The following is a 72,089-nucleotide window of genomic DNA, read 5'->3' as shown; positions in this document are numbered from 1 at the left end:
ACCATATCATCATCAGGTAATTTGATCTATAGGATTCGCGCCGTCAACTTTTGACTCGTCGTGCGGTTGGTCCGGCAGGCCGGTCGGCGGCACGCACGCAGGACGCCTAGGCGCGGCGCGTGGCTGGAGGCGGCCCGTGAGGGGCACATGTCTGTGCGTGATGGACGTGCGTAGGTGGCAGGCTCACGTGGGAGCTTCAGCAGGCCGAAGGCGGTTTGGCAGAGGAGGCTTCGGAAGCAAGCAGCAGTGGGCCGGCCGGAGGAGACTGAACGGCCCAGGTGGGGCAACTGTGCGGCCTATTGGCGGACAGAGGCCGGGCAGGAGAGTGCAGGAGGAAGCAAGTTTTTTTTATATATTTTTTTATTATTAATATTTAAATAAATAGGTCTCTGACGGTAATATTTGTATAAATTGACGTCTATCGTCCTCTGAAAGTGTTTTCAGATACGGTAAGGATGACGACGTGGTACCGAAGGCCCTTACCGCTCTCTGAAAGGGTGGTTAGTTCTTACCGCTTTTTTACTGGGCAGGTAGGCGCCACCGCCAAGAGTCTGCCATGCAGCGCCCCTTACCGTTCTCTAAGAGGATAGTTATCTCTTGCCGCCCTCCTAGGGGATGGTTAGCCTCACTACTTGGATTTTTTAATTTAACTTTTATATACGTCAATTTGATGAATAGTGTATATTCATTTGGTAAAAAATGTTAGTTGTGCAAAAAGTGGTTAAAATGGCATCGCAAAGTAGTTATTTTTTGAAATTTTGGATCAATGTAAATTTATCAATATTTGTTCATTTATTTCATGTAAAATTGTATGAGTAATTTTTTAGTGACGTGATGTTGGGAGGATACAAAATCTAATTTTTCGAACAATTATAGTTGTGAAGCACTATTAGCATAAAACCCGTCACGGAGGTTAAATATACTGACAAACATTACATGGGACATGGGGTTTGTCGTTGTTGCGCCAATAGACCCTAACCATAAAGACATAACGAAAACAAACGTTGGTATGTACAGTACACCTAAAGACTAACCTAATAGCGTGTCGCTGCTAATTCTATCATGTCTTAGTGAATGGAAATATGTCAGGTTACAATAGCTCTCTACTGAGTACATCTAGTATATTTGCGCTTTCTTAGGGCATCGGGGCCACTTGCCTTAGCATGATGAGGTCTGTCACGCTTCCTTGCCCTCTTTACTTCGCATGCTTGAGCCGCGGCGAGCTCCTCCACTACCTTTCTCATGCGTTCCTCATCTTGCCGCTTCAGCCGTAGTTGCTTCTGCTGTTGCTCGTACTCCTGGCATTCGTACGCTTCCCTCCTCCACTACATGCTCATGTCGACCTAACACTTCTGGTCTTCATTTTGCTCCCGAGCCATTCCATGAAATCACAGATAGGTGGAGGAGACTGGACAAATAAAATAAGATTTGAGATTAGTAAACTACATAAAATCGTATGAAAAGTGCCACATGAATGATCTATATCGCTATACCGGTGGGTACTCATACAGGTCATGTTGAGGCCTGTCGTATTGGTAGTTAGCACACATGTAAAAGCGTAGACCATAGTTGTAGGAGATGTCCTAGGACCCGTGAAGCCTACAAGGGTCGTCACAGAAGCACATCGATGGTTCAACCCCCTGGGGAATGAAAATTTCCCAATGTTTCTTGGGTGGGCTTGGTGGAGCTGAGGAAGACATTGCAGTTGAGAGAGATGGGGAAGGAGTGGTCTATCCATGGATGAGGGTGGGGTTATTTATAGTGGCTGGGAGCTGGTGCATGGACTGAGTGTATGGGCTTGGCTGCAGGCTGAAGCATAGGATTCACTGTGAAAGATGAAAAAGTTGTGGTATTGATGCTAGGTAGAGATTCTCTATGTGATTATAGAGGTGTTGTCATTTAATTTATGATTAAAGCTCTACCATGTGGTCACTTCATGTCTACAGCCTGCGTCAAGACAGAGATATTATCATTTCATGGTTAAAGCTAAGTCGTGTGGTCACTTCGTGTCTAAAACCAGACTCACAACAGAGGTGTTATCATTTCATGCTTAAAGCTCTGTTGTGCTTGGATAGTACATTAATATAATAAACTTATCATCACATTGATTAGATATAAAGTTCACAAATAGTTCATAACATAGTAGGTTAATATAAGATAGTAACCATATACCCATCGAAGTGAACTAATGAAATAGAAATAAACAAAAAAAATAGTCATGGCTGGCATTTGCATATTTTTTAGTGGATAGATGTGAATACCGAGATAATCTCAATATGGCGGAGGAAAGTGGTGACGCAAATTAGCGGAATAATGCCAGTTGTACCAGTCAATGCTATCAAGTAAGATGGTTGTCGTCTCCGAGGTGGTGATGCGAAGTTGTAAGGATGGGTACTAGTAAATCCACCATCATTTTTTCAAGGTCATCAATGTCCTCCCGAGATGGAGGCCTCAGAGGGAGGGGTCATTGTGGCACGAAATCATTGTCATCTTGAGGTATCATGATAGTAGCATGTCATATTTCCTTATTGGTTGTATGTCATCTCGATGTAGTGCATGAACGTCCTCTTACAGTGTTCCTTGAATCTTCTCCTATATTGTTGCTGGAACATCGAGGCGTTAGGGGCATAAAATCATCGTCCTCGTCAATTTATGAGTGAGTAGTAGAGGGCACCCTTGTACCCTTTAGGTTCGCTGAACGTCGTTGCCTTCTATGTAAACCAGGCATCACACCCCCGCCAAAGAGCATATACATCACCAAGAAGTTTGTGATTTTTTTGTTAATCAACTGTGTGTCTTCCAGGAACGCCTAACGCAAAAGAGGAGCATTCAAATCAATAGAAAAAAGATAAGTAGTATGACCAAATAGAAAATAGTGAACCTAAATGTAGGATGCATACTGGTCAGGCAACATCACTATTATCATTTGCCTCCTAGAGAAACCTAGCACAGAAGGATGGTCAGCTAGGTCGCACACCCTGAGATACGTTTGACGTTGCTTGTGCAAGAGGGCCCTAAGGTCCTTTGTGGTTACATGTTGGAGCGGAGCGATTAATGCAGAACAGAAGGGTCTTGCATGCAATTTGGCCATAACTTAGATTAGGTTGTTCTACTTGAATGGATCATCCTTCCTTTCATGCACAACCTGCAAGGAGGCATTAAGTGCTATATGGATCGTCGTAAGTGTCCATGGAAAGCCTGTACTCGAAGATCCCGCCAGATTTATTGATCCTTCACTGCAACGTAATGGCTCTGCACTAAAGCGCGAGTCCCAGATTATTTAAGAAATATTAAACAAGTATTAAATATCATCATTCATATGTAACAAAGCTTAATAAATAACTAACAAAAAAAATTAAAATGCGAAATGGTGAGCTCTGGTATGCCTACGTTTGGGATACCACCGTCGTTGTGCAAGTGCGGGATTGTATGTGAAATGAAGGTATCCTATGAGCTCGAAACCTATGGGAGGAGATTCTTCCAATACTCAAACATTGATCCTTCGTCCATGTGTCATGGAGTATTTAATTTATGTCATATTTCACATGATTTATCAACTTTTATTCTAGATAGTAACTAAATCATGCGTACAGTCGTCCATTAGGCTTTGTGACTTCATAATGTGGATTGAGTTCGACATCAAAGCCGAGGATGAGCAATGGGTCAACCTATTGAAGAAATGCAACTAGCGTGCGGTCACGTGGGATTAAGAAATGCAGTAATGACATGGTAAATAGTAGATAGAAAGTAGACACATCCAAATATGTAAGACTAGTTCGTGAATCAAAGATGCATCATGAAACAAACATGTAAGTTACAAAAGTAAAGGTAAACTCCTACTGATGTTTCCCCCATTGTCGCCAACTGTTCCCACCATCATAGTCCCGTAGCCGCTGCTTCCGGTTCACCCTCATGTGGCCCCTAGAGTAGGTCAGGGCGTTCGGTGGACTAACCTGTCTGGCAGGCCTCGTAGTGATCACAGGTGTCGAGGCCTCCTCCTGGGTCTGCTGCGTCGGTAGTGGAGCACTGGGCAACTAGGACCACGTGATGACATCGTAGTCCGATGTGGCCCCGAAGAAGTCCCTCATGAGGTCAAACAGGGGTCTGGCCTAGGCTCAGCCTCCTGACACGGGTATGACGACTGCGATGGTGCTGTCGTCATCCATCTATAATCACTCAAGGGGCCTACGAATAGATGAATTTATTAGATATGGTAAATGTAAAAATAAATGTATTAGTATAAAATGCATTCTCTTACTTGTATGGCATGCAGATGCAGCAGTAGACGACCAGGCATGAGTGTCAAAATAGGGTGCCAATGGTGAAGGTCTGAATGGTGGACGTGCGAACCATCGAGGTGCAGATGAAGAAGTCTTGGCTTCATCGCCGTAGTAACCTACAGATGTATGATTATATTAGATATACTATTGAATACGGCAGTATATTGGCACCTATTACCTGATAGGCCTACGAACGGTGAAGGTGTCCGCACTGGCCATGGTCTAAGTGTCAACGTTGATAAGTATGTAGGTGTACCTAATATATTTTTTGAAATTATTGCATCAATAACAAAAGAATATTGCTAATTGTCGTGCATATGAAAAAGGTGTACCTGTTGTGTCCGGCCCTGGAGGCCATGGTCGAGGTGGCATTGTGGATGCCGGTCCCAGTGGAGGTCGTTGCACATCAGGCTTGGCAAGAACATCATTTGTAACCGGCTTAGACCACAAGAAAAAGAATACACAGGATGTAGGGTTATTACCCTGAGGGGGGCCTGAACCTAGATAAACCCCGGTGTTCTTAAGTTGCACATACACAGCCAGATTCAACAGACGCATTCCGAACAAAGATCATGCACCCACTGTCTAACATACCCTGGAATCACTGTCAGGGATTTACAGTCGACAAGCATCATTAGCATCATGTTTAATTGGTTTGGGCAATTATTAACATGCATTTCCAATTAAACATAAATTGTGAAAATTAATATTGAGTGGTGCTTTGTGAAGCAACTCACAATATTGCTACGAAACATAAGCTTGGAAATAATTTTAGAAATTATTCCATGTTAAATGAGGAATATTAGTGATTTTTTCCAAATTTTTGGGAATGGTTTTGAAGGACTAAGAATTATCACAAGTTATAAAAGCTTGCATTTTTGGAGAATTTTAGATTGAAAATGGCTCAGGTATTATGGGTCAAACCAGTTAAAATGGGTTTTACATGAATTGTAGTTTCACACAAAATTTTTCTCATAATTTTTGGACCTCGGGAAGGTGTTCTTTTGAATAGAATAAGCATTGTGGATATTTTTACTCGACAGTCACTGTTTATCGGCCCACCCGTCATCCTCTCTCTTTCTCTCGGTATCTCTCTCTCTCGTCGTCGGCTTTGTTGACTTCCGCGGCTGACCACATCGCCGGAAAGCTAGGCCACAGCACCGAGGCGGCCAGAGGCATGGGCGTCGCCCTTATCTCCTCCCCCCTCGCTGCTCTCCTCTCTCTCTCTCTCTCTCTCTCTCTCTCTCTCTCTCTCTCTCTCTCTCTCTCTCTCGTTCGGCTGAGACCAGAGCAGCAGAGTAGAGCGCATAGTAGGCGTGCCACCAGCAAAATTCGACAAGCTGAGCTCGATTTGACCAGGCCCAAGCCACGAGGAGCTAAGGAAGGGGTCGTGCGACGCTCCACCGACATAATCCCGCCAGATTCCCCTTCTTCCACTACCGAAATCGGGCGCAGGCGCCTTCTTCCCCATTTCCGGTGGTCTTCGTCGCCACATCTCCATCGAACCACCACATCATTGCTTCACCAGATGAATCAGTCCCGCGGTGAGCTTCCCCGTGATCTCTTGAACCCTTTGCACGCGTAGTTTTCCCTTTTGCATGTCATCTGTGCGCTTCTCCGCGTGAGCCACCCGCCGCCACCACCTTGGCGCACGCTGCCGGCCGGGCCACCGTCGGGCCCGTCAGAAACTAGTCGGGCTGTTGAATCCACATGCCTGCGTAGATGCTGTGGGAGTGCTCGGCCGGGTCGATTACGTCGTCGTTTAGCCACCGGTGAGCCAAGTCGTGCTGCCACCGTGCTGTTTCCGCCGTGTGCCCCCGCTCTCCGCCTTCCAGCCATCGTCGTTGATGACGTGTGCCCCAGTCGAGTCCACGTGCCTCCGCTGATCGCGCTGTTGTCCTCCCCGGCCACCGGCATTGCGCCGTTCACTGCCGACGGACCGCTCCAGCGCCACCGCCATGGCTGGCCTGAGCGCGGGTCGATTTTGACCCGGGTCAAACCCACCGGGCCTGCTATCAGCGACCGTAGCTAGCTCGGCCTGGGTGCAAAAAGATTTGGGGCCCTTTTAATCCCGATATTCCGAAAAATGCGAAATGGATTTAGTGTATAACTAGTAATTTGGCTGAAAGTTGTAAAATACATATAAAATAGAATATTGCTCCAAAAATTGTGAAACCAATTTTGTTGGTTTCGTATGAGCATAATCTACACGATAAAAATACTAGGAGCTCTGAAATGTGTATTTAAATTGCATGGGTTAATAAAACAGGTTTGAGCTTCATTAATCCATAATTAATTATTAGTAGCTCCAAAATTGATGAAATCAATTTTTTAAATCTTGTTAATTTATGCCCTGTTCAGTAAAAATACACACACTCGTGCTAAGTATAGTTAATTTTCTAATTAGGGCTAAGCTTTGTTTTAAGCTCAATTAATCTAGAAAATATTAAATGTTTAATAATAAGTAAAGTTAAGGAAGTCAGTAATGCTTTAAACTCATATCATGAAGCATTGCACCTCCTTCATGCTCATCATTGCACGCGTACTTCTTTAAGCGAACGAAGGTCCAGAGCGTGACGCGAGTGTGATCGAGGTTGACATCGAGCCACACCACTTCTGCGAGTTCTGTTCGGGAAATATCGGGCAAACCCCAGAGTAGAAAGGTAAGTATCTAAGCATACTGCACCCTTTGTTCAAATTAAATGGAGTCTAAAATTGATAAATTATACTTTATGTATGTTTGCATGTGTTGAGTCCAGTGTCAGGTTGATATGGGTAGAACCTATGTTGATGCATTATCTCTGCCTTGACTTATTGATAAATCTGTATCCTTGTAGCCTTGATGATACGGTTGGTGTCTAGCTTCAAGGGTTACTCGAAATGCTTAGCAATGCTTAGGTCCTTGGTAGAAGTCAAGTGACGGTGCTTCTGTTGTTCGCGAGCTTAGGGCTTAATCATTGTTTACAGATACAAAGATGAGGTTGAGATGAATGGTTAAGATGTGAGATTGAGGCAAGATATGGGCAGTGTTAGGGGTATCTTCTACCCAGGAGGAGTCCTCTGGGTAGTTCGGAAGAAGAGCCCAGATGCCATAGACCGCTTGCATCGTGTAAGGCCGTCCGTCGGTACAGTTGGCTCAAGCACTTTCTGTACTCACCACATGCTAATCTAATGGTAAGGTAAGCCGATTATCATATGCCGTGCCGACACTTACCATACGGCTCTATGACGCATAAGAGAAAAATAAAAGGAGAAGTAAGGTGGCGGAGAGCCGGAGGTGTTCGGGACACGCTTGCGGTAACCCCGGTGCCATAGGGGCATTGCAAGTGGGTGGTTCCGTATATGAGAAAGGTTGACCCGAGTACCCCCTTGTGTGTACTTTCGTGAGTAGCACAAGCCAAAGCGTCCGAACTGCCTCATCATGCGGTGGGGTGAGTACTCCTCGACGTAGATGTCGAAGACGAGCGGCTTCTTCGTAAGCCAGTAGTCCTCGTCATGGGTGCACAATGGAGACAGACTGAAAGACGCATGGGCTCGTATCATCAAGTGGTTATAGGGGGTCCAAACCACGTCCTCTAGATGTAGACGATTGAATAGTGATCTAAAAAGCTCGTACGTGTTGTGGACCTGCTCGTGCACCCAGTGCGGCTATGGAGAAAAATAGTAAGAAATCGGAATTAAAACATGTGGCAAGTGAAGCATAGCTATGTTTCATACGTACCTGACGTCAACACCACAACGAGTCCATGGTGGGCCTGTCTTCCTCGGGTTCCCCATACCATTCCTCAGGGTACGAGACTGATCAACAACAGGCCGACCAATTACGAACCGCTCGTACGACCACAACTGCAGCAGGAGTGGGCACCCAACAAATGTGGGTTGTAGCTCCTTCTTCGTGCATGCGTCATACAAGGCCCGATACGTCGCTGATAGGACAACGGAGGTTCAGCTTAATTGGGGGACATCATCGGGCTCCGCATCTACGATCCTGCTCGCGTACGAAATAAGGGTCCTTGACATCAGGTGACCTTGGCCGCTAGTGAACATAACCTAGCTGAACAACCAAAGCAGGTAGGCCTCCAAGTGCCTCGAGACCGAGTAAAATATCTTTGAAATCATAAAGTAAATGGGAAGGTAAATTGCAAGGTATCTGGAACTAGAGGATCCACTTCTTCGAGGGCTCTCGTGGATCCGATAGGAACTCGACCACGTAGGCGGGTGCATCGTTCATCCACTGAATAGGGGCGAACCGCTAGAGCATTACGTTCATCCAGTCTGCATCCACGTTGATGACTCCAACGGCGACTCCGGCGCAAGGTAAGCCTAATAGGTACGCTACGTCCTGCAATGTTGGAGCCATCTCGCCATAGGGGAGCTGGAAGGGGTGGGTCTCATGCCTCCACTGGTCGACCAGTGCAGCGGTTAGCAGCGGTCGAAATAGAATCGCCTTGCGGCTGCCTCAGGGTTCTTTGTCGCTCGGGCCTCCGCCAAACGACACAACGGTAGGAGTCCAGATGTTGCCAACCTGTACCATTTGGAATATTAAGTGAATGTAGAGCATGCAATAAATAAATAATCAGGCATATACACAACTAATTCGTGACATATAGACGCTTCCAACGATCATAAGTAGCTCCCCGGGGCCACGTGGTTGAAAAACTCCTAACTCCGTGTGGTGAACGACAAACAAGAAGCTACAATGCTTCTTGTCCACTGTAGGGTCAAGAAGCTTAGGGGTCGGTGGGTGCGTCATATCTACATTGAAACCAAATATAAGTAGTCTGTTACACGAACATATACACATAGTTACGTGAACATCATATAACATACAAGTACACAAAGTTACGTGAACATATTACAACATATAGGCACACAATTAAATATAAATGTAAGGTCCAAATACAATGTACATATGTAAGATTTTTACCTTACAAATATAATGTCGAGATACGCTAAATACATTCACACTTGACCGCCACCATGACCCCATCTACACACCAGGTGCATTTTTCAGACAGTACTTGTATACGTGACCTATTTCATCGTACTTGCTGCATCGCTTCACCCTTGGACCCGCCTCGGATTCATCCATATCGTTTTGAATCCGCATAGTTTGTCAATGCCTTGGTATGTACTTCATCCTCTCAAAGTTTGGCACATAGATTCATGAGGGACCTGGATTACTTGTAAACGTATCAACAATATTGTAGCCATAAAGCTCATGGTTCTATATGTTCAGTATCTGATCCTTCATATAGTAATGGGAAACATATTATCTGGGTAACATATTGTGCTCCCCACATACAGTTATGACATGTATATATGGCATGTGTATTAATTGTGGCTTCTAGCATATACAAATGCATATTCCAATCCTAAGCACGCATTCTTACACATGACGCTCACGTCTGCCACCTCTACGACCCTTATCACAGCACAAGACAGTGAACATAAACTCCGTAGTTCCCTCCTAATTGATGCGGTGCATATGTGCCTTCTTTGTGGCCTTCTCCATGTACTCACATAGCATCGATCTATACAACATACGGTTATCTGCCATTACCTTTGAAGCAGCTGTATAGCGATCAATGAAATATCTACAAGTTCTATGCACAATACCTTCAACAATTCCAACAAGTCGGAGGGACCTCATACCCCGCATAACCTAGTTGTAGATCTCAGCAAGATTAGTTATCATTATCTCATACCTTACCCTTCCAGTGTCGTACATCAATGTTCATTTCTCTCTTAGCTCATTTTGTATCCACTGCGAAAAGTTCCTAACAGTTGACCTTGACCTTCTTACTATCTGAGAAGTATCTGTTGGGATGGGTCCAAGAACAACCGGGTCATCTCCTGTGTTTGCTAGCTCAGTTGTCTGCTTCATGGTTAGTTCGTCTAGTCTTGCACATAGTGCGTTGAACTTTCTCTGCTAGTTTTGCTGCAAAATTTCTTGAAAAAATTCATCAAGTCCTTGTTTTTGAATTGTCTGTAAAAGTTTGCACCCATATACCTCATGCACCACCTGCTCTTCAAATCGGGTCACTTTGCTCTTACACACTGTCGAACACTGTCGTGTTGCATATCCAGCAAAGCCTGCAATAGCCCTGCATGTCTATCATGAATCAAACATGTATCAGGTCGGTCTAGAACAATAGCATGATTGACCCCTCAAGGAACCAATACTAGCTCACCTCGTTCTCGCTCTCCCTGAAGGCAAACCCCAGTGGTATGACTTGGTTATTCCCGTCTACCCTAATTGCAGACAATATATGTCCTTTATACTTGTTCCTACTACTACTTCCACAATGTTTATCTATGTTGGATCCTTTTGGTACGCCTTAGCTAGCAGCACAAGAGGGAGATCGCGTTCACATGATATATCTACGTACTGCCTCCAAGTAGATATCGCATCAATCGGGACGAGCTCCCCGAAATACCCCTGAGTAGCACGGCTTAGCACAACTCTTATGTTAAGCTCATGTTATTGAGGATCCAATTGAAAATGGCGCATCAGCCACTTGCACACGCACATTGTGGTCCTCTTATTGGCACTACTAAGTCCCTTGGTGACATGCTAAAATTCAGATAGATCTACACCGCTAGGACCATAACCAATCTGACATTCACAATAATATATCTGAAAATATAATTTATCAGACATCCCTGAAAATATCCAAAAATATGCCCAATGTTAATACCAGAAAACTATACCTCTGATTATCGAAACTCTAACAAAATTATTGGCACCGATGATCACCTAACAATAAGTTTAGTTCACTAAAATCAATATTGCTCCTAAGAAAACTAACCAATTAAACTAATTAACAATCCATCAACTTAATAAAATTTCTGAGAGGAACCGTCCAAATAGTATTCTAATTAATCATCAGTAGGATCATTATTCATAATCACAACCTCGACGATTAACCAGAATACCATTCTGGTAGTCCCGGCACGTGTTTTGTGCCCAGGATCGGAACACATGCCTTCCAACTCAAATATCACAACACAGTTTAATAGAGAGCAAGTAATTAAGCTGTATTACAATACTTAAACATGCAGCTGCTTCCACAATTTACAACAAAAGAGGAACAACAACAACTATGCAGCGGAAGATAAACCTATACAACAAAAGAGTATGGAGCCGTATGCCCTTAGGCTCCATACCAAAAGCGCCGGAGTTCGGAGTAGAAGGTGCTACTCCTGCCCGCCACCCTGATCGGCAGGCACAAAGTAGCCGAACACTGCCTCTTCCTCGCCAACCTGCGAACCTGAAAGCAACTTAAGGGCAGAATCCCTTAGTACGAAGGTACTAGCAAGTCTTACACAGTATGAGTATATATATTCTCGACTCTAAGGATCATCATTTAAAGCTGTAGCAAGGATTAAGACATGTTTAAGTTCATTAAGCGGTAAGCAACCTAGACTCTAGGTGTAAGCAACTGACTTAACCAACCACCGACTCAAACCCTGCCAACCAACTGATCAGAACAGATATATGAGCAACAAATGTATAAAAGCAAACCATTCCCACCAAACCACCAACCACATACCGACCAAACCACCCCAATCCAACCATGCCACAACCCACATCGAAACTCTACGACCAAAACATGGTCGCTCGGTGGAGATAAGCGATAGCGATGCTCATGACCGAGAGCGCGGCAGTTCGAACTGATTATACACCCTGCAGGGGGATACTCCTGGACCCACACGACACAGGGACCATACAGCTTGTGCCACCCGCTAAGATGCACACAAGGGGGTACCCGTGACAACCTTTCCCAACCAGGCCCAACCATGTGGATCAACCATAGCTCGGCACGGCGGTATTAGAACTACTCCCCGAGCAAACTAATACCGCTAAAAGACCGGACTCAAACCGGACTCACACCGTCTATGACGAGGCCCACATGACCACGTCTGCGAAGGTAATCAGCTCGCCTACCATTATATCAGCATGTGGTGAGTAAGGTAAGTGCTAAAGCCGACTACACCGACGGTCGGTGCTTAACCGGTACAAGCGGTCTACGGTATCCGGGTTCCCTCCCCGAACTGCCTAAGGACTCCTCGTGAGCAGATGACACCCCTAACACCACCCACACCTCGTCTCAACTCACCACTCACCAAACCGACTCATCATCAACACAACCATACGTGTGAACAAGTAATAAGCCCTAGGCTCGCGACAACGGTGGACGCCGTCGTCGACTTCTACCGGAAAGCCTAAGTACCACTAAGCATAGCGAGCTATAATTAGACCTCGACAACACCACTAGGCTCCAAGGAATAACACATGACACGTGACCGAAATGGGAGAATGCATCAGCATAGGTTCTACCCAACTCGGTACCCGACACATGCAATGTATACATAAGCGTAGATAACATATTAGATTGGAATTGACACGGTGCAATATGATAGATGCTTGCCTTGCTGCCCTGGATCAGAAAGGTGGGGCGCCTCACGATCGCCCACGGCCTCCGGGATCGACGGATCGGTGTTCACTATAGAGAGCAACGCGTGCAATGTAATGAGCATGTATGAACTGCGACCATATAAGAAAAATATGCTCCACAATACATGACAATATTTTTCCTAGATCGCACTGTCCAAAACAAGAGTTTTCCAAGTGGTCTCACAACTTTCGAACATGGCATTGACTATTTGTGCTTTAACTAAGCTGAAATACATTTAATTAATAAATAAATTCTCAGAACGTATTTAATGAGTTTCAACATTTTTAACATGTAGTTCATGTTCATACGAAGCCAACGCAACTGGTCTCATGAAGTTTGGAGTTTCGTACGAATTAACTATGAATTTTACAAGCTATCAGCTTCCAGAAAAACCCGATAACCGCACTGCGGCACTGCTACAGTGCTCGGATACCTGGGGTGAACAGTATTCGGGGGTGCTCGGGGGTACGGGGGGGTGAACAGTGCCCGGGGGTGCCCGGGATGGACAGTGCACACCCGGGGATGAACAGTGCTCGGGGTTCTAGGGATGAACAGTACCAGTGGTGATCGGGATGAACAGTATGCACCCGTGATGAACAGTGCTCGGGTACCGTGACAAACAGTAACCGGAGTGCTCGGAGTGAACAGTACCCGGAGTGCTACAGCTCGAGCGCTACAGTAAAATCAGCCTCGTGCAGCTCCAGAACAGCAGCCATTTCGAGGGGAAAAATTGGGCTAAAGTAACCTGGGAGTCTCTCTAAACAAAAAGTAAAAATGCCTAGGAGTTTGTACAGAGTCTAGACTTTGCTCAATCGCCTAGCAACATGATTCCTAACTCAAATTCACATAAATCCTCATTTGTTCCCAGACTGAAGAACTTTAAGAACTTTGCAACTCTAGTTCCAGATTCAAGATCTATCCAACCAAAATGAGCATACTTGCCATGGGAGCCTAGCAGACTCACCCAATGTCCTTTGCTGAGGTTGGTGACCGCCAGTTGAATGAGGAAACGACGAAAAATGGCTTGGAGAAGAGAGGAAAAACGGTTGCTTCCTTGCTTCTCCCAAAGAACACCAAACAAGTTCAGAACCAGCTCGAATTTCTTCGGGAAAACTTAAAATGAATTGGATGGACGAGTAGTCCTTGAGCTGGTGGTCACATGAGTACCACATACGTACCTTGATCTTGCTCCCAGAGGTAGGGATCCAAAGGGGAAAAAAAGGGAGCCTAAGAGAGAGAGAGTGAGAGACAGCCAACTCCAACTTGCTTCCTCAAAAAGCCTTATCTGGTGGAGTGGGTGAGTAGTACGTATGGGCAAGTTGAGGGGGAGAGAGAGTGTTGTTGCCCACCTATAGAGAGATATTTTCCATCCAAGTGGGCCCCATTTACCTAGAGGAAAAGTCCAGACTTGCTTCTAGCTCCTTTATTTCTCTTAATTTCCTTCTCCCACCTCATTGATTCAAAGTGAGGTGCTCCAGTGACCCAAACTGGAACATGAAGCTGAAATTGCATGTTTTAGGATTACAACACACAATTACGGATTTCGAGACGTGACAATTTTTAATTATCTACAATCATTACCTACATCATTATTCTGTAAAATCTGGATAATCGAAATGATCGTATTATAAATACTACTATATATCTAATGGCTATCCTACCATGTTGAAATTGATCTTTACAATATATTACAAAAGATAGGAAAATATTTTTTTTTACTACCTTTCTAAACCCTATGTCTCATATAATATAACTATTGTTATGTCACTAAACCCTAGATCTAGTGGTACTTTAATTACTAATAAAAACATAAGTCTACAAAAATTACTGGAAATCGAGATCTAAAATTCGCAGATAAAAAACAGTAGGACTTCACCGCACTGCCTCCCTCTCCTCTCCTCCCCCTTATTTATTTTTTTCTAGATTTAAAAAACTATTTTTGGCTAATTTTCAGTATTTTATAGCATGAGGGCAGTGGGAGGGGGACGGGTGCGACGGCTAACCGCCCTTTGAGAAGGTGTAAAGGGGGCTACATGCCCTCTTAGTGGGCGGTATGGGACGATACGACCGGAAAGCATGGAGGTGGGGCCTACCTGCCCTCTCAGAGGACGATAAGGAGCGCTGCGCTCAGGGGTGGGCACTACCCGCCTTCTAAGGGGTAGCGCTGCTATCATCGCATCTTACCGTTCTTTGAAAGAGCTGTAATACTTTTAGAGAGTGGTAGACGTCTATTTGTGTACCATCAGAGATCTATTTATTTAAATATTAATCATAGAAAATATATTAAAAAAAACTCGAAAGGAGCTGGGGTGGGCCGGGTAGGCCAGCGCAAGGGGCAACGACCCATGCGTGGTCGGATAGAGCGTGCGGCCGAGTGGGCCAGCTTGGGCACCGACCCGGCTTGAGGCCCATGACGGTTGGGTGCTGCGCTTCAGGACCATGGAGTTTTTTATTTTTATATTTTTTTATTAAAAATTTAAATAAATAGATTCCTCATGGAAAAAATTGCAAAACTAGACGTCTGCAGCCCCCTGAGAGGGCGCAGGGAGGGCGGTTAGGGCTCCTTACCGCCCCCTGAGAGGGCGGGTGGCCTAACCGCCCCCTCAGAGGGCGGCAAGCCTGCTAACCGCCCTCTGAGGGGGCGGGTATAGCCTGCCTCCCAGTGGGAGGGCGGTTAGCAGCCTTGCCGCCCTCCCAATGGGTGGTTATGGTATATTATTTTGTAAAAGTTGGAAAATTTAGTGTATTTTGTCAAAATGTAAAATAGGGATTTTGCAAAATTTGGAATTATAAAGGTTGAAGAGTAGTGAAAACGGTATACTGAGGAAGCGAGAATTTGGAGTAGATTACGTAATATTCGGAGGATAAAAAATCAATATTTGTGAACAAATTGTATATGTGAAGCACTCGCAGTATATTACGTGGGTATGAGGTTGTGAACGGCGACAAACAATAGATTAAACATATGGTGGAAAACATTACATGAGACTGTAACCATGACGACACGACGAGGAAAAAAGGTGACATGTACGGTTCGCACAAAGACCTACTTATTAGTGCGCCGCTCCTAATCATAATATGCCTTAGGGAGTGGAAATATGTCAGGTTACATTAGATACTCTCTACTGAGTGCATCTAGGATATTTTCCCTTTCGGAGGGCATCAGGACCTGCCGCCTTAGCACGGCGAGCTCTCTCCCACTTCTTTGCCCTCTCAGCCTCCCGAGCCTGAGCCACGGTATGGTCATGCGTCTCCTTCCTCATGCGCTCTTCTTCCTGCCACTTCAAGCGAAGTTCCTCTTGCTGTTGCTCGTGCTCCCGACGTGCGTAAGCTTCCCTTCTCCACCTCATGGTCATGTCGACCCACTGCTTCTGTTCCTCATTTTGCTTATTGTTGAGCTATTGCATAAAATCACAGAGCGGGGGAGGGGACTGAACAAATAGAACAAGATGAGCGGTTAGCAAAACAAGGTGCGAAATCGGCAAAGATGTGGCTGATATTTGTTGCTATACCGATGGATACTCATATGTTCCATGTTGAGGCTTGTCATATTGGTAGTTGGCACACATAAAGAAGCGCAGCCCATAGGTGTATGAGATGTCCTGCGACTCGCGAAGCCTGCAATGGTCACCACAGAAGCACATCGGTGTTTCGATCCCTTGAGGGATGAAAATTCCCCAATGTTTCTTTGGTGGGCTTGGTGGAGCTGAGGAAGATATTGCACTTGAGAGATCTAAGAAATGAGTGGTGCATCAATGTATGGAGGTTGGGCTATTTATGGTGGGGGAAGGCATGAGCATTGGATTCCCTCTTGAAGAAAGGAGTGAGTGGAAGGGCTTAGAGGGTGGCAGGAGCATTGGATTCTATCTTGAAGAATGGGAAAGTTGTGGTATTGATGGTGGACAGAGATTCCATGTGTATTGGTACATGTGTTGTCATTTATTTTGTGGTAAAAGCTGTCGTGTGTTGTCACTTCTTGTCTAAAGCCTGCGCAAGGAGACATGTGTTATCATTTCATGGTTAAAGTTGAGCGGTCATATCGTTTCTACAGATTACGCCAGGAAAGAGGTGATGTTGTTTAATGGTTGAAGTTCAGTTAGACTCCCAACAGAGTTATCGAGCATTCATTTCGTGTACAAGTAGCTTTGTAAGATATACTTTTCTAGGTCTGTCTTGAACGGTTCATACATGGGTGAGGACGATAGAAAGTAGCGTGTGGTCATGTTGGATTAACAAATGCAATTAGCGTGCCATCACATTGGAATAAGAAATACAGTTACAACATGCTAAGTGGACCATAAAGATTACACGCGTCCGAATACGTAAGAGTACATCGTGAATCGAATATGCATATGTAAGTTACAAAAACAAATGTACAATCCTACTGCTGTCTCCCCCGCTGTCGTCAGTCATTCCCCCCATCATGGTCTTGCTGCCGCTGCCGCTGGTTGACCCTCACGTGGCCCCTGGAGTAGGTGAGGGGGTCGGGTGGACCGACCTGCCTGGTAGGCCGAGTAGGGAGCACCGGTGTCGAGACCTCATCCTGCGTGGGCTGTGTTCGAAGTAGAGCACTGGGTACCTGGGACCGCTGGAGGATGCCGTAGTCTGGTGTGCCCCCGAAGATGTCCCGAACGAGGTCGTAAGCGGGGTCTGGGCCAGCCTCATCCTCCTAACTAGGGTACGAAGACTGTGAAGGATCCACTGGCGTCCATGTATACTGGCTGGAGGGGCCTATGAACAAATAATTGTATTACATATGGACAATGTGGAAATGAAAGTAGTTGTACAAAATGCACAATTGTACCTGCGTGGTATGTCGGTGCAGCAGAAGATGGCCAGGTGGGTGTGCCATAGTAGGGCTCGAACGGTGCTGGTGGGATCAGGCGCGGGGCAGCTGAAGACGGGCCGGCCTCATCACCGAAATAACCTGTGGACAATATTAGATGTATTGCTGAATATATTGAATACGGGGATGTAGTGTCTCCCAGTACCTGAGGGTGGAGGCATAGGGCTCGGTCTACGTGGTTGCATCGAGGCGTGTGTAGGTGCACCTAATATTAGTTTAAAAATTAGTGCATCAGTAAGAAACGAATATATTTTAACGTCGTGCGAATAAAAAATATGTACCTATTTGCTCTGAGCCTGCATGACGTGGTAAAAGGGGTCGTGTGGGTGCCGACACCAATGAACGGCGGTGCACATTAGACCTCCAGGATGACTCGGCGTGGACCCCACTAGACCTAGGAGGCGCTCCAGTGACGTCTGTGGTGGACCGGGATGAGGTAAGCTTCAAGACCCGCGCGGTCTTGTCGAAAACCCGCTTGACGAACCCCGCGACATCCGACGCACTGAGGTGCACCCTTTGCCTAAGGCGGTCCATGGTACCAGTTGCATCCCTATGGATATCATAAATGATATCAGCCTGTGGAAACAAACAAGAAAAAACAATTTCAATTTACATTCATTGTTACACGAGTATGGAGTACCGACTTGTAAGTTACACATACCGCCAATGCAGCGTCCTCGTCCCAATGGACCGGGTACGCCTCCGTAGTCGACACGACGTGGGGTCGAACACACTCTGGGGTGTAGATGACCCGTGTGCGTGTACGTGGCACGTACCACCGTAGGTAGTCATCAAAGCTCCGCATGTCGAAGGGACGCACCTCCTCCATGACATCCTGAAGCGCTTGGGCCCATGCTGAGACGTACGGGGCCAAGCGATCTACCTAGAGGTTGCCAGCCGGCTAGCCCTTACTTGTATACCTGCAAGTGAACCATGTTAAATATAATTGACAGTAAGATGAATATTACGAAATATTGAATTCTTTATATGTACTTGTGGACGTGCACGGGAACAGTGCGAATGTGGACGAGAGGGAATGCCTGATGACGGCCAAACTACCGCATGACGCGGTGCGGTGAGTACTCCTCGACGTAGATGTCGAAGACAAGCGATGTCTTCGTAAGCCAGTAGTCCTTGTCTCGGGTACACAATGGCGACAAACCCAAACCCGCACGGCCTTGGACAGCCAAGAAGCTGTATGGCTGCCATATCACGTCATCCGGATGAAGCCGGTCGAACTGTGACCGAAAATGTGCATAAGCGCTGCGAGGCTGCTCATATGCCCAGTGTGGCTGCGTGGCAAACATTGTTATAATTCATTAGAAATAACATGTGTCAATTAAAGTTTTAACAAAAAGTATGTACCCGGCGACGACACCAAAGCGAGGCCATGCTAGGCGCGTGAGGGTACAGGGAGCGGTCCACCACTGGCTGACCTATGGCGAACCACTCGTAGGACCATAACTGCAGAAGAAGTGGGCACCCAGCAAAAGTGGCAAGTGGCTCCTTCTTCGTGCACGCATCGCACAACGCCCGATATGTCACAGCAAGGACAGCAGATGCCCAACTGAACTGCGGTACCTCCTCGCCATCAGCATCCGCTATCAACCCGACGTACGGCACAAGGGTCATCGCAACCAGGTGGCCTTGGCCGCTGGTGAACATCACCCAGCCAAACAGCCAAAGCAGATATGCCTCCAAATGCCTGGACACCGAGTACACATTGGCCTGCGGGTGCATGTACGCCGGTTGCAAGTATGACAGGTGGCAATAAGGATCATAAGTAGATGCTTGAATAGTAAATGAGAGGTTGTATTGTACGGTACCTAGAACTGTAGGATCCACTTCTTCGTTGGCCCTCGTGCATCGGACAAGAACTCAGGCACGTAGGGGGTGCGTCGGTCGTCCGCTCAACCGGGCCAAAGCGCTGATACATGACGTTGATCCAGTCAGCATCCATGTCGATGACCCTAACTGCAGCTCCCGCGCAAGGTAAGCCTAAGAGGTAGGCTATGTCCTGCAAGGTCGGGGTCATCTCGCCGCAGGGGAGGTGGAACGTATGTGTCTCCGGCCTCCATCGGTCAACTAGTGCTGCTATCCGCGAGCGGTCAAAATAGAAACGACGCGCCGCTGCCTCGGGGTTCTCTGTCGATCGGGCCTCAACCAAACGGTAAAGTGGTAGGAGTCCCGCTGCTGTCAACCTGCACCATTGGGATTATAAATAAACTAGGGAATGCAATACATGAATGATATGGCAAATTCGTATGAAAGTATCGAAATACATGTGCTTCCACCGATCGTCGATCGTAAGTAGCTCTCCAGGGCCACGTGGTCGGAACACTCCTAACTCTGTCTGGTGCTCGGCGGACAAGAAGCTGCGGTGCCTCTTGTCCACTGCAGGGTCGAGAAGCTCGGGGGTCGCAGGGTCCGCCATATCTGCATTTGAACGACATGTACATTAATACATTGCAACATGTAGACAAAAACAATATATATTGAATGCAAATTCACTTTACAACTATATGCAACATGAATATATTGTGACATTTACTTACAAATGAAAGGTTCAAATGCTAGACAGCGAGGTACAATTAAGACAGCAAGCTACGCTAAATACAATCACACTAGAACGCGTCATAATACTCACTGCACAATAGGTGTATTTTTAGGACAATACTTGTATGTGTGACCTGTTTCATTGCACTGACTGCATCGCTTGACCCTAGGACCCGCCTCGGATTCATCCATATCGTTGCGAATCCGGCGAGTTTGTCGACGGCCCGGTGTGTTCTTCATCTTTTCCAAATCAGACAAATAGATTCGTGAAGGCCTTGGATTACTTGTAAAAGTGTCAACAATACCGTAACCATACAGCTCATGATTCCAGGTATTCATTATTTGATCCTTCATGAAATACTTTGAAACATATTGCCTGGAAAACATATTGTGCTCCGCACACGCAACTATGACACGTGTACAAGGTTTGTGGAGTAATTGTGACTTCTGACAAGTACAAATGCATGTCCCACTCCTAAGCACGCACTCTTGCACATGCCGCTCACGTCTTCCACCCCTCCGACCCTTATTCCGGCACAGGACACTGAACCTGTGCTCCGCAGTCCCCTCTTGATTTGAGCGATGCATGTGGGCCTTCTTTGTGGCCTTCTCTATATACTCACATAGCATCTGTCCATAAAGCATACGATTATCCTCCATTACATTTTTAGCAGCTGCGTACCGATCAATAAAGTACTTACAGGTCCCATGCAAAATACTACAATTCCAACAAGTGGGAGGGACCTCATTCCTCACATGACCCAGTTATAAACCTCAGCAAGATTTGTTATCATTACTCCATACCTTACCCCACCACTGTCGTACAACAAAGCCCATTTTTCATTTGGCTCATTACGTATCCACTGTGAAAAGCTCCTAATAGCTGACACTGACCTCCTTACTATCTACGGAGTATCTGTTGGGAGAGGTCCAAGAGCTATCGGTTCATCACCAGTGGGTGCAGCCTCCGTTGTCTGTTTCAGAGTTAGTTCGTCCAGTCTCGGCCATATGGCATTGAACTTCCGTTGCTGGTTTTGACTGCACAACTTTTTGAAAAGCTTCATCAATTCTTTGTTTTTGAACTGTCTGTAGAAGTTCACACCCATATGCCGCATGCACCACCTGCTCTTCAAGTCGGGCCACTGTGCTGCTACACCTCGTCGAACGCTACCATGTTGCATATCCAGCAAAGTTTGCAACAACCCTGCATGTCCATTATTAATCAGACACACATCTGGCCGGTCAATAACAATAGCATGTTTCACCTACTCAAGGAACCAATATCAGCTATCCCCATTCTCACTCTCCACGAAAGCAAACCCCAGTGGCAGGACTTGGTTGTTACCGTCGATCCCAATTGCAGACAATATCTGTCCTTTGTACTTCCCAGTCAGGAATGTTCCATCCAAGCAAATGATCGGTCGACAGTACCAAAATGCTTTGATGGTTGCAGCGAATGCAAAGAAAGCACGCTGCAAAACTCGTTTCCCGCTATACTCCGCATCAGTGGAGGGGTAATACTTGATATCATAGTAACTGTCTGGGTTCCTTCCACATATTGTGGCTAATTGATGAGGTAGATTGTGATATGAATCTTCATATGTTCCGAACCTCATCTCAATAGCCTTCTGTTTCGCCCTCCATGCCTTCACATAGTTTATTGTGTACTGGAACATTTGCTCAATAGCACGGGTTATTGATCGTGGCTCATACCGTAGGTTGTCCACAATCTCCTCATACATAATATTAGCAATAAAGGCAGATGACAGGTTCCGATGGGTGAACTCTATTTTCTCAATGTGACAATTATGTTCCTTAACTATTGAGCACTGCCAGTAGTCTGCCCATTTCCCTTTGAATGCGTGCACCCGCTAAGGACATTGAGGCACCAAACACTTCACATCATACTCCTTTTTACTGGATTTAACAACCTTGAACTGCCTTCGAAGAGACAGCGACCAAAATTTAACTACATCAATAACAGCCACCTTTGTGGGGTACATAGCACCCTGAGATACCTCATTCTCATAGTACTGCCACAGTGTCCGATCAGCCTCGTTAACCATCAACTTTGAAAATTCATGATCTCTCCACTCTACAGGCACTGGAGCATTACCCTCCTCATCAGATGAATCCTCATCGGCAACGGCTTCCTCCAGCTCTTGATCCTCTAACTCCATCTCTTCAATTATGCTAGGGATATGCTCCCCCTCATTGGCTACACCCATCGGTTGCATCTCAGGAATATCCCCAACATCTGCCCTAGTCCCGACATTTACCGGGTCTGATTCATCTTCCACTGCCTCACTTGGTCCCGCTACTGCTTCCGCAGAGTTCACCTCTATTTGATTTTTCAGGTACGCCTCAGCTAACAAAATCAGAGGCAGGCCACGTTCACAAGATATATCTATATACTGCCTCCAAGTTGATGTGGCTTCGATCGGAACAAGCTCACCAAAGTATCCATGACTAGCACGGCTGAGGACAGCTTTAAGATCATGTTGCTGCGGATCCAGTTGAAAAAACCGCATGAGCCACTTGCACACACCCGCAATGGTCCTCTCATTAGCTTTACTAAAACCCTTCATGACATGACAAAATCCAAACAGATCTACACCGTTATGACCGTACCTAATTTCACCTTCACCATAATATACCTGAAAAATTAATTTACCTGTCATCCCTGAAAACATCCGCAAATATAACCAATGTTAAGACCGACGAACTATATTTCTTAGTATCGAAAATAAAAAATTTACCGACACCGATTCATACCTAACAATAGATTCTTCAATAATACCCCTAACCAAACTTACCTACAAATATTACTCTATACAATCTACATTTAATAGCTATCCTACCATGTCAGAATTAATATTCACAGTATACTAAGATTTTCTAAACCCTACATCCTAGGTCATACCATTATCATACAGTGCTAATTCATATGTCACATAAAGCTACCCTACAATTATTACTCTATACAATCTACATATTCAAAACTAACATACTACAAATAATATTCTGTATTTCATTGCTATCCTACCATGTCGTAAGTAATATTAACAATTTTCTACTAAATACAGCATTTTCTAAACCCTAGGGCATACATATCTAAAACCTATGTCATACAGTGCTACTGTACTTATTAACAACAATAAAAGTATACAAGAACTTACCGAAAAGTGATCTTCAAATCCGCAGATCAAATGCAGCAGGGCTTCACCGCACTCTCTTCCTCTCCTCTCCTCCCTCTTCAGAGCTTTCTCTTTTTTTGGATTAAAATAAGGATTTACCCTCATTTTTTGCCCTTTTATAGAGGATGGGGGAGGGGGGAGGCGGGCGGGCAGCCTCCTTACCGCCCCTGAGAGGGCGGCAAGGGGCACGAGCGTGGGTGGGCAGGCTCTAGCCGCCCTTTGAGGGGGCGGTTAGGCCACCTGCCCTCCCAGAGGGCTGCAGCTCTCTTAGGGGGTTGCAGGCGCCTAGTTTTGTAATTTTTTTTCACGAGAAATCTATTTATTTAAATTTTTAATTAAAAAATATATAAATAAAAAAAATCTAGGACCATGACGGCTTGGTCTTGCTGAGGTGGCCCTGTGATCCAAGCCGTGGTCCAGTTCAGCACAAGCGGGCCCGAGACGCCTTAGACCTGGTGGAGGCACTCTCCCAGTCCGCGGGAGCGAATGGAGGTAGATGCCACACAGCCCAGACGATGGGAACATGAAGCTGCAGAGAGGCGAGCGACATGCGGAAGGCTGCGGTTTGATCCACGAGCGAGCGTGAGCTGTGCACGAGAAGACGTGGCCGGTTGGGAGGCTATTTTCGACTGAGTTACTGTCGGTCGGTGAACTGGGACCCGACAGAAATGGAGTTGGTCAAGGGGTCGGCCGGGCTGGGCAATAAATAGGAACGGAGATGCAAGAACAGAGACCAACCAAATGAGAAGTACAAGGAGGTGCGACTGTGCGAGAACAGAGAGCAACCAAAAGAACGGGGTTGTTCGTCAACCGTTGCTTATGACTACGGATGATGGTGAACAACGGACGGCGATCGAGCAGGTTGACTTTATCATCTGTGTGGGGCATGATTGTCGATAATGCGCGCGGTTCGATGTGTGCATGATGGTGTATTCAGGTGAGTACGGGGATGAGCGTGCGAAGGCATGTTTAGGACACGTGAGGTAACTGTGAGTAAAAGGATTTGACGGTCTGTTGCAACAGACAGATGAATTCGATGGCATCCAAATTCGAGGTGAAGAGATTTGATGAGACTGGCAACTTTGAGTTTTGGCAGATGAGGATTAAGGACCTGAGGGCAAATAGGGTATCATGAAGGTTCTACAGGTGACAAAGCCGGCCACGGTAGATAATGACGAGAGGGAGGAGATGTAAGCACAAGCAACGTCAACAATCAGGTTGTGTATCTCCGATCAAATTATGTATCATGCCATGGATAAATCATCACCTAAGAAGATTTAGGATAAATTGATCGATCAGTTCATGTCCAAACACATTGACTTAGAAGTTATATCTAAAACAGAAATTGTATGAGCTGAAAATACAGAAGGGGTCTGATCTTGCTAAGCACATAAATGTCTTTAATTAAGTTGTAGCTGACTTTGTGAAGGTGGAGGTGAAAATTGATGATGAATACAATGCTGTTATTCTTTTGTGTTCCTTGTCAAGGTCTTATGAGCACTTGATCACTACTTTGACGTATGGCAAAGAGGCAATCAAAATAAATGATATTCTTACGGTGTTGTTTGCTCATGAACAAAGGAGAAAGAACAATACTTCTGAAGATTTGTTTGGAGATGCTTTGCTGGTCAGGGGTGATCAAGGCAGGAAGACTGATAAGAAAAAGAAGAAGAATGGGTCACGATACTATAAATGCAAGGATTGTGGACATGTGAACATAAATTGTTTAGAACTGAAGAAGGGCGTGGCAAATGTTATGGTTTTCAAGAAAGATGACTTCGAGAGCGTTAGTGATTTTGTTCTCATACTATCAAGTGAAAAGTCTTGTAGTGAAGCGTGGATGTTAGATTCTGCAAGTTCCTATTATGCAACATCTAATAAAGAGTGGTTCTCTTTATACTCTGAATGTGATTTTGGTCTTGCTCACTTGGGAGATGACATGGGTTATCGTGTTATGTGAGTTGGCAATATCAAGCTGAAGATATATGATAGACAAAAAGTGGTACTTGAAGGTGTGCGACATGTGTCTGGACTTAGGAGGAATTTGGTCTCGCTTGGAATTATACATGAAAAAGGTTGGTTGTATCAGACGATGCTAGATAAGAGGACCTTGAAAGTGATGCAGGATAGCAAGACTATGATGATTGGTGAAAAGACGCGAACTCATCAATATGAGCTGAAATGTGAGGTCATGGAGGTGGGAGCTGCAAATTTTGCGAAATTTGTTCCTAGCGGCGAGGCATCCTCGTTAGGCTGTTTGGGGTGAGCAATAGAGCTGGACGACGCAAGTCTAGGTATACAGAGGTTCGCACATTGACGACTCAAATTGGTGTACATATTCGCTGAAGGTGGAGTTTGTTAGGATATGTACTAAATATGTATACATGGTTGGTTATAGATCCATCCATTGCAGTACTTGACAAAGATTTTCAGACCATAAACCATGTCTCAGGCTCCTTGACAAAAAAAAAACAGTAGCAGTTTCAGTGAACCACGGTTCTTCTGACTAATGCTTCTGTATTAGATACACATGTTCTAACTTGCAATGTAATGCATGATGCTTCGTTCTAAAAATGTCCAAATAGGCCATGTAACATGAACCGACTCGAAGCACGACACTGTTTGCATGACCCAATCACAGCCCGGCTCGAACCTAGATGGGCCGGGCCGGCACAGCCTTGTGCCGTGCCGGCAGGGGCACGACCCAACCCGGGCCAGCACAGGCACGACACGACCCGGCACGGTACGGCCTGGGCACGCGACGGCCCAAGAGGCACGACACGGCCCAGCGCGTCGGCTCGGCACACGGCGGCCCAGGTGGCACGATCCAGTGGGCACGCCTGGGCTGGCAGTAGCCGTTGTGGGCACGACCGGCACGCGGGGCATGACGGGCACGCAGGGGCACATGGTTAACGGCCCCTTTAACCCGTTAACCCAATATTTTTGAATTTTGTAGCCGTATTGTGACCGTTTGAGCTAAAAAAAAATCAAAAAAATTTGCAAAAGTCACCATTTTTCACCTATAAATAGCGGATCACCTTGCCCTTCCATTCCACACCAGTAACATCATTTTCTCTCTTGTTTCCTCCTCTCATTCTTTTTTCCTTCTAGTAGAAAGGTTTTTAACGAGGCAACTCATCAATAAAGCTCTTTTTTATTTATTTTCTATAATTTCTTTGAAATTTTGTAGCTATTATTTTTGACTTTTTTCTATTTTCGGAGTGTTGTCGGGCCGAGCGTGCCTCCACCTTGCCCGCCGGGTCTGTCATGCCGGCCAGGTCCGACATGCCGACCGTGCCGTGAGCTGGGCCGGCACGGCACAGTGAAAGATGGGCCATGCCGTGGGCTAACATGACATATGGACCGGCACGGCGTGGCCCGTAATAGTAGTCGGGCCTATCGGGCCGTGTCGAGCTGGGTCCATACCGGACCGGCCCGAGTGGCCCATTTGATCATCTCTACTTCTTTCTTTCATTCATTCTTTTTCTTTCTTTTACTGATGACAATCAAGCAGCAAGACCTGAACAACAATCGATTGATGTCCCAGAAAGAGCGAAACAAACAAAATTAAGAGCACACAGAGAGATGGAAGAGATGACGCGAAGAAGATGAAATCAAGTTGCTTGCACAGCAGCAGCAGCAGCAGCAGGAGGAGATTGGTGGCCACTTCCTTTTTCATGGTGGCCTGCCTGCTCCAAGTTGCCGGTCTCACCCAAAAAAAATTGCACATATATAGCACAGGCGCAGCTCCCTGGCCAGGCATGGAGACATGACTCCCTCCCTCCCTGCCAAATTGCCAATGCAACACGCACCTCACAACTCACACACGGCCGCGCGCATCCATCCTGTGGCTGTCGATCGTCGTCGCCGGCCCGAGAGCGCGCGCGGCCGGCCGGGACCGGAAGGCGACCCAGCCCGGCGGAATATTCGTCGATCCGAATTCGGACGGAGAATGAAGTGGAATGGCCGGCCACAGCATGCCCCACTGTGAGCGTGAGCATGAGCATGGCAACAAGGAAGCTGGTCCCTCCCCTCCCTCTGAACAAATGCAGCACTCCAACTGCAGCTAGCTAGCCCTCCGTGGTCCATGCATTATATCTAGCATGCATGGATGATGATCTACATGCATGCTCTCGAGTTCATTGATCGAAGCTGCACCATTGCAGCATCAGAGATTCGGTGTATATGTGCGTGTGGTATTTAAGGTGTATGCGAAGAAGGTTTTAAATTTGGAAAACTGCTAAGAGTTCTGTTGCTGATTGGGGAAGAACAAGGGGGGTTGAAAGGGAATTAAGCCAAAACAAGGCCGGATCCTGTGCTTTGCCTTCTCAGCAATGGCACCAGGTACAGTTGCAGCTGCTGATTTCAGGACCAGTTTCAGATGCTTCAAGACGCAGCGTTCAAACATGCATTCAGAAGTTGCTAATTTGATTCGTAGCCTCAACGTATTGATAAATCTAAATAGCGGTAGCAAACTTCAGCCGATATACCTGTCCATTCGGGTTCGAGTTCTAAGACACGCTAGTGACCATCTTGTTAATTCCAAAAAGTAAAATACCGATTAGCCATGACATGCATGAGCCATTCTTAACTTATTTTCTGATTCGATCGTGCAAATGCACAATCGATGATCAAGTAAAGCTTGGGAGTGATGCTACAACAAAAATCTCCTTTTTTTTCTTGCACAAGTGTGACAACGGGGTGATGTGAGCATCTCCAACCGACTACTCATATTTGATCCACTATTCCTCTTATTTAGGGGCTTATCATTCAGATTCCATCCCCTATTTCTCAACGCGTTCCAACCGAACTCTCATATTTGACCCCTATATTCGAATCACCTCTATTTTATTAATATCCGGTAACTCTCTCTCCTCTCTCTCCCCTCTCTCTCCCTCTCTCTCCCCTCTCTCCCAAATGAGGGGTTGGATGAGGAGTCCCTAGATGTAGGGAGTGAGGGAGAAGATTTGAGGACTCCTCAAATAAAGGGGGTTGGATAGGGAATCAGTTGAAGACCAATTTTCATCATTTTTTTCTCAAATATAAGATAGAGGTGAGAAGAGGGCTCGATTGGAGATGCTCTAACACGAGATTTAGCAGCACGCAATTTTTGGCAAATTGAATCATATTCATGCTCTCGATCTCATCCGACGGATGCCTTTCGCCGTTTTGACCACAAAACTCGCTGCAGATATTTTCGCAAGCAGCAAATCTGGAATTAGTGGTCCAGATTAGAGCGATTAAACCCTCATTTATCCGTACTTTTTTTTGTTTTTGTTTTTCACTTCTAAAAGAGGAAAAACTCCACATTCTGTGTGCGCCGCCCTCTGATTTGGTGTGATTCGACATGACAAAACTCATCCGGTTACGCATGCTCTAATGCTCCATTAGCTGGAATTAATACAATAGCTTTATGTCTTTTTTTCGATAATGGAAGCGACAGACTGGTTCTTTTTTCCAATCATGGAGTACTAAATCTGCACCAGATTCATCACCGGTTATTTTCTTTTGGTGAGAAATTCACCCTTTTTTTCAAACATATCTATGATATAAAACAATATGTTCATATATATGGCTTATATCTGTTATGACAGTGAACAGTGGAAGAGAGAAAAATAATAATTAGCCGGGCCCCATGAGTTTATGGACCAGCTCCCTTTCACAGTTTCACTGTCTGGTGTCAAGTACCAGAAATTGAAGGGTGCTGACAGGGATCTGACTTGACCAACCACAGGACAGATCCAGCCTCCCAAAGCGTTACAACAGGTGTCTCCATCTGCCATTAACAAGCTAGTACTTTTGGTTTTGATCCATCTGAAATTACTGATAATAATAATCATCATCAACAACAACAACTACAACTACTATTAATAATAACAATCAACAGTGCAGCAATCAGCAACAGGCAATCTGACGTGCAGGCACAGGAAAGGGTTGCTCCTGGGTTCTGCGCTGAGAAAGCAATGGGTCAGTTGGCTTCCTTATACAACTTTGATGGTTAGCTAGGTCATGTAATTCTGGCTCTGGCCAAACCAAACCTTCCTTGACAAGAGGGCACCTTTAACAGTGATAGTGGTTCAACAATAGTGCAAATGTCCAATGCTAATTATGCTATAATAAATTCCTAAAAAAAAGTATGCCACAACAAAAAAGAGTTTGGCACACACACCTGGTCATGAGTGTGGTTTTGTTGCCATCTAAATTTTGAGTTTCGTATGTAACCATGTGTGTATTTTTTATGGAGCCAAAAACACTAACTTAGGGTTATCTCATTTTGGATGAAACAAAACGGCCTATTGGACATTGAAGTGGTCAGATAAGTGACTTTTTGATATCGAAACGGTCTCCAAAATATAACTTTTAGTACTATCTTTTATTGTAATATATTTATAAAACATAGCAAACGTGTACTATTATAAAAGTAGTTTTTGAGATAAATCTACCCGTTTGCCTGAAACACCGCTTCAAAAATTTTATGATTTAGTTCGAGTTTGAACAGAATTCTAGGGAGCGGATGATCTAACCCCTCTTATCAAAAATAGGTCCTTTGTTTTTTTAACTGTTCCTCTAAGTTTGCTATCCATCCATCTTCTTTTGTGTTTATTGGGTGGTACAAAGAAGGATAAGAAGTTTTTTTTAAAAAAAAAAATGAAGGATAAGAGATTTCACATGGAGAGATGATGTAGGGGTCCACGAGATCACGGGGATCTACCAATGGGGATGTGCCCATTGGCAACCACTCATCCATCCTTTGTCTCAGTTACCACGGCAAATGGACAAATGACTCCAATTTGGCTCTAGCTGGCTAATTAACCAGAATGTTCAAGCAACCTATGTGTGCCTATCATTTTCATGTCTAATATATTTTGGTTCTTGATTCTGAGTATGCAAAATTGAAGTATTTAAAATTTATATAATCAGTGAATTTGAATGATCACTACTTAGGGGAATATCTATACATCGTAGTCAGCAAGGTATGGTGGATTCACCATAATTTTAGAGTTGCTTTCATGTAGCTCGGTTGTATATATATGATCTTGAGCATCTCTAGAATCCAAATATCTTGTAGCTGACTTTTGCGTCACTAGTAAATTATGATCGACCATAAGTTAAATAAAATGCAATTTGTGTCATGTGTAACAAATGATTAAAAATATTATAGTTTATTCGGAGTGATCAGTGATGATAAGTTCCATCGAATACTGTACGGATGAAAATAGCGAGCAATTGCATCATTGATATATGACGCTAAGTATAACATCACAATGTTACAACTTCTCCGTTCGTCCCTCTCAAATTAAATGTCTATTGACTTGGTACTCCAGTTTTTTTCTGCATGGTCTGAGAAATAATAGGACGAGTCCTGAGTAAACCATACACATGTGAAATGGAAGGTAAATGGATATGCTTTCTAGAAAACTGACATGGCATGCATAACTTCAAAAGCTTAATTTCATATTGATTGCATTGAATAGTGAAGTAGTAGGACAATGCAAGTTCAAATTATTTTAAGAATTTGTGCATATGAGAACAACAAGAAGTCTCTTCTAAAACATCATCTGCAAGTCAAGTCTTTAAAATAAAATTCCTAAGTCTAATTTTTTTCGAAAAAATGCAAGAGACGTGCTGGGATGGTGCTCCATCCTGGAAATAGTATAAAAGAGAAAAAAAATTCTGATCTTGGATATAATATAAAAGAAAAAATGCATTATTATTTCACCAGCCACTTTTACTGTGCAATAACGTGCGTGGACCCAAAATTTTGTGTACGAACTTGTCTGATGTGCACGTAGCGCCTCCCCAGCCACTACTTCCTGCATCTCAAGTGTGGAGTACTATGGCATTTGGCACCTCGTTTCACTGGATTGTGGGGTCATCCAAGGAAACAAAAAGATTGGCTGCTCTGCAACCAACCTGGTTTTTGCAGCCACCAACCTGGTTTTCATGTGCATGACAAGAGAGGAAAAGAAATACAAAGGACATTATTTGTAATTTGGAATCTTTTTATTTATATTACTTTATTAAATATCGTCGGATTCAAAATCATGCGTCTCTAATGACATCTGAAAAATAAGACCAGGATTAGGGATGTCAACGAGACCCCCGACAAAAAATTCCCTTATTAAAGGATGGGGATGAGGCCAATTTTCCCCCGCAGGGTTTAACGGGAGAAAAATTTCCCCCGTTGTGTATGGCGGGGGGAGGGGGGACAGTTCCCTATCCCCGTCCCTATTTCCCCGCGGAACCGATTCCCTAAAATTCTTAAACTCCCTATGGCCTATATAGGCAAGAAACGGCCTAACTAAACTCCAACCCACCAGAGCCCGTAGAGCAGTAGGTCCGCTGGCTACCCTTCACCGTGCTAGCGTAACGGGGACAGGGAACCCATCGATACATATTCCCCGTATGGAGACGGAGATGGAAGAATTTTCTCCCCCACGAACGAAGACGGGGACGGAAAAATTTCCCCCAATCGAAATAGAGATGGTTACCCATTCCCCACGGCCACGCCTAACCAGAATATTAGTGATTTTTAGCGGAGCATCTACACGTGGTATGTGTTTAGAACAAAAGATCTGAATCACGGTGGCACATCAATCCTTCACCAGGACAATTCATATTTTTCTGCCTTGTCATCGTTGGGGAACATTGGAATTTAATTCGATGTCATTCTCACGTTAGTTTTAAACTCTTTTTCGGGATGTACCTATTTCAATGAAACTCGCATCATTGATGACCAGGATATTTGGTGAGAGCAAAATGATGATTGCTTCTGTAGTCTAGGAACGAAATATTGGCATGCTAAGTGATTGGTGCAAAAATTACAAATTATGTTTCCAGCACCTGTCATTGGATACTTTGCAACTTTTACTGCATCGGGGCATATAGAAATATTTTTTAGATTTTTCGATGTTTAGATGGGTTTTTAGCATTATGAATTTTTAAGCATGTGGCTTGAAATTCCAATATTTTGTAAAAATATGCTGGGTTGAGTAGACATTTTTTTTTCTTCCAGGAAGCTCTATATCATAAATGAAATAACATTAAAAAAACTTGAAAAAAATTGGAGACGCAAAATTTTCTTTGAGCACAAGGAGAAAAGTCCCTGTAAGCCGTGAGAAGCTTTTGGATACCTTTTTGGCAACCTATCATACTCTCTCTCTCTCTCTCTCTTCCCCCGATAAATTTGTCAACCTCTATATCACGTTGCAGAGAGAGAATGAGAGAGAGAGAGAGAGATGTGCTAACTCATGAACTGCTCTGATGCTTGTGCCAGCCATAAACATTGTTATTAGGTGCTGCTTCTCCTCTTGCTCCTTGTTCTTATTTTCTCCCCTTGCCTTTTGGATGTGTTGATGGTTGGTTGATAACTCCATCCTTCGATTTGTTTCTCCTTTTTTACTTTGCCTTCCCTGGTCTTTTGGATGATTCTTTTCCTTTTTCCTATGTGAGATGGCAAGCATTTCTTTGTTCTTTTGGGCCAATGAATTAGCTGTGGCTTTTGTATCCCCCTGCCTTATCCTGAACTTGTTCTGCTCATCTTCTGATAGGCCAGCAATGCCAAACAGTTTTCATGAATGTGTTATGTCACAAAAAAAAATCTTAATTGGCATGTTTAATCTCTTCAAACTAGTCTAGTTCTCCAAGTTTAGTAGGCACTTAATGTTGAAACCAAAAGAAGAATAAGAAAGAATCAATAGCTATTTGCCTGAGCTTTATATCCACTGCTGAAATTATGGAACAGTTCTTTTATGGTGTTCTTCTGGCCATAGATGAAACATCAGACTTGAAGAGGAATTGAAACATGATGCTGAAAGATATACTCTTGATGTGCATTGATGAAGCAATTTTTCTTTTGTCTAAAGAATCCTGAAGTTGCTTGTTGCGAGTGAAGTGATGGCCAAACATCTTCTCTGTAACCTTTCTTTGTGTTTTTTATTTCTTTTCTGCCCGATTTCAGAGAAGCTGAATCCTTGTTCTCTCATGAACTTCTTCTGCACTTTGCACTGGGTTTCATGTAGAGCAAAGCAGCTAGTATCTGCTGCCTGATTGCCGACGCCGCCGGAATCTGCGAAGTCTCCACGAGCAGCGTCGTCGGATAAGGCAGCCGGCACGGCAATGCCGGTTCCCCTTGCCCCGTATCCAACTCCTCCTGTGCCATTTACACCTCCCAATGGTAATTTATTTTTCCAATCAGAACTACAATACAGTTAATTTTGGCATTCGTTAGTGCTAGTTGGTTGCCAATGAACGTTTGAGTGTGGAGAGAAAAGTATAAAAAAATTATTTCTTTATCAAGAAGGGTATGTCATACAGTTCACAAAGTTTCTGGTTCAGAATTTGCAGCAGTTCCTTCTGCTCGTGGAATTTTTGGAAGGTTTTGTAGAAAGAAAAAATTGTGCTCAAGAAATGCACGATTAATCTGTGGAAGTTTCTCTGGTGACTTTGATGTTGCAGTGCCTGAAAATGGCTTATCTGAAACGGAAATCCAATTATTGGTAACTGAAAATTCAGACACTGAAGTGCTTTTCGACCTGCAAATTTCAGGGGCGCAAAGCCAGCTTGTTTGCACCGGTTGCCGGAATCTTCTCATGTATCCAGCCGGTGCAACATCGGTATGCTGCGCAGTTTGCAGTACCGTCACCGCCGTGCCGGCTCCGGGTATGCTCTTGAGCCACTCCCCTCATTTTTCCCTGAAGAATTTACGAGTAATGCGACATCTGAACATTGAGCTCCATTGGTGCATAATTAGCATTAGTGATGTCTATTCCATTCTTTCAATTCTCTTTACTGGAACAAGAAATAGAATTTGCTGCATTGGAAAATTTGCATCATGCAAACTTTACGGACACAGGAGTTCTGAGTTTTGTTCAGTACAGAAATCTGGTTGGCCTTAGGCCATTGCATGAAGCTATGCATTTTCTGAAAGAAAAAAATGCTGATGCAGTGACACTAGTTGGCCTGAAACGCGTATTTCTGAAGCAAATTTGACACCTGGATTCGGTGCAGGAACTGAGATGGCGCAGTTAGTTTGCGGAGGATGCCACACTCTCCTGATGTACATGCGTGGCGCGACAAGTGTACAATGTTCTTGCTGCCACACTGTAAACCTGGCTATGGAAGGTACAATAACCAAGCTATTATTCCTCCTCTCCCTGAGTTGCAAGAAGTATATTATGTGGCTTTGATTCCTGTATGCAAAATTCTCCTTCAATACAGAATATGTTCTGTGGTCGAAAACTCTAGCAATCTGCCCATAACATTTAACATCATAGACTTGTCTTGAAGTCCCATTCATCGAAATTGGTTATTATTCAGAAAGCTAAGAAGTTTGACAGGGATATCCTAGAATCAGGTTTGATGGATATCTCACTGAATTACTAGTCTGCCAAACATATCCTAGAATTACTGAAGATTTGACAAAGATGCCCATGAGCATCAACCTCTGAACATTCTCAAAAGAAAAGACACCAAAAACATCAAATTCAGAAGATCTAGTCATCCAGAATTCAGAAAGATAAATGCTGAATCAATCTATAATACTCTGAATCACAAACAAGTCTCGTGTTTTTTTGTGGCAGCAAATCAAGTTGCGCATGTAAACTGCGGCAACTGCCGTATGCTGCTCATGTACCAGTACGGTGCTCGGTCTGTCAAATGCGCGATCTGCAATTTTGTGACATTGGTTGGGGTAAGTACCCATCATCAGAGCACTCAACTTCACATGTTGTATGGCTTTAGCATTATTTCAGTGCTTTTGTTATTGTAATGCAACTTGGATTGCACATGAGAGGTGACCCCTTTTTACTCTTTCACAGGCCTCGCCTGGTGCAGAGCAGAAGCCAAGCACCTGAAGCCCCTGGAAATACTGATACCACCTCTGGAGGCAGTTTCTGAAAGGATGGTTTGAGTGCACATGTATAGAGTTCTTCCCTGAAGCAATTTTTTTCCTTCGCTGGACCTGGTGCCCTCGCAGAATAAATGAGGGTTTTGGAAATAACTAGCGCTCAACTTCGTCGACTTGTCTGTAAAACCGAATGAGATATATATATAAACCTATGAAGTTTATGCATTTCTGAATGCTCATTGTGAATTCTGATTGCCCTTTGGTGAAAATCTAGCTCATTTCCCTCCTTTTTTTTCCCTCAAGAATTCACTATGGTTTATTGCTTCTGCCAATTCTTGAACTGCAAGTGGAGCATGAGCATTAACATTTACACTGGTGTAGCTGAAACTTTAAGGAAGACATCGATCATTCACATCGGATGGAGGCCTGATTGCCTGAAGGACACTACTTCTTTGATTCTTATCCAACTGTGGTTGCAGGATGGCACCCTCCCCAGCAAACATCAAGCAGCGATGGCATGCGACTCCTTTCAGCTCTGCCGATCACTGAAGAGGTGGGGATGAATCATGCTTGAGAGCGAGATAATTCACGCGTAATAGTTGAATTGTATTACTCAGAGGTATGCATTACAATAAATAGCCTAGATCGAGAGATACAGCGGTAGGCTGTGCGTGAAGAACGCATACGCGTGAGGGCTGCTCTAGACATGCAAGGAAGGTGCAGGAGCAGCATGCATGCAGGGCAAGAGTGGCATGCACGGCAGGTTGATCCAGCATGCAAGGCAGGAGCGGCATGCAAGGCATGGATGGGCTGCCATGCAAGGCAAGTCCATGCGAGGAAAGGATCCGCAGGAGCATGCATGCAAGGCAAGAGTGACATGCACGGCAGGCTGATCGCGGCATGCAAGGCATGGACAGGCTGCCATGCAAGGCAGGTCCATGCGAGGAAAGGATCCGCAGGGGCTGGCCGAAATATTTGCTAACACCCCCCCCCCCCCCCCCCGCAGTCAGTATGTCGGCATGGCAGACGTTCAGACTGGAGCGAAACTCGGTGAAGACGGATGTCGGCAGCCCTTTAGTGAAGATGTCGGTGAACTGAGACATAGTCGGCACATGGAGAACCCGGACACGGACATCACCGACGGCGACCCGCTCGCGGACGAAGTGGAGATCAATCTCCACATGCTTGTTACGTTGGTGCTGGACGGGGTTTGTCGACAGGTACATGGCGCTGACGTTGTCGTAGTAAACCAGCGTAGCCCGAGGAAGACGGCTGTGGAGCCCCTGAAGAAGCTGACGGAGCTAGGTGGCCTCAACGACGCCATTGACCACAGCGCGGTACTCGGCCTCCGCGCTGGACCGAGAGACGGTCTGCTGCCGCTTCGACGACCACGAGACTAGGTTGGCCCCCAAGAAGACAGCGTAGCCCAAAGTGGACTTGCGTGTATCAGGGCAGTCGGCCCAGTCGGCGTCGGAGTAGACAACGAGCTCGTCAGGTGCGGAGCGGCGGAGAAGAAGGCCGTGGTCGACGGTCCCGTGAAGGTAGCGCAAAATGCGCTTGACAGTAGCGAGATGATGCTCCCGAGGATCATGCATATATAGGCATACTTGCTGAACAGCATAGGAGATGTCCGGGCGAGTGAAAGTCAGATACTGCAAAGCGCCTGCCAAGCTGCGATAGTGAGTCGGATCATTGATAGGAGACCCGTCGGTACCAGACATCTTAGGCTGAGTATCAACTGGCGTGGTGCAAGGTTTGCAGTCAGTCATGCCTGCACGCTCCAAGATGTCCAAAGCATACTACCGCTGAGAGAGGAACAAGCCGGCCGAGCACTTGTGGACGGAGATCCCCAAAAAGTGATGTAGAGCTCCCAGGTCCTTCATGGCAAATTTGCGCTAAAGAGCCGTGATGGTCTGACGTAGCAGAGCCGGGGAGGAGGCTGTTAGCACGATGTCGTCAACATAAAGCAGGAGGTACACAGTCTCGGTGCCGCGACGAAAAATGAAAAGGGAGGTGTCTGACTTGGCCTCCATGAAACCCAAGCTGAGTAGATAGGTGGCGAAGCGACTGTACCAGGCGCGCGGGGCCTACTTGAGACCGTAGAGGGACTTGTTGAGACGGCAGACCCAGTCAGGATGCGACGAATCGGCGAAACCTATCGGCTAGGAGCAGTATACCGTCTCGGAGAGGGTGCTGTGGAGGAAGGCATTCTTGACGTCGAGCTGATGGATGGGCCAGTCGCGAGACAGGGCGAGAGACAGCACGGTGCAGACGGTCACCGGCTTCACAACAGGACTAAAGGTCTCATCATAGTCGACACCAGGCCGCTGGGTGAAGCCACGGAGAACCCAGCGAGCCTTGTGTCGATCCAAGGAGCCATCTTCATGGAACTTGTGCTTGAAAACCCATTTGCTGGTCACGATGTTGATGCCGGAAGGCCGGGGAACAAGGTCCCAGGTGTGATTTGCCTGGAGGGTGTCGAACTCCTCGGTCATCGCAGCGCGCCAGTTGACGTCGGCGAGCGCGCTGCGGTAAGTCTTCGGCAGTGGTGACATGGTGACCGCGTGAAGCAGAAGTGGATCAGATGCCACCCAAAACCCTGCCTTCCTGCGTGTAACCATGCTGTGTGCATTAGTGACGGGAGGAACGGTGGTGGCGGAGCGAAGACCGGTGCGTGTCGCAACAAGTCGGAGCGGCGCCACTGGGTGTGACGCACTGCCAGGAGGGGGTGTGTCGGAGCGCGTGGCGCGCTGGCTGGAGACGCCGGGGCCGCCTGTGGCGTGCCGGCTGAAGACGCCGAGGCCGCGCATGGCGCGCCGGTGGGAGACATCATGACCGCGTGTGGCGCGATGACTGGAGTCAACATGGCCGCGCGTGGTGCGCAGGTTGGGGACGCCGAGGCCGCGCGTGGCGCGCAGGCTGAAAACGGAGGGACCACCGATCCGAGAGGTGACGAGATAGCCATGGCGTGCGGTGTGGGCGCGGCATGGGGAGCCGCGGCGTCCACGGTGGTCGCGGCGTCGGTCGTCGCGGGCACAGAGCGGTGAGGTCCTGCAGAAAGGAACAATCGAGGCGGGCTAATAGGCGTCGACTGATCCGCAAAGTCAGATAAAAAATCGAGGTCGCTGGGAAGCGATTTGTTGGCGCTCGAAAGGGGAAACTGCGTCTCGTCAAAGATGACATGCCTAGAGATGATGACTCTGTTAGAGGCAAGATCGAGACAACGGTAACCCTTGTGTTCGGACGAGTATCCCAGGAAAACGCACAAAGAGGAGAGGGGTGCGAGTTTGTGGGGTGTGGTGGAGGAGAGATTGGGGTAGCAAGCATAGCCGAAAACCCGAAGATGGGCATAGAAGGGGTGGGTGCCATGTAGGGCGAAGAAGGGAGTGCCGGAGTGGAGGGTCTTGGTGGGGAGGCGGTTGAATAAGTAGGTGGCTGTGTGGAGACCCTCGACCCAGTAGGAAGGAGGAATTGAAGCCTGGAACAGAAGTGAGCGCACCATGTTATTGAGAGAGCAAAGAGTGCGTTCAGCTTTACCGTTCTGCTGGGAAGTATAGGGGCAGTACATGCGAAGGGCAACGCCATGTGTGAGGAAGAAGCTGCGGAGTGACGAATTGTCAAATTCGCGGTCGTTGTCACATTGGACACTCTTGATTGTGCAGGAGAACTGGGTAGCCACATAGGAGAAAAGTTAGCCAAGATGGAAAAAGTATCAGACTTGAGGCGTAAAGGAAACGTCCAAGCAAAGTGCGAGTAATCATCAAGAATGACCAAATAATATTTGTAACCGAACATGCTCAGAACAGGAGAGGTCCACAAGTCACAATGAATAAGATCAAAAATCTTAAGAGCTCGAGAGACGGAGCGAGCGAATGGCAAACGTATGTGGTGACCAAGTTGACATGCATGGCAAATAGTGTCACTAGTAATTTTATTACATGAAATAGAGGAATCACTAGCAAGGCTGGAGAGCGCCTCGTGGCCGGGATGTCCGAGACGACGATGCCAGATGGTGGAGGAGACGCCGACGAGGAGGGCGCGAGGCTACGGGCGCGACACGGGCAGATGCAAGGAGTAAAGCGGACCGGAGCTATTGCACCTGGCGATCACGTTTCTGGAACGAAGATCCTTCACAGAGAGGTCAAACGGGTCAAACTCAACAGAACAGTGATTGTCTGTGGTAAACTGGCGCACAAAAATAAGAGACTTAATAATGTTTGGAGTGACAAGAACATTATTAAGGTAAAAGGGGCCGGGTAGGACTGTGTGGCCAGTGTGCGTGACAGGTAAAGTAGACCCATTGCCAACGATGACGGAGGAAGGAAAGGATGAACGTGGCTGGTGAAACAAGGAGATGTTACCGGTGTCGGGAGTCATATGCGAGGAGGCGCCAGAGTCCATGATCCACTCGCCAGTAGAGGGCGAGTTGACGGTCATGGTGCTGAAAGCGTTGGCCAGCGCCTGCTGGTCCCAGGAGACTCCAACCCAAGGAGTCTATGGTGACAGCGTCGAGGGCGGCTGGACGGTCGGGGCACCGAGAGCTGGAGGGGGCAGGTCAGGCTGCTACAGAGGCGCCAGAGGGTAGCCGAAGGGCCCCAGCGTGGCAGCAACCAGAGCCTGCGGTGGCTGGAAGGCTGTTGGCGCGGGCAGGCGAGGGCGGTGCTGCGACCCGCTTGAGGGACCATGCGGACCGGCCCACATTTGAATTGTGCCGGTCCACGGGTTGTAGAAGGATGGCCATGGCGCACCTGCCTTGCTGGAGTTGGACTGGCCGGCTCGCTCTGATACCATGAGAGCGAGATAATTCATGCGTAATAGTTGAATTGTATTACTCAAATGTATGTATTACAATAAATAGCCTAGACCGAGAGATAATTGTATTACTCAAAGGTATGTATTATAATAAATAGCCTAGACCGAGAGATACAGCGATAGGCTGTGCGTGAAGAATGCATACGCGTGAGGGCTGCTCTAGACATGCAAGGAAGGTGCAGGAGCAGCATGCATGCAAGGCAAGAGTGGCATGCACAGCAGGCTGATCCAGCATGCAAGGCAGGAGCGGTATGCAAGGCATGGACAGGCTGCCATGCAAGGCAGGTCCATGCGAGGAAAGGATCCATAGGAGCTAGCCGAAATATTCGCTAACAATGCTGACAGGGACTATCAGTCCGTGATCACTGGTCAATGATCCAATTCATGGCGTGAAAGACTTGTAACAATTCAGAGAAAATCATGCTAAAATTCAGCAGACAAACACACGATGATAAAAGCGTAGTCATAGATGGTGCTCAGTCGACTCAGCAAGTACAGTAGCACCAATGAAAGGAACTGACCGCCATCATCTTTTGACACCAAACACTTGTAATTTTGATCAAGACGTTCATTGTCAGATCTGGATCTGGATCTGCAAGATGACCGGTTTCTGTCGATCATGCATTACACACATACTACAAAGCATCAATGAGTATTGAAAAGGGAACATATCACTTTTTTGGGGAGCCAGAAGAACATATACCTTTTTCAATAATGTAATATGTTCTCTGTCACAACAGCTAAGTTCAATTATTACGAGACTAGAAGGCTCAGCATCCTCATATGCGCATACAGATATTTGACAATGTAAAAACTGGACATAGCAAACATGCCTTGGTTTAAACATGGTGCATGTAGCGCAAATCACTTCACAGACAAGGTTTTATGCACAATGGAACATTCTCTGTCGCCAAAACTAGGTTCGAAACTATTTATTACAACGCCTGAAGGATGCAGTGCCTACATCTGTGCATGGAGGGTGTGGAGTTCTGACTATGTGAACCAAGGAACTGACTCAGGTGAATGCGAAGCTTTCTACACTCTACACAACTGGACAACATCGGATCAACCAGACACACATTATCCAGGACACGATGAATTGCACAGTTGGATATAAGCTTGGAACCACTACTGACTGATATCAACCAAGCTTCAGAGAATTGTGCATCGGTTTCTTTGTTCTGCAGGAGATATCGTGGCCTGTCCAAACCTGTTTGGATCGAAGTTATCCACCCCATACTGCCAGAACACAAGGTATCAGTGTAAGGAAAAGAAAGAAAGCGGATGAGCGCCATAGAAGTTATAAGGGTTGTAAAAGGTTTTGTACCTTCTCTCTCAATCTTTGGCTCCAAGCGTCATTCCGGATTGGGCGGTAGTCAAGGTTGCGCACCCTAGGATCAGCAGGATCTTGCTGATTCACCAACGGTTGCCGGACTCCAGACCTCGGGCCAATGTATTCATCATCACTGTCATAATCAGCTTGATTGCCCGACTGTACTATGATAGCTACAGTGAACAACAATGCCTGCAAAAGAAAAAAAACATTTGGTCTATTACTTTTAGAAACTGAAAAAATGCATGCAATGATAATATTCCAGTTCTATGAAACAAAAATGGTAAGGCGTAGCATGATGAGAACACGAGAAATAATTTAACCGAAATTAAATAAAATGTGCATGTCGATGTTAGAAATTTTTAACAGGCAACATTTCTCTCACAAAATCGCAATCATGTGCAATTTCTTTCATTTTCACCTGAAACCCCGATTCTTTCCAAATATGCCCCAACCAGGTCCATTCCAGTTGTCTATGTCTGTACATTAATACCGCTTGATATAGGTTGATGCATGACAGTTATCTATGTCTGTACATGTTCATGTACTAAACTTACAACAAATCTGTAACAAATCGGTAAGCATGCCATCAACTATTAATACATATTGTTTAAATTTTGGTGTGCAGGTACAAAACCTACACTTTGGATCAAAACGATACCATTCTTTTTAAGACTCATGATGAAAGATCAGGGAGGTAACCTGAAAGAAACATACTAAATGAAAAGGGAAGTCAATGTGCAAAGTTGGAAGACGTGGAATTTACTTCATTTCCCCCTAAGAGTAGAATCTAGTAACCTACAATGAAAAACATCTGCATTGAAGCAGGAAGTAGAGAACTAGAGAAGCGGTAATAAGAGGATATTAAAATGTCAATAGGGACCATCCTTTTTTAAACTTTCAGCAATAAATAAATTATTTTATTTAAACCTGCATAATTAGCATATCACTAGGTTATCTTTCGATAAGTTCTTAAAATTGTTTTACCCAAAGCAGCTCTAAACGTAGAAAGAGTAACAAGGTACTGAGTTGTAAATCCCTTACTTTTTTTTTCTTTTAACAAGGGTAGGACCTCTGCTTCGTTTCATGATTCTCCTACTGCTAACATTATTGTTGCCCTTATTTGGATGACTTTTACTATATCATCGTAAAAAATTTAGAATAGGTAATCTAGGTTGGTTTGTAAAACAAACTTAATACATATGCAGAAGTGCTTCGTCTCCTGAATGCTTCTATCAAATTACAACCAACAGTCCAAGGGCTGTACAGTTGTTTAACTTTTACCTCAAATATAACAGCTCCAAGTGCAACCCATTTTGCAATTCGCCAGTTCTCTTTCAAAAAGCTGTACATCATGTCAAAGTTACCAGTTTTGTCAACTGGGATCACCTGCGAAATAATGAATAAGAAACCAAATTCAAAGAGAGAATCTTTTCCAACAAACAAGAGACTAGGCGTACTCACCTCTTTCCAACTATGGTTGAAGAAAATGAAACCTCCTGCAGCAAGCTCAACCAGTATGAACAAAATAATGAGGAATGAGTACTGTTCCGAATGTCAAGGAAAGCATGACATACAATTATGGAAAAATAAGTAGGATATGTTGCTAATGGGCGACTACTATCAAAATCAGTAAGCAGAGAACAACAGAGCATTTAAAACTAAATATTCCTACATTTTCATGTTCCCTAAGGATATATTCATATCAATGATTATGGATTCCTTGCTCCACTGAGCACAATTACTTGATAGTTGACGCACATAAATCAAATCGGATACTAACACATCTTGTGATATTGTTTTCATAAATATGAGTCTATAATTGATGTGGATACAATAGACAAGCAGCATCCATTCCTAGCTCCAGCACAACCAAAGATCGATGTGATAAAGAGTATAACACCAACACCAATAAACGTGAAAATAAACCTGCAACACATTTAAAAAAAGTGTGAAAAAAGGGATGTAAAAGATGATACACAATGCAAAGCATCATCACAATAGTGGAACTTCACAATGACACTGCATATACGGTGCTTTGAGCAGAACGCTGAGAACCATACAGTATGAAAATACAGACTCCTTTCTGGAGTAATCCTATTACGATTGTGTGGTTATTATGAGGTGCAAAAGCTAAACCATGCAGATTGGTATCTCGACAATGGCATTATGAACACCTCTTCTTTTGTCACAGGATATCATTTCCAGAAAGTTGAAACAGTGCAAATTAAAAAATTATGATGTCTGAAATTCCCAATACAGTAAGGAAATCTCATATAGCTAAGAATAACCGCTGATTATTAAATGCAGAAAAGGGAAGGATGATCTGTACTTCAGCTATAGTATTACCCCACTGTATACAATGCAACTATAAGTCATTTTCCTCTCAAGGATGCATGCAATTGAGTCATTATTAAGTGGCAAGTTTCCATAAGTGGCTCGATAGAACAGGTGGGGTGTTAAGAATCTACACTAGCGATAGTCCCCGCTGCGTTTCCTAAATCACAGATGTGCCATGAGGTGCCATGAAGATGAGCACATCAAAGATTAGCTTTATTGAGACAGGGTGACAAGGAGATCACTCATCACGCACCAGGCACTGTAGAGCCTCTCTGCGGTCGCATCTGACAGGGGCGCATCAACAAGAAGCAGCAGCGGCCTCCCGAGTGGCATCAGCTCGCCGCTGAGAGCTACCGCCGCCGGCGCAGGCGACGGCGGAAGCGGCGGCGGGGGAGGAGGCACCTGCAGCCACATCACGAGCAGGTAGGTGCCGTAGCCCACCATGGCCAGCCCGACCACCATGACGACAAGGTTGAGCAGCTTGAGGACCCACTCGAAGAAGCCCCTGCACACCATATCCGGGCGCTCTTTCCACCCGCGGAGACTTCACCTCACGCCGGAATCTCGACGGCCTGGCGCATCAAAGATGGCGCCTTTCGTCGATTCGGCTGCGGAACTCGGCACTCCAGATCGATTTGGGACCGGAAAACTAGAGCAGGAATAGGGATCGCACTGGGGAAAACAGGTGATTGCGTTGGGATTTGGAAGTATGGATGGATGGATTGGGGATTGGAGCTCGTCGGGTTCTTGGGCGATCGGAAGCGAAGATGGAATTGCGTTGGAAGTGGGTGGCGACCTGGCGTGCGGTTTAATATTTCTCGTAGCCGCGACCAAGAGTTTAATACTAGGAATTACAGTAAGGCGACTACCCCTTTCTTAAACAGTACTGTAATTAAGTATCTATTAAAAAAAAGATAATATGATAAATAATTTAAAGATAAAAATATTATTTTTTATAGAAAAAACTAGCTCTTTTAACAATCTTAGATGATTGTGAGATAATAAATTATTTTGTAAGACCTCAAAAAATTATCAAGATATATATATATATATATATATATATATATATACTCCATCTGGTTGCAAATATAGATCATTTTAGTCTCATCAATTATTCTCTAAATATAAGTCATTTTTGAACTTCTATGCATTATTTTTTTTCCCGTTTTACCCTTATTTAATAAATGCTACTATTCTCACGAATAAATGAGTTATCTTTTCCAATACATAATAAATGAAGGGCAATAAGGTTATTGGATCTACTTTCTTAATACTTATGCACAAATTTAAAACGACCTATATTTGCAATCGGAGGAGTACATATATATATATATACACACATATATACATATAAAAACTTATTTTCTAACATCAATTTCTTACTTTCTTTTTAATAGCACCTAAGAAACAAAATATTTAGAGTTGCCTAAACTAGGTAAGTGCACGTGCATTATAACGAAAATATAAATATTGGTCGCAGTAATATCAAATATAAACTTAAGTATAGAGATGTTAATACGTTATGATAGTGCCATTGAACGAATACGTCGAGAGCGATGTCGTAGTTTGATTTTATATAAAAATTACAAAAATGAGTAGATTATTCGCTAATTTTTTTTTCTAATTTATTTATTTATTTTTAAGTAAAATAATTCTTATATTTGTAGTCGGTAACAAAACAGGAAGACTAAAGGACAAAAGTGAATGATAATGGTGGGTAAATTATTCAAAATTTAAGAGTTTTTTATTAAATAGAATGAGAGTAGAGGAAGATGTGTCACGTTAACTAATTCATGTTTTATATATTAGAGATAACTCTAGAAAAAATACTGATTTCCTGAAAAAGTATTCCTTGTAACCGCAAGTTTTTCTATGATAAAACAAGAGTAGTTTTCACGTCGTATGATAAAATTAACAGTTGAGATTAGCAGATATTTGACACCTTCAATTTTCTGCTGACACGACCATGGATGGCTGACGCGACACGAGCCACCGCCCATGGGAAAGCATCAGCCACTACATACAAATCGGTGTGCAGTTTCTTCTTATCCTCTTTGGATGCATGCATGCAGCTGTTTCGAATGAAAATGCCCTGACATAGTGGCATGGCCCTCTGAGAGTCAAGATCCAACAATTTTGAATTGGTGGTGCGGATGACAAAGGCGGCTCTAGAAAATGTTGCCTACTGGAGTCAAGATCCAAGTCTCTCCAGTATTAGCATAATAGTAGTGCAGACTTAAAAACTCTGCCTGATTTTTTAAGTCCAAGGTCCATCGCAATACAACCATGCTTTTAATCAAGCACCAAAGATGAATCTGCTTAATCTTGTGTAATTACTTGTTGCTAAAAAAAGAAAAAAATGCATGGATCAGCTAGTACTGGATCTGTAAAAAAAGGGAACAAAATCAGACAGTGGCCTGTTGCCTGTCGGAAAACCCAGACGAGCACTAACGATTCCTTGTCCATCACAGTATCAGACTGTTTCTCATTCTAATAAGTCTCTTGTTTCAAGGGTTTTCCTGATTCCGAATTCCGTTGTATAATTATGTGCCCTTATTCATCCAGCATCTCCATGATTCAGTGGAGGTAGCGATGTAATTTTTTTCTCTGTGTAAAACTTCAGAAAGAGATGTTCATAGGTCCTCACTGCATCAGTCATTCAGTCCGACAACTAAAATATATTTTGAAGGATCTCACAATAAGTTCAATACATGACACAAAACAGAAGTTACAAAACAGATACCGGAAGTGTACATTTTGCAAGTTTCCATTAAGAATTTGTTGATTAAAGTATAGTGCAACCATGCAACACTTCGGATTAGGGCATCAAATCATCACAAGAAGTTCCCAAAAAAATTGGTGGTGTCCTTCTCAATTTGCTTGACCAATGTCCAATTTCCAAACTTTCAAGTTCAAGTTCCATCCAGGTTATGAATAGCCAAAATGTAAAAAATCTAACACATAATAAATAAATAAATGAAGAAGAAGATAAGTGTTACTATTTACACAAACTTATCATTTTTCTTTCTTCTAACAAATTTTGAGCCAGGAGTTGGAACTGTAAAAGTTGCTACAACATTCCACAGTCAGGCTACATCAGAATTTTTCATGTCAATTTACTTGACACACCCCTTAGCGGGGAAACAATAGAGCAGTTTGCATAGCACATTAGCCGATAACGTTACCAAGGTATGTGTCTCGTAGCTCTTTCTCCTTTTCTCCTTTATAGTTCTTGTTTTTACACGATTTCATGATATTTAGTTATTTATCCTTTATGAGCTAGACTACAAACATGTAATTACTTCAATGGAAAGTATGGAACCACCCTATGTTCTCCAAATCCTTGATATCCTTGATCCTGACTACAGTGAGCTACGCTAGTCCTAAAAATATACTTTTGTTGCCTATAAATCCAAGAGTTGCAGAGCAGTTTTCCTACACAATCCTACTTATAGTGATGTTTTGAAAATATGGATCAAGAAAATGGGGCAGATACTATCGATTTCACCTAAATATAAATTTCTGCAACATATTTAGACAAACTGCCTTGTTAGTTTCAGCAACTAGCCAAATTAACAGAAAATTTATTTCTTCCTCCAGTGCTTCCTGTGCTGCAGGAATTTATTATGGGGGCAATATATCAAGAGCGACAGCGGAGCCAGGAAGAAAGATGGTATATCCATTGAATTACTGCATAAAACCGGCTAACTATCTTGGTAAGATTAAAAAGTGTTATTGTTAGAGTAAATATCTGTCGTGAGGATAGCCAGACGGCGTCGGCTGCTAGAGAAGGAAGGAGAACATAGATTAGGAAGACAATATATTGAGGGAGACTAGAGAAGGGGACCGGAAAACTAGATCTATTATTCTTACTTAATTACAATGGTGTTGCGCCCTCCTTTATATAGATGTCAGCTCTAATAATCTAAACTAACAAATCTTATCTCTAAAACTAACTAATAGATCTTTATCTCTAACTAATCTAATCTGATACCAAATCTTATCTCTAACTGGTGATACAGTAACATGTGGCTACAGCATCTGCCGATAAATAGTAATTCCAGCACATAACAGTCGTACTGTCAGATCAGCTAAAGGCAAACCAAATATTATTATGGCACACCAATCAATCCAAAGTATCCAGAGGATGCCAGTAGATCTTAAATTCTTTTACTCAAGATAAGCATATTTCATCTCAATAAGTTGGTTTCATATCATTTCCATCAACAGGCTACAAACCTACACAGCCAGTAGATTCATAGAAATTGCACCATGCCACCGTCCCAAAATACAAATAAAGCTTTCACAGTTAACACGGATCATAATTCTGAGATTTCAGACTTCTACAAGCTAGGGCCTAGCTGCCAAGGAGTAAACTCTTAAATCTCATCCCTCACGCCTAATGAAACAAGGCATTGATCTCAAGGTCATTACATAATTTCCAATAGTCAAAACTAGGGAAGATGTAACACGATCATGAGCATCGAGTAGTGACATATGGATCAATATGCAGAGAAGGAAAGCTTGTAGCAATCTGACCTCCCAAAATTCACAGGCAAGCACACAACATTCTCCTACGATGCTGCCTCTGATGCCACCTTGGTGCTCCAGAAGTCTCGCTTGAGCTCAGTGACCCTCTTCATGCATGCAGCCTTCGTCTTCTCGGGCACAGCAGCCGCCACCTTATCCCACCTCATCATCGTGCGCTTGGGGAACTCCTTGAGCGCATTCAGCAGTGCCCTGTCATCCCTGGTGCTCCAAACGCCACCCCCACCCTCCCTACTTCTAACATTGCCACCTGCATCAGCCACCTCGGCCCTCGGGTCGAGAGGCTTCCACTTGCGCAGGAACTGCTCGAGCGAGCCCCCAGCAGCCACGACGGTGCCTAACTTCACCATGTGAATGACACTCTCTGGTGTGCGGCGGCTGCCGAACGCTGCGGTGATCTTCTCCCAACGTTGGGGCTCCCTCGCCAGATGCTTCACCATCTACCGTAAGAGGAGCTCCAGCTCTTGGTCGGTCCACTCGCTGGCGTCTTCCTCCTTCTCGCCACCATCCACAACGGCCCCACCGGTTGCGTTAATGCAGTAGGTTGTATGGGAGGAGTGATCGGATCTGAGGACTTTGGGGGCGCTGGGGTTGGGTTCTATCGACAAGCGCGGCGGGGGACGGACGCGAGATCTAGGGTTGGTTCTTGGGGCGGTTCTTGGGAGGGAGGAGGGGGCCAAGGCCAACGGAGACTAGGAACACTCCAAAACCCGATTCAAACACTTTTACACTTTCCGCATCCTAACTGAATTCATGATCTCAAACACATTTGATCGAAACTAGGAACACTCCAAAACCCGATTCAAATACTTTTACACTTTCCGCATCGGACTCCTAAAGCGAGCTCTCACTTTGGGTTAGTTAGAAACTCTTAAGTGCTGAGATAAAAAAAAATAGCTCTACGTTGCATCCCTCTTAATAGTGCGGCAAAAGTATACTCAAATTAAAAGATAAAACTCATTTGAACCACTTTGAGCCTTTTAATATCTTCAAATATAGCTTCTTTCCTTCAAACTTAGAGAGTTGCCAACTTTATACCATCTTCAATTCATCTCTTCTTGATTCTTCATGTGATTGATGCGAATGACTCATAGCTTCCCATGGTCTCGCACAGTATTGGCGTAAAGCCTTCACTCGCTCTTCACCGCCGCTTTGGTCCTCCGACGCCAAACCATTTGCTTGTCTTTCGCCACCGGATGATCCATGCCGAATCTTGCTTGCCTTTCATCATCTTGCCATAGAAAACTTCTATGCATCCGACATCTCCAGTGAATTCACTGTATCAAATATGGAGTCTAATCTTTGTTCTTCACTCTTGTCATATTGGATTTCAATTCAACTTATGTCTTCTTATGGATCCTAACCCCCAACTCACTCTCAAGCACAAAACACATGAGTTAGTCCATATAATGTAATTGACAACTTTATACCTTAAGTTACTTGATCTTCATAAGTAACTTAGATCATAAGTAACTTAGCATTCATGCTTGTTGTCATTCTTCATATGAAACCTAACTCCACTCATTTTCAAGCACATAGCACACTGGTTAGTCCATAAAACTCTATTGACAATGTCATATATTTAGTTACTTGATCTTCACAAGTAACTTAACCTTTATTTTTCAAGCTTCTTTTTCTTATGAGCATCACTAAAATCTCAATGACTTTGATGTAATTTTTTAAACTTATGACATTTTTAACTAATTAATGCGTCATCATTTATGTATCTCATATATAATAACATAATAGCAATTCTCAACATAATTGTTAGTCCATAGGTATTATCCTTGACTTACCCGAGCATCACTTAGAGCTCATTCATAGTGATGCATATCTTTTCTTCATGCATCGCTATGGAACAGCCTACTAATAATTCTTAATATAATTGTTAGTCTATAGGTATTGTCATTAATTACTAAAACCACATATAAGGACTACATGTACTTTCAAGGGGGGCAAGGAGGAGAGAGGTGGCGATCCAGACAAGGAGGGAGGAGAGGACCTGGTAGGCTGGGAGGGCGTAGTACGCGGCGGCAAGAAGCACGATGACTGCGGCGGTACAGGATGCGGTGTGGGCGAAGGAGGGGGATGCTTTGGCGGTGGTGGAGGAAGATGATGTGGAGTTGGCGCCAGAGTGGAGGATGCGCACGCGGGGCTAGGAGTCCCAGTCGTCGTTGATGAACTCCATGGCTGGTGACGTGCGAGGTCAGGGCTCGCCGAGGGCAGATAAAGCAACGAGAAAATTGACACCCTCAACATTGGCTTCACCAAAATATCCCTCAAAACATAGAGCAGTTTGATTCTATGACATTCTAGGAATTTTAATCCATCTTAGTTTCTTTTCTCTATTTTTAGTACGCAGTATGATAAGTATACCCTTGGTTCACAAACCGATTCCATCATTGCCTGGACAAGGTAGTTGATCAGCTCTTTTTTTTTACTAGTTATCTGCCTGTGCGTTACAACAGGTGTAAAAAATTTGTTAAACAAAAATTTGGTGTCTGGGAATTTCAGTTGTCCTGATTGATGTTTTTTGACAACTAGTGGCTGAGTACAATTTTTATAGCTCATATGTCAGTACCAGATATAGTGAATCGATAAATCAATATATTGAAAATGAACGAAAATTTCTATAGCTCATATGTCAGTAGTCAGTACAATTTTTGAGTTGTAGAGATACCATCCAAGCCAAATTGTCTACCTTATTTATTGATACTATGTTATTATTTGGTTGGTATAGTTAAGCATCAATTCAACCTACCGTGTCATTTTTCTTTTCATTCAAAAGACATAGATATTTTTCTTTGCAAGTAATTAAACCGTAGTTGTTCCCGGCCCCTTCCCCCGGGCACCCGTGCAAATGTTGCCCCTCCTCCGTCTTGTCCCGCCACGCTAAGCCCCTCAACAGTGGCCTACAGGAGCAAGCCAAAGGCGGTGACACACATGCACGTGTCTGCCACTGCGTTCTGCTCACTGCGTCGAGCCGCTTTGGTGGCTGCGCACTCGTCGTCAGCGTCCACTACCCCATCACCAGTGTGGCACCCCGCCGCTCCTCTGCCCGCAGTGAGCCACCTGCCACCCACCGCTCCATGAGGCGACGCGCCTCCCGAGCACAATAGTAGGCTAAAGATTCCAACACCGCATCACTAGCAATGGTGGATTTTTTGTGGTGTCAAAGGTTCAGTTAGTAGGGCTTTGGTATTGTTCTTCCTTGGCTGCATTGGTGGTATGTAGGATGGCAAAAATGAGCATCTATCATTAAGTGAAAAGGTGAAACAACAAGCATGAAAATAAAAATATGAGCAGGCTTGCCTCTTCTTGGTTCCATTCAGTGGGCATTTGTAGCGCTCTTCCCATCCTCCATACAACTCTTGCAATGTTAATTCTTTTCCCCTCCAGACTATGCCATACCAAATAATGACATTATGATCATCCTGCAACTGTTTCTGTATTGCTTTAGCACCTGTATTGGGGTCTTCATGAGGAGATATAATGCCTTATCAGCCACACAAGCCTTAGAAGCCATAGTAGTCCTGATCCTACTGCTAGATGTACATGTATGCTCATCAACTAAGAAAGTGACCTACAAACACAAGGTTATTTATAAGGTTAGTACAACAGTCAGTAACCTGATACTATTGCTAGATGTACATGTATGCTCATCAACTAAGTGACCTACAAACACAAGGTTATTTATAAGGTTAGTACAACAGTCAGTAACATATAAACAAAATTACAATACTGTCACATTACAGTTTGCAAATCACTCTTTTTATTAACAATAATTCTCCGAGGGAAGCCTTGTGCTCTACAAAACCCTCTAAACTTTGTTTCACAAGATTTCTCGGTGCCTAATTCAAATTCCTCGTTGATTGCATATTGTCTCACAACCAATCTAAATTCCTTCATATTGGGGTACATGGTGCCAAGATCCATCTTGGGATGATCCATGTCATACCTGATCATAGACTTAAGAGGGATGCAATCATCAACTGGAACGGCTGCACCTTCTATATCATCCCCAGTAGGCCCATTACACACATCACTTGCTTGAGTACCACCTCCTTCACCAACACCTCCATGAGCATTATTTGCTTGAGCAGCACATCCCTGGGCACTCTTCTTAGACCTCTCATCCTCATCCCTCAAACCCAAAATTACATACATCTGGTCATCGCTCATGGTTGTTATTCTCCCTTCCTCATCATGGATATCCTAAATCTCCAGAGGAGACCAATCAATCAAAGGAACAGGTGCTGCTGCTGGTTCTGCGGGATGTGCTACTACTGGTTCTACTGCCTCAAGCAATGGTGGCGCATCTAACGAGTTACCAAACATCTCAAAAGCTAGCCTTTCAATCAGATCGAGCACTGCATCGTTTATAGGGTCTCTAACCTGTTCTATACAAGCGCGTTCCAGATTAGGCCTACTCAATTTTTTGGGGAAAAAATAATGCAAAACAAGAACAACAATTTGGGTTCGTTCTATGGATCTATTATCCTCAAATCTAGTGCAAAATCCATAACAAATGACTAAAGGGAGAGATTAATTACTCTTTTGTAGGGTCCATTTCATCGAACAGCCTCGCCGATGGCCTCTGTGCCGCGAGCGGCACCTCTATCGCTGCTCCCCTCCCTTTGCGCCGGCCTTCGCGCCAGCCTCCGCGCTGGCCTCTGGTCCTGGGACCACGACGCGAGCGCTGAGGACCGAGGACGGATCGATGGCGAGCGTGTGAGCACCGAGGAGCGCGCGCGAGGATGGATCGACGGAGCGCGCGAGAGCTTCTACGGATCGAGCGCCGGCCCATGACAAGCGTTGGCGTCTTCTGGCCTAGGATCGACGGGGAGGACGAGCGCCACCTCGGCAGAACCGAGCGAACGAATAAAGAATCGTCGGTCTGTGAACCAAGGGCATACTTGACATTTCGCCTACCAAAAAAAGGAAAGTAAAGTAAAATGGATTAAATTGGTAGAATGTCATAGAATCAAATGCTCCGTGTCAATGTTAGTGCTGTCAAATTGTCGAAGTCATCCATTAGAGATATCGAAAGTATAATTTTCTCTGAAGCAACAATGGGAAGAGGTAGTAGCCTCTAACGGCGAAGGTCAGTGCCGGTTTTCCATGAATGCACACTGCTGCAAGGTTTTTTTGGCGAAAAATAGAAAAAACTTGCAAGGATTCGTGAAAATCTACCGTAAATTTGAATTGAACCGTATATAATTTGCAGAGTAGGAACAGTTAAGATATATAAAAAATATTTCATGGTTTTTTCAGTCGAAATAAAGCAAGTGTCTTTTCTAGTGGTTTACATGGCGACCAAGTAGCCAAAAGGACTTAATATGATCGTCTTCTCAGTATGTGTAACAGTGTAAGGGCCTCTTTAGAACGTGTGTACTAGAAAACACAATAGTAGAGAAATCGTAGCAACTAAATATCATGTGGTGTGAAATACTATAGAAATACAGGATATATTGTGTTTGGATGGTTCACAAGAATCAATCATAGAAATTTAGACCAAATACGAGAGGCTCTTACACTGTTCGGTCAACCTTATAACAAGGGTGTATATATATATACCTAATAATTTTTGCAATAAAATTGTAGCTTAATATGTATATTACGTATCTTCTCTACTATATAAAATATAAGTTGATTCTCATGTTATATCTTCTTCTATTCTCCTCATATCTAATAAAAATCCCTAAAATTTGAATAGTTTATCCATTTTTACCATCCACTCTCGCCCTTCAGCTTCTCCGCCTTATTAACGACTACGGATATGAAACTTATTTTACTAATAAAAATAAATAAATAATTAGAAAGAAAATTAATGGATAATTTACTTCTTTGTTGGATCCTATCGTAAAATCAATCTACGGCGTCCCGACGAATTTATTCTGCGACGCTCTCATAGCGCATTCATATCTCTATATCTTTAGTTTATGCTTGATGTTATTATATTCAATATTAATATTTTTTTTAGCGTATATGCACTCAACTAATATATTAATGTTTAGGTCACATTTATGTGTATTTGAGCTAAAACTGTGAAACAATCCACGCATCGTCTCCCCCTCCCCTCAGGCTCCCCTCACCCTGGCTACGCACGCCCACTCCCGCTTGGCCGCCTTCGTGATGGTGGTCTTCAGCTGGTTGGGCACCATGGTCCTCACCGACGCAGAGATCGGCCAAGGGTGCGCATACATTGTCCTGGGTGCTATGGTGGCGCTGGTGTTTGCTGCAGCGGCCATCTTCAACTGGCACCGGCGGCCATCTTCGACTGGCACTGGAGACATTGGCCCCGGGTGTGCAAACTTGGGATTGCTCCCGCTTTAAGCGACATATACGTTGGCGCTGTGGACCTCGCCTTCCTCCTATCTCGGTCTCCTGTCACTGCTTGGACGGCGGTGGCGCGTCGATGAGCCTCGGCGACATGATTTGCTGTGCTCCTCGTCGGCTCTCGTCTTCCTTTTTCCCGCCCTCGGATGGGCCTAATAGGCTTTCTGGGCATGATGGGCCTGGCCAAGATAAAGTGTGCATTCAAATACCTCCATCCAGTCAATTATTTGGACCGTCAGATCCAAGTCCAACAGCCCCAGTCCACATCAACCCACTCCCCTCAACCCCCAATTTTTTATTTATACAATTTTATGTTTTGGAATTAACAAAAATATGCTCTCATTTTGAAAATTTACATATCTATAAACTTGTCGCTCATCAAACGGTTGATAAGAACCTGCCGCCCGTTGAGAAGATTTCTCTATTTAAAGTTTTGTGAAACTTTTAAACATGTCTTTAAAATTACTCTCTAAAATCCCTAAAACCACTCCCAATTCATAATGGTTATATATTTATTATATGAGAAATACATGCTAAGAAATACACTTCTCAATTCATAATGTCTATTACTTATATCTAGAGAGCTGCTCTTTGTCAATAGATAAATACGAGAATATATATCGAGAACACTATATTTATCCTAATATATATTTGGTTGTTTTTTTCTTTTGTATTTTGACTCTAACTTGTTTCTTATTGACAATAACTAATATATAACTACCATATATGGATACCACATGGGTTTCCATTATTCTCTAGATATATATCTGTGAATGAAAACTGTATGTAGGCACTAGATATCTCGTAAACAAGAAAATTTATCATAAATAAGAAAATTTATCTAAAAAATGAGAATGAAGAGTATAGAGAACATACGACGCCTCCTATATATACAAAGGTTGAGACCTTACGAGAAGAGAGACAACAAGCAATTAAAAGACACAAGTTCATCAAGTCATTACACGTATGCAGAAGCTCTGCTTCCATCAAGTTTTTCATAGCTAGATCTTATTTGACTATTTGCAACAAATTCGTCGACTATATTAGATCTATCTAGGCTAGCCACGTAGTTCCTTGTAGTAGTCTCATAGATCAATATAAGATAAATATGTTGTATATCTATTATTCTAAGGGTGATCTAAACATGTATAAAAATTTACTTGTGTATTCTATTAATTTGTCTAATTAAAATATCTCATATATTTTTCTACAAATTCGTAAGATCAATAATTCACCGATCACCAACACTTATTCTCTCTACTCACGTACTTGCTTGTCACATGATGTTTCATCCTAATGTCTCGTATATGAGCGAAGATGGAGCATTGTGAGTAGCCTAAGAGTATCTTTGGCAAGTGATTAATATTTTGTGCACTACTTTGGTATTTTACTTAACTGATAATGATTTTTTTGTATTTTCAATTTGGCCATCGGATGTTGATGGCCCGAGGAGATATTATGCGTTTACCAATCAATATCCATTGCGGTAGAGAACTCTCGCTGCTGGCAACAGGGATGCGAGCGGCAGCGGGAGGCCGCGCCTTCCATCTTCACCTCCTCCGCCCGCGCCCGGCAGCGGGAGCTCCTCCTCCGCCCACCACCACCGCCGCTCTCCTCTCACACTCCGCTCCCGCGAGCCGCGCCCATGACCGCCGCCTGCCCAAAGGTTCGCCTTCACTGCGGCGCCTCGCACGCAGGGTGTTCGACGAAATGCGCACCGCCGTTTTTGTTTACGACGGCTTAGGTCGAGCCAGTTACGGGCGCGCCATTTCCGCTTATCTTCTCCCACGGGGCACCGCTTTGCGCGATGAATTTCGCCTGATGTTCATGCGGAACAGCGTGTTTTCCACATGGTGGTTGCCCTACTAAAGCCAAGGAAATAGTTTCCTCTATGCTGTTAGTCGACCTGCAGGATCTTCCTGGCTCCCCGTAGCTCTTCCTTCTCTTTCCTGGGCAAGTGTTGCTAATGCTAGCCTATGCGACACCGATACGGATACGTGTATCGGTATCGGGCGGATACGGATACGCGGATACGCTATTTTTTTAAAAATCCCGATACGTGGATACGTTTGATTTAAAAAAAAAGTAATATAGTGCATATAATAATAACCGGAACAAATTACCTTGTTCTTGTGTCATTTCTTCTTTCTTTTCGTACAACCATTCCGATGATCCAAGTAGCCAATGCCCAATAGTTAAGGCTAAAAAATAATGTACAAGAGAGTTACAATTACAAACCACAAGTGCATAGTTGTGTAGAAGTGAGGGAAAACAGATTGAATTACAGCACCTTCGAGGATGAGGAGCCTTCCGGCTTCCACTTCACCGGCATTTCTTCTCTTATATAATCAGCCAACCAGATAGCATAGCACATAGCTACTGCATAGTGTAGTTCACAACATAGCACAATATATTGAGATTGACATAGCACATAACAGTCCACAAATCACAACAATAAACTATAGAGTTTAAGTTCTACTTAAAGTTCTATTACATCGTAATAACATAACAGTTTCAAATTTAGGAAACGATAATTCATGAAGGAGATAACAGGCTGGCACGCTGCAACTCCAAGTTCATCCTCCACCAATCCAACTAGGCTTCTTCATCCTCATTGGCTTCAACTTCATTCTCTTGAATATCAACCTCTACGTCTCCAAAAGACACGGCTTGCAACTCAGGCTCATTGAGAGAAAGGTTAGCCACTTCAAGAATGCCTAAACCACTAAGAGAGTCAAAAGAATCTCCTTCCACATCCCACATCCTTGATTCTCCTTTCTTGTATGCATCGGTTCTTCTAAAGAGATGTCTCAGATTTGAGTGCACATGGACCAAATCTTCAGCACGCTCTGGAGTTAAGGTATTTCTTTTAACACTATGGATGAAGCTATAAGTACTCCAATTCCTCTCACAGCAAGAAGATGAGGCTGGTTGGCTAATCAATCTAATGGCCAAACTCTGTAATAGAGGAATATATTGTTCATGATTTGACCACCAAGTCATTGGATCACAAAGCCATCTATCAAGAATTGAATCATGATCATTGAATTCCTCAGAACAAGTTGAGAATCTTGCGTATTCTTCTTTCACTTTTGTTAATTCTTCTTGTATGGGAAAGAACTTCTTGAAGCAATCCATCCTCATTTTTGATACCTCAATATCCTTGTGTGGGGGTACACGGTCAACACCTCCATTGAGCCAATTTTTGCTATAATATCTACAGTGTTAGCATCAAGCAAAAGGTTAAAAGTTGTATAGCTTGGTCCTTGATTCTCCTTTTGTCCATCTATCAATCAATATTTTATGAATAGCCAAGAACAAATTAGATTCCTCATTTTGTTCATTCCCTTTCCATAGATATATCTCTTTCTTCACTTTCTCAATCATTGAATCCCACATCTCATAAATCAAATGAAGACATGGTGTGTCGGTGTCTGCAACACGTATCATATCATAGATAGGTTGAGTAAATTTGAGAATGAACTCCACATTGCCCCACCACACATCACTAAGTATCTTCTCTTTGACATGAGCAGCAATTTGAGCATCATCTTTGTAGTGATCCCATTGCTCACTAATTACCATGCTTTGAAGAGGCCTCTTTACCTCCATAAACCATTGTAACATACACACAACTAAGGCAAATCTTGTTTCAGCAATAGCAAGTAACTTCAAATGGCTAAACTCATTAAATATTGAAAGTCGCATGCCATGATTCATGATGAAATTCTTGATCATTTGAGCTTCAGTTTTAACATTTGTTATAAATTCAAGTGTGCTCCAAGCAAAAGCCTCTTCATCATTTTTCGGCTGTTTAGGCTCACAAATATTCTTCAAAGCAAGATTGAGTGTGTGTACAACACATGGTGTCCAAAATATGGTATTATATTCAGCTTGCACAAGTAGACCCGCACCTTTGCAATTTGCAGCATTGTCGGTGATGACTTGTACCACATTATGTCGACCAACTTCTTCAATAACAGACCTCAGCTTGGCAGCAATGTATTCTTTTGTCTTCACATCGCCTTCACAATTATCAGCCTTCAAGAACATAGCTACTTTCCCAGAAATTGCAACATAGTTAATGAGTGGCTGTCTCTGCGGATCTGACCAGCCATCAGCACAAATTGTCACTCCCTTCTCACTCCATGTGCTCTTTGTACTCTCCAATAATGTGTCAATGTGAGCCCTTTCTTGCTTGAGAAGGGTAGTCCTTAACTTGTTGTACCCTGGCATTTTATAACCCTTCAAATCATTGCTGCAAGCATAGGTAAATGCTTCTTGAATGTATGGATTTCTTGCAAAATTGAAATAGATCCCTACAAAAACAATAGAATTAGTACAAGCAATGGTCTTGAAAAATTGCAGCTGTAGTTGAACAATGAATATGTGTTGCATTGCAATTGCATACCTCCTGAATAAAATGCTCTTGCAATTAAAGCATCCATGTGCTTGCGCTGGTCCATTTTCCAAGCTTTCTCTAGTGCAGAAGGAGGTCCACTCCGCTTTTTCTTATTGCTATTGGATGAAGAAGTAGGTAAGGACACAATTCTTTGTTTTGATCTTTCTAATTGTTCTTTAGCAGCTGCAACTTCTCTCCTCATTTGGCTAAGCTCATCTATTGTCACCTTCGGGCACATACTGATTCCCTTGTTGGACTTTTTCAGCAAGTGAGCTTCCACTCTAGTGTAGCTACAAATTTTTTCAATTGAACAATAATTGCATCTCCATCTAGCATTGCCTCCACCTGCAGCTGGTTTCTCTAAAATTGTGACATGATCCCACAGTGGAGCCTTGAGGTCAGTGATGGATCGAGCAGGAGCACTTGAGGTTGCACCACCACCACTACTAGAAGTTGCCATCTGAATTTAAAGTGAACAATTGAGTATAATGTGCTCATCTATACTATACTGGTCTGAATTTAAAGAGAACATCAGAACAATTGAGTATAATGTGCTAATCTATACTATGCTGGTCTGAATTTAAAGATATTTGAGTAGCATATCTATACATATACTGGTCTAAACAGTCAAAAAGGGAAGATAAGTGCTAACCAAGATGAGTGAATCGGGTGCTCACTGCTTAGTGCACAAAATGAGTACTGCAACCACTATTTTTACAGCAGATAAGAATAAGCTTGAATCGAATTATTGAAGCAATACATATATGAGCAATAGGAATCATACGATGGCTCATAGGCCTCCGGACTTGACGAAATCCGCGCACCACGCTCGCCTTCCCCGACTGCCGAATCGCGCCCTCCAAGTCCGACGGCAAGCAGCGAGCCTGACCTATCGGCTGTCGTCCTCCTCCGCCTGCTACGCTGCAAAGTCGCTGCTCCATCGCCCGCCGTCCTCCTTCCGCTTCCTTGGCCTCCGTGGGGGCGTCGAACTCGCCGAACTTGGCTGTGCACGGGGCCGGCGCGCGGCGAAGCCGCAGCCCCGCTGAAGCCGCGAGGGGCAGGGCCAGATGCCAGCACGTAGTCGCCGATCGCAGCAAAGCGGCGGCGCGCCGGCGCGTTCCTTCTGGTGGAGTGTGCTGGATGCTGTCACCGGCGCGGTGCTTCGGATGGACGAGAGAGAGTTCGAGAGGCGGCTGTGGAGTGTGGAGTAGTCGATTAGGTCATGGAATCAGATGCCATCTTGGGCCGGGCCGTATCACTCGCGTATCGACTACGTATCGCCCAGGTATCCGAAATTGATTGATTTATTTAATTTCCGATACTCCACGGATACGTATCGGTGCCGTATCCGCTGCGTATCCGTATCGGATACGGTGTCGGATACGGATATGCCTGTTGCACCACGTATCCGTGTTTTCCAGATGCTAGCAAGGTGTTCGATGAAATGCCCATTGCTAGTCTGGCTTCTCAGTCGTGATTTTCTTGCAGAAAGCAAAACTCTGCTGCTCCCGCAAGCGTTATTCTCGTGGTGTATTGTCGTCATTTGTCAGATAATGCTCTGAATATTTTCCAGCGTTGCTACTTTCAACTCAGGCTTTTTACCAACTCTGGAACTAGGTCTTCCAGTAGACTACTTGTGTTGGTGGGTGCACCCTGCAACATGTAATGTTTCGTTGGATGACAGTGCAAAGGTAAATTCTTTTCTGAACATTTTATAAGCAAGGCAATTTCACCTGTAAAACAGGACAAAACAGCACATTACTTCTCAGAAAAGCTACTCTTAAAGTCTATTTGTTTGGGCTTCTGCTTCTGTCTTATCTGAAAAATTATGTTTTTGTTTTTTCTGAAAAGTTGCTTTTGGATTTTAGCTGTTGGATTTACAATAAATTTTTGACTTTTCAGCATACTACTTTTCAAAAAATCTATGCTCGGCTAATTTCTCAGCTTCTAGTTCATTTTCTCAGAAGCAACCTTCTAATTTCTTCGTAAGTCACTTTTCAGCAAACCAGTTTGTCTGTACTTCTATCTTTTGGGCTTCTGACAAAAGCAGAAGCCAGAAGCAACCTGAAATAAATAGATCCTCAACTAGCTTCTCAGTTTATAGTTTATTTTCTCAGAAGTAGGCTTCTGACACTTTTCAGCAAACCTATTTATTTGGGCTTCTAGCTTCTCGACTTCTGTTTTTATGCCTACTACTGATATATACTGATGTCAGCACAAAGGAAATCAAGAAATGTGCCACCAACCAAGGGTATGCTGCACCTTACTATTTATTATCACACTTAGCTACGAAGATTGTTCACTTAACATTTGGTTTTAACATGACCATACGTTTGCTTTATGATCCCTATGTACTTACTGAAGGTATAGCATATATTGCTAAGCGTGAAAGGAACAAAGGTGCAAAACAACTTGATGCCTTAATGAAAGTAAGTCTTTTATGTTGCTGCTCTGTCTACCAAGTTCATTCACTTGATTACTGAGAGATGTTTCGTTTCCCAGTAACTTTCTGTACCATTGAGATCGTACACAGAAAACTTCCCTAAGCGGAAGCATTTGCATCCTTATGAGAGGTCTCTCATTGAGTTGACTTTTGGGGAGGTTTATTATGAGCAGGTATAGTTCGTTTTTGTGGTTTGGAGTATGAGTATGCGATTGTCCATGACGGTAGAGAAACAATATATTAACTTGACATGGATAATATTTTCCTGAAGTTATATACTATGATACTTTTCCCTCTACTCGTTGAGTTATATTATATGATGTTGGTAGCGCCCTGCCAGGTTATAGGACGAGTAGATGCTCTCAGGAAAAGGATTACTTCAAAGCAACATGCTTTGGTCTGTGCCAAGGTTAGAATACATGCCATTTGTACTTCAATTTTAATTCCAACTGGTGTGAAAATTTACTGCAAATTGGCTTACTTTACTGGGAGATAAGACATATGTAATGTTGTTTAAACAGGAAAAAATATCAAACTTGACTTCCAGATTCAAGTCAAGACATGTCCTTTTTGTATATGCATACTTGAAACTCATGGTCGAGACCTATCTTAAAAACCATAATCTCAATGAGAGCCACACTTTCAATCCACGGAAAAATCTTAATTCACAAAGTTACGAAAGAATGGTTTCAATTTTCAAACAATGATTGTTAGTAATTTGTTCTCACTTATTCTATTATAAAATCATAAGGTCCTGAAAATTACTGCCAGTGTCAGTCTTACATCCTAGTAAGAACTCACTAGGAAAATGTGGGATGCCGTTTTGTCTATACTCTGGCCTGTGATTTAACCAAAAAAAAAAAACATTCATATTTGGACATCCTTGCTGTAGCATTTCCCAGAGCTGAGAAATTTAGGTACAAGTTATTTCATTTCTCTTTAAACAGTATGGATTTTGATACTGGATATATATTTGACCTTGACAGTCAACAACAAAACGTGAAGCCGAGGAGCAACTCAGTGAGGTTAGTTTAGGTTTTAGCGTGTATAAATGACTGCTGTTTTTTATCCTTTGTCTGTATCTTATGGATCATTGTCTGAATTTATATGCAAGAGTATCTTTCTCCCTTTGACTCTTTGTATTGCTAATGCTTTACTTTTATGGCTCTTGGCAATATACTTATGCAGGGCCGAAAAAAGCTTGAAGAAACTTTCCAGCATGGAAAGCATGCCATTGATGATGTAGTAAACATTGCAAAGGTATTAACTTCAGTTTTTTCTTTTAAGTTGGAGAGTAAGAGAATGATTGTGGTGTCTCATGGTTTCTTTCGTCCATTCTTATTTAGGTTTCTATAAATCTCTATTTGATTTATGGCTAGATTAAGCACCTCTGACTAATTTTTGAGTTACTACAAGCTTTGCGTTCGATGCCAGTTGTTGATCTACATATACCAACACTATGTCTAGTTGGATCACCCAATGTGGGGAAATCATCGTTAGTCCGCATATTATCATCTGGCAAACCTGAGGTAATGCTCAGCTCAGTTGTTCATATGTTGCTAGATGATCGACACATTTTCTCAAGCAATTATCTATTGCTAGTGTGTAATCATAAAAAGTTATGGTTGTCTTATTTGACTTGTTATTTATTTTAGTTACCACTTACTAGTTCCTATCAACCAGCAGTTGTCAATGTTCATGCCTCATCCAATATGTTCCTGTATTGTAAAATATGTTCCTTCGTTGGTGAACTTCTGCAATTAACATCTGTGGGAGGTTTTGCTTAGTAGTATAACTCTATTCTGTCTATTATGGATTGAAGATACATTCTAGGAAAAAAATGCATCAATTTTGGTTCTGATTGTTGAGTTTGTTTTATGTCATCATTCAAGCATTGATGGCTACCGTAGTGTTCTCTTCTCTATTCAATCACCTCATTGTTACATACCTTTTCTTTTTGTCTTATTCTACTCACATTTCTGCAGGTCTGCAGCTATCCATTCACAACAAGAGGGATTCTAATGGGTCACATTGTATCCAATCATGAACGTTTTCAGGTTCAAGCATTTGCATTTCTACTTACCCTACTCAGAATAATTTGAGGACACCTATTTTATCATTTTTTTATTTGTTACACTGAACTAAGACATTCTTTTGCAGGTTACTGACTCTCCAGGGCTTCTTACAAGACATGATAGTGCGCTGGATAAAAGACAGTAATATTGATGCAGTATGGTTTCTTATAAAACTATGATTGATCAACGTTTACTTTATATGCCTTTTCTTTTGAGATTTTAGTTATTGCCTGTCACAGGCACATATACCCGTACCCGTGCATACAAGCTCTGATATGTTCCTGTTTTGGGGATTTAACAGATGACAAAAATAACATAGAGAGATTGACGCTTGCTGTGCTCTCTCACCTACCAATTGCTGTGCTGTATGTTCATGATCCATCTGAAGGCTGTGGAACCTCAATTGCTGATCAGGTACATCTTTTTCGTTACTTCTCCAAGCTTCTGATGTCATTTACTCATTCTAGCTTCTGCTAGGACACCAGCAACACTAGGACCCTGAGATCCGACAGAAGAAATTTCTCCCTCAAGCATTCCGATAGGCCAGATCAGAAGTTTTGGACTCCTAACAGCAAATAGTTGTTTTACTAAAGGTTATGTTCTTTTGCAGCACATAACGTACAAGCATATTAAGGAAAGATTTGGCGACCGCCTATGGCTGGATGTTATATCCAAATGCGATCTTTTGGGCAAGATCACACCCACAAACTTTGAAGATGTTGATGATGAAGTAGCACAATACAGAAGATTCGGTCCAGAAGGTGCCATTCAAGTATCTGCGAAAGGCGAAATTGGCATCAAGGAGGTTAGCAGTTCTCATGACAGCCTTATCCCGAGTCTTCTTAATCCACTCTACTTGACAGCCAAGGCCTTGCTCTCCAGCTAATATGTTTGTCCCTCTCCAGCTAAAAGAAAGAGTGCATCGGCTACTAACCTCCCAGATGGCTCGGATCAAAGCTGATAAGGGCGACCATGAAACCCAGAAAACAGACAGGACTGTACCCTAGTGAACTCAGAGGAGGTAAAGAACACTGACACCGCTCCTTTTGATGTTTATGTAATTTTTTGGCCCAAACGGTCCACACATATATTCTTATGCAATTTGAAAACAGGGGACCGTAGCTTAGGTCCGTTTGTTCCCTTTATATCTGCATTCTTGACAATGGCATAGGGTTGCAATCAACTCTTGAGGTAAAATCATGCAATCAACATTGGGTTTGGTATTGCATCGATATGAATAATTCCAAAAAGAAAATACCCCGAAAACAACATGTCTTCGTCGCCACAGCCGTTTGGCTGCAGCAGGTGGATATGTATATAGGGTGATCTAATTTCGTATTTAGTACTAGTATGGATAGAACTTGGATATAATTAGCTAAAATTTTGTAGAGCTTGTTTGTCATATATTTAGTTTTTTTTAATCAAAAATATAATCATACGAAATCTTATTTTGTTGATTTAATTGTAATAAATATAATAATATAACCAGATCGTAAATTAGATAAATGGTTTAGAAGATAATATTATTTAAAGTGTGTAAATAAAAAAGTGCATTTATTCGGACTAATCAGAATTTGCCATATCATTAAGATAAAGCTTATTCAAAACATAAATAACTCTATCGTGCAATTTTTGAAAAATAAATTTATCCAATATCTGAGAAAAGTATTATCTCTAGATAACATCTATCTAATTTGCCCAATAATCAAACCTCTTAAAAAGAACTAGATGGTCGTCTTGCATCCAGCCATCTCTTCAACCGAACGGACATCGAACAACCGGTCCACCGGCCATGTTAAGGTTTGAATTTGAATACAGGTAGGGACTTTTGGGATCCATGGTGTCATCATGTTTGTATTATATTGTTTAGGAGCACCGTGCAGCGACCACAGGTGGATTACAGGGAAACCAACCGCATGGATCCCAAAATCTCTTTCTTCCGGGTTAAGTTGCCCAGTACCAGTGCTTCCTTCTGTCTGTGTCACGGATAAACCAAAGGTTTGGTGGACCCCGACCCGTATTTTCCATGGCGATGTTGACGTTGATGCGAAAACCGGTCGATAGGCCATCATAAGACTACGGTCAATAGTTTCTCTTTTGAATGAAAATTCTCGTGTAGCCTTATCATAAACTACGGTCAATAGTTTCTCTTTGAATGAAAATTCTCGTGTAGTCTTTTCTCTTCAACGCTCTAACAGTTTTTCTTCATAGTTTTCGTTACGAAGAGATTTTTAAGATCATTTTCTTTAGGATGGGATTCTCTTTTCTTTCTCTTCGCGATTTTCCTTGAAGGAAAGTTGTTGGAAAAAATAAAAGAAATATGAACGGAGAAGTGAATCGGGAAGAGAATGAAATGAAGGGAATATGATTAGAGATGATCTAAATAGAGAACCCGAAGGCAGCTATAACCATTTCTATAAATACCTGTTCGTTTCAATCTTCACCATCACAAGCTGGCTGTCCATTGTATTACTCACTCCCTGAAGGGATCAGCGACGTCGTCGCTTCTGTAAGGAAAGGTACACTCATTGTCTCCTTGACCTTCATACGCTCTCAGTTCTGAAAGGAAATCCTCTTCTTTTTGCCATTTGTAGGTAGGTAGGTACCTATATTATTCTTTCCCTAACGGCAGCTACATATATTATCGTTTTCTTCTTTCTTTCCATGACGAGCAGGTCTCTGCAACTGCAAGTGCGTAGATGGATTCTCCCATGATCGGGCTGTGGCTCACCTCGGCGGCCGCCGCCATCGCTGGCGTAGAACCTCCTCGGGGACTCTACCGCACGTGCTTCGCGCTCGCTCTCTGCGTCGCGTTTCACGCCGGAATTGTGCTCGTGATTCACGGCGTGCGGGGAGGGCGCCTCCGCCGCGCTTGAAGCCGGCGATCGAGGTGGTTTAGTCAGTCGTCACCGTCGTTGCTGCTGCTACTATCAGTCTATCATCTTCTTATTTACCCACTTGACACCGTCGGATGTCTTTTGTTTGTTGGTCCGGTGCCTAGCTATATTTTATTTTATTTTCTATTTTCTCTTAAACATGTGTGAGCTGTCGTAATAAAGTCTCTCTCTATGTATATATATATTGGAACGCGAACGTGCAAATACTTTCTGGTTTCTTGAAATAAAAATTGGTATGGAGTTTTAGCGTTCCTAGTATGATCCATACCGTGACGTGGCCCTCCGGAGAGGGATTCATTGGGGACTTTGTTCAAATGCATCCCCTTGCACTTGTTCCTCGATCCGGGGAGTGATCATTAACCTATCTTTATTTTCGTTTCTGTTTCTTTTTTTTAAGAGAGAAAATATGGAGATGATCGATTCGGGCCAGCAGACTCTCCTAGTTAAGCTCTGCTTAAGGGCAGCTTTAGCAGCTACCGTAAGACTATCTCTAATGATTTTTTTTTTCAGGACTAAAATCTTTTTACGATGGAATTTTTATTCTTTTCAGCGTTTCAACAGTTTTCCTTTACGGTTTTCGTCACAAAGGAATTTTCAAGGTCATTCCCTTCAGGACGAGTTTCTCTCTCCTTTCTCTCCACGATTTCCCTCAAAAAGAAGCTGTCGGAGATGAATAAAAATAAAGAGAATAGGAATGAGAAAGAGAACCGGATAAGGAACAAAATGAAGGAGAAATGATTGAGGATAGTCTAAAAACGGAGCCGTAACAGTGTGCCACTATTCTATCAATCTGTGCCTACGGTAAATGGCTCTAGCGGAAGCAGCATCGCCTGCTACATAGATACGGGTGGACTGGTACAGTGCTAGCGATCGACAAACTTGCTGATGAAAGGAGCACCCAATATCACTGTTCATTAAGTATGTTTATGGGATCAAAGGGAGGAAAAGAGTAATGAAAGGTAAAAAAAAAATATCTACTGAAAATAAAAAAATAAAAAATATTATAATAATATTAGGGGATGCTATAATAATATTATAGATGATAAATTTTAAAATATATGTTAGAACAGAAACGTGCGCCTTTTGTATCCTGTGGTTTTCTTTTGACCGGGTAATGTGAGGATGAGACATCGTCAACAGAATTGCCACATCGGAGGGATTGAGAGGTCCATTGGTTGGTAAGGGTCAAAAGGTGAAGTTTGTGCATTGATACAGCTAGGAGTCATGATAGTTAAGAAATCGTATCCGTGAAGGATACCTGCAGATTAATAAGTATTTCATCCCAGCAGAGCTATATATATGAGATGATAGGAGAGATGGTACAAATTTGAATAATAAAGAAATAGAAAATCTCTCTATATATATCTATTTGTATTTACATCTACTATTCTTTATGTTGAGATGATTGATACGGGCCAGCAGACTCTACTAGTTAAGCTCTGCTTAAGGACAGCTCCAGCAGCTACCGTAAGACTACCTTCAATGATTTTTCTTCAAAATCAGAATTTCTTTACGGTAAAATTTTCATTCTCTTTAGCATTTCAACGATTTCTCTTTACGATTTCCGTCACAAAGGAATTTCTAAGGTCATTCCCTTTAGAATAAGATTCTCTCCTTTCCATTCACGATTCCCCTCAAAGGAAAGCTGTTGGAGATAAATAAAAATAAAGGGAATATGAATGAGGAAGAGAACCGGGAAGAAAACGAAATGAAGGGAAAGTGATTGGAGATAGTCTAAAAACGGAGCCGCAATAGTGTGCCGCTATTATGTCAATCTGTGCGTACGGCAAAGGGCTCTAGCGGAAGCGGCATCGCCTGCTACAGAGATACAGGTGGATTGGCACAGTGCTACCAATCCTAATATCACTGTATACTAAGTAAGTCTGTGGGTCTGAGAAGAGGAATAGAGTAATAAAAGGTAAAAAATATAGTAGCTATTGAAGATGAAAAAAATAAAAGATATTATAATAATGTTAGGAGATGATATAATAGTATTATAGATAATAAATTTTTAAAATATATGTTAGAGCAAAAGTCAGAAACGTGCGCCTTTTGTATCCTCTGGTTTTCTTTTGACCGGGTCATGTGAGGATGGGACACCGTCAACAGAATTGCCACATCGGAGGGATTGAGAGGTCCATTGGTTGGTAAGGGTCAAAAGGTGAAGTTTGTGCATTGATACAGCTAGGAGTCATGATTGTTAAGAAATCGTATCCGTGAAGGATACCTGCAGATTAATAAGTATTTCATCCCAGCAGAGCTATATATATATATGAGATGATAGGAGAGATGGTACAAATTTGAATAATAAAGAAATAGAAAATCTCTCTATATATATATCTATTTGTATTTACATCTACTATTCTTTATGTTGATCGGATTGACCGAGAGGGTTAGATCCTAATCACTGGCAACGTGATATTCAACAGTGATCAATCCACTAGATGGTTCTCTTTTGGGTGATTTTCCGGAACGGCTAATTATCTATCGCATGAATTTTCATGTCCAAATCATACGAATTTCTTACCGTCAGATGGAGTCCGAGATTCGTGCTGAGAGCATACAGACAGAGACAAAGCGAAGTAGACGAGAGGGGGCAATATATTACAATAATTCTGTTTGTACTACTGTAAATGTCTCTAATCTAAGAAATACCATGGCAAACGGCATAATCTTAAATGTACTATTCATGTTACAAACCTTATCTTTTTTGCCATCGCTATCAACGCCATTATCTTTGTCCGTTAGTTTTCTTCGAAAATGCCCATCGTAGTCCTGCCTCTCGCTGCCTCGTCCCGTGACCCCTCCTTCATCAGCGCTGCCCCATGGAGGGCCAAGGCCAGAACATCTGCACTTTCGAGCCTCTCTTCATCCTCACGCATAGGGCTGTTAAAAAAAAACTCAAAACTCGTGAGATACTTGAGTTCGACTTCTCTGAGTTCGACTTCTTCTACGCTCATCTATTTAATTTCAATCAAATCAAAATCATACACATTTTGTCATTAAAAGAATTCATAGAGAGAGAGAGAAATGCCCATCGTAGTCCTGCCTCTCGCTGCCTCGTCCCGTGACCCCTCCTTCATCAGCGCTGCCCCATGGAGGGCCAAGGACAGAACATCTGCACTTTCGAGCCTCTCTTCATCCTCACGCATAGGGCTGTTAAAAAAAAACTCAAAACTCGTGAGATACTTGAGTTCGACTTCTCTGAGTTCGACTTCTTCTACGCTCATCTATTTAATTTCAATCAAATCAAAATCATACACATTTTGTCATTAAAAGAATTCATAGAGAGAGAGAGAAATGCCCATCGTAGTCCTGCCTCTCGCTGCCTCGTCCCGTGACCCCTCCTTCATCAGCGCTGCCCCATGGAGGGCCAAGGCCAGAACATCTGCACTTTCGAGCCTCTCTTCATCCTCACGCATAGGGCTGTTAAAAAAAACTCAAAACTCGTGAGATACTTGAGTTCGACTTCTCTGAGTTCGACTTCTTCTACGCTCATCTATTTAATTTCAATCAAATCAAAATCATACACATTTTGTCATTAAAAGAATTCATAGAGAGAGAGAGAAAAATAATACGAGAATAGATTATAGTAAAAGAAAAAAAACCTACAAATCTTTCATGCTTAAAAATGCCTCCAGATGCTTCACATGATATCTAAAAAAAGAACATAATTTTTTTTAAGAATAAGAAAAGAGTATAAATAGAAAGTGTGTGATATGTTGTGAATAGTTTCGTGTAAAAAAGTCCAATTTTCTTAATATAGAATTTTATTTTTACTTGTCACTTTTAGTAGAAATTCCGAATTACTATAGTTACTTTCTATTATATTCTATAATCGTTTGTTCTATTCTAATTTGAGTTTCATCTCAAAACGAGTCAAATTTATGCTTAGGTCAAGGCTTACGAGCCACACGAGCTCGAGCTTGATAAGATTACCAGCCATACCAGCTCGAGCTTGATAAGGCTCAAGTTAATAAATATTACGATTTTCATTTGAATTTACCATACTATCTAATCTATATTAGGTATCACTAAAGCTAAAGAGACATTGCAAGAAATAGAAAAAGTGATATTCCTCAAACCTATCTAGATGACTACATCACAGTAACCAATTAAAGCTTAGATGAGCCTACTCGAGCTTCACTCGACCCAATCCCCAAGCTCGATCGTCATTGTAGGCTCACTCGATCTCGGTTCGATATTTTATCGAGATCTTGCCTGGACAAGCCGCTCGAGCTCGGCTTGACAGCTCTACTCACGCAGAACCACCAGCACATCTCCATTCTCTCTCTCGGCTAGCTCCGCCGCCGCCACTTCCCTCTCTCAGATGACCGTGCCGACAAGCATCCGTCCTCGAGCGCCGGGAAGCCGCGATGGACCTCCGCATCCACCTGCGACGCGCCGGCCAGATCGTCGTCGGCACAGTGCGGACAGCGAGACGATACGGGCCTACTGCGGAGGCAAGGGCAGTGATGACACCGACGGCGGTGACATCGGTGGCCGGGTGTTCGCTTGGTGTAACGTTGGGGTGGTAGTGGACGATGAAGCTGGCGCTGATGGGGGTGCACACGGCGAGGCTGCTGTGGTTGTGCGAGAAGAGCGGCGTTGTCATCTTCACGGCCTGGACTGGCTCTGACCCTGACACTCACGTTTACACGGTGGACGTGGAGACGATGCAGGTTGAGAGGGTGGCGACCGGCGGCGAGTCCTCGGAGGTGTGTGGGTGCGAGATGGGCCGGGTGACACTGCTTGCCTCGCTCGCTTGGTGAAGGTCCCTAACTGACTTTACATTACAAGTTCAGAAAGTTTAAAATTCGAGTCGAAAGTTCCAACTTTGCGGTAAAAGTTTCCCAGTAATTGAATCTGAACGTATGCTTGGATAATCATGTTAAACTTTATAATAATTGCATGGTTAAACACTTTGTCTAAGTGGGGTGCCATGTTGTAGGGGCTAAACAGTTTATTTTTAAATGGTGTGTAACAGTCTCCGATCATATTTTCAAGTATCATGTTTCTTTATGGAATATGATGGAGTACCTGAAATAGCAGCGCACACTTACCTATCTTCAATGTTCACTTGGACTCTAGACATAGACTATCGGTCATCCCGTGACTAAAGTCTAGACTGTCTAAGATGATGACTAGAAGGTCTAGACTTTTTTTACTGTAGCAGCAAAATGTAAACAAATAGCTATATGTTCATACTACAATACTATTTTTTTCAAGTGAGATTTGAGACATCCTTATAAAGATAGAAATACAACTTCTATTATATTTTTTCAAGTGAGATTTGAGGCACATCAAAAACATTGAACATACACTCAGCAAGAAAAGATCCACTGTTGCGGTCTGCGGAAGAGTCCTGTGCCGTTGTAGGGGAGCAGAGCACATATCCATCGGGTTTGAGGCGCCACTGCATAGGAGGGAAGGTGGCGATGGCAATGGACCAACGAATGGCAGGAGACGCGTGTGGAGCAATGGTGGAAGTGGGGACTAGGGAGGTGGCATCGGCAGCATGTGTGGTGGACTGGATCAACGGAGGTGATGGGAGGCGGCGATGGCGGATCTGGTGTCGAGCAAGAGAGATGGCGGGGCGCCATAATACTCTAGCTTCAGGTCTAGTCCTGCCCTATGCCCCTCTCTCCTTCCCCCCGCACGCTCTCTCTTCTTTTTCCCCATGCGCTCTCTCTTCTTTCCTCCCACACGGT

The 72,089-nt window shown here is 43.7% G+C and overlaps 3 protein-coding genes, 1 long non-coding RNA gene and 2 pseudogenes across 7 annotated transcripts; 2 read left to right on the top strand and 4 right to left on the bottom strand.

Moving 5' to 3' along the window:
* The first annotated feature begins 32,463 nt into the window (after nt 1–32,463).
* LOC133896263 (protein LSD1-like) lies at nt 32,464–35,414 on the top strand. Of its 4 annotated transcripts, XM_062336838.1 has the most exons (7): nt 32,464–32,637; nt 33,115–33,257; nt 33,364–33,518; nt 33,890–34,003; nt 34,352–34,465; nt 34,924–35,033; nt 35,161–35,414. In XM_062336838.1, exons 3-7 carry the CDS (start codon nt 33,461–33,463, stop codon nt 35,194–35,196), a joined length of 432 nt encoding a protein of 143 aa, XP_062192822.1. In that variant the 5' UTR covers nt 32,464–32,637; nt 33,115–33,257; nt 33,364–33,460; the 3' UTR covers nt 35,197–35,414. The 4 variants fall into 4 exon arrangements, with proteins under 4 accessions (XP_062192822.1, XP_062192821.1, XP_062192820.1 ...); XM_062336837.1 differs by lacking the exon at nt 33,115–33,257; XM_062336836.1 differs by lacking the exon at nt 33,115–33,257 and having other exon boundaries at nt 33,303–33,518.
* A 1,076-nt stretch (nt 35,415–36,490) lies between these two features.
* On the bottom strand, nt 36,491–36,958 carry LOC133896042 (uncharacterized mitochondrial protein AtMg00810-like). The gene has a single exon (XM_062336555.1). The coding sequence runs from the start codon at nt 36,956–36,958 to the stop codon at nt 36,491–36,493; it is 468 nt and encodes a 155-aa protein (XP_062192539.1).
* A 3,841-nt stretch (nt 36,959–40,799) lies between these two features.
* LOC133895707 (tobamovirus multiplication protein 2A-like) lies at nt 40,800–44,515 on the bottom strand. The gene is made up of 6 exons (XM_062336197.1): nt 43,928–44,515; nt 43,170–43,263; nt 42,799–42,879; nt 42,619–42,723; nt 41,329–41,526; nt 40,800–41,240 (listed from the first exon to the last, which is right to left on the bottom strand). Exons 1-6 carry the CDS (start codon nt 44,188–44,190, stop codon nt 41,154–41,156), a joined length of 828 nt encoding a protein of 275 aa, XP_062192181.1. The 5' UTR covers nt 44,191–44,515; the 3' UTR covers nt 40,800–41,153.
* Nucleotides 44,516–45,399: 884 nt separating this feature from the next.
* LOC133896038 (transcription factor MAMYB-like) lies at nt 45,400–49,427 on the bottom strand (annotated as a pseudogene).
* Nucleotides 49,428–51,654: 2,227 nt separating this feature from the next.
* Nucleotides 51,655–53,066, bottom strand: LOC133896104 (uncharacterized). Its single transcript, XR_009905704.1, has 2 exons — nt 52,776–53,066; nt 51,655–51,805 (listed from the first exon to the last, which is right to left on the bottom strand). It is a non-coding gene; the product is annotated as an uncharacterized LOC133896104 (long non-coding RNA).
* A 6,964-nt stretch (nt 53,067–60,030) lies between these two features.
* LOC133896036 (nucleolar GTP-binding protein 1-like) lies at nt 60,031–63,639 on the top strand (annotated as a pseudogene).
* The last annotated feature ends 8,450 nt before the right edge of the window (nt 63,640–72,089 follow it).

Source organism: Phragmites australis, chromosome 16 (assembly GCF_958298935.1).
Source record: "Phragmites australis chromosome 16, lpPhrAust1.1, whole genome shotgun sequence".
Lineage (NCBI taxonomy): Eukaryota > Viridiplantae > Streptophyta > Magnoliopsida > Poales > Poaceae > Phragmites > Phragmites australis.
Note: the sequence above shows the minus strand (reverse complement) of the source record. Positions and strands in the feature narration are given on the sequence as shown.

What these genes read in the sequence shown, in the direction of transcription:
- LOC133896263 (XM_062336837.1), top strand. Translation starts at nt 33,461, where the DNA reads ATGCCGGTTCCCCTTGCCCCGTATCCAACTCCTCCTGTGCCATTTACA. An exon ending in CACCGCCGTGCCGGCTCCGG is followed by an intron (nt 34,004 to 34,351) that starts GTATGCTCTTGA and finishes GATTCGGTGCAG; the next exon opens with GAACTGAGATGGCGCAGTTA. An exon ending in ATTTTGTGACATTGGTTGGG is followed by an intron (nt 35,034 to 35,160) that starts GTAAGTACCCAT and finishes ACTCTTTCACAG; the next exon opens with GCCTCGCCTGGTGCAGAGCA.
- LOC133896042 (XM_062336555.1), bottom strand. Translation starts at nt 36,958, where the DNA reads ATGACTGACTGCAAACCTTGCACCACGCCAGTTGATACTCAGCCTAAG.
- LOC133895707 (XM_062336197.1), bottom strand. Translation starts at nt 44,190, where the DNA reads ATGGTGTGCAGGGGCTTCTTCGAGTGGGTCCTCAAGCTGCTCAACCTT. An exon ending in GAGAGGCTCTACAGTGCCTG is followed by an intron (nt 43,264 to 43,927) that starts GTGCGTGATGAG and finishes AATGTGTTGCAG; the next exon opens with GTTTATTTTCACGTTTATTG. An exon ending in TCAACCATAGTTGGAAAGAG is followed by an intron (nt 42,724 to 42,798) that starts GTGAGTACGCCT and finishes ATTATTTCGCAG; the next exon opens with GTGATCCCAGTTGACAAAAC.